This window comes from Benincasa hispida, chromosome 1 (genome assembly GCF_009727055.1).
Source record: "Benincasa hispida cultivar B227 chromosome 1, ASM972705v1, whole genome shotgun sequence".
NCBI lineage: Eukaryota > Viridiplantae > Streptophyta > Magnoliopsida > Cucurbitales > Cucurbitaceae > Benincasa > Benincasa hispida.
Genome location: NC_052349.1, coordinates 68,747,105 through 68,803,233, shown reverse-complemented (window position 1 = coordinate 68,803,233; position 56,129 = coordinate 68,747,105). Strand labels below are relative to the sequence as shown.

Below are 56,129 nucleotides of genomic sequence, written 5' to 3'. Positions count from 1 at the left end.
GGTAGCAAAACAGAGCGTTCAGGAAGAAGTCTACAAACCAACAAAACACCAGAACTTGGTAAATTCTCAGGGCACGGCTTGGATCATGTGATAAAAGAATATAGGAAATTGAACTATATGTATGAAAGTTAAATAGTTTATTATAAACATGTTAAAGTATTTAATAGATAAGGAGGGAAATGTTAAATTAAAATGTTGTCTTGGAATACTACTGGTGTATTCTCATGCTCTCTTCCATGTCTTGGGGGCTAAGGCTAGGGAGGGGGTGTGACAGGTGTCGTCCCCGGCTGCTGTTGGTTCATGCGCTGTCATTCGTGTAGATGATCGTGGTGCTATTAGGTGACTGATTGTTGAGCGATAAGGAGTGTAGAGGAGTTCTCTTTCGCTGGACTGAGTTCGAGTGAAGATTGTCTTCAACTGATACGTTTACTCAGTCTTTTGTATTTTAATTGTTAAAGCATGCCTATAATTAGTGTTACAATGCATATCTATTTGTTAGAATGTATGTGTGGTAATTCGGTCACAATGAAATCGGAAAGATCCGAACCCGCTCATGGATACTCTTGTTCAAGAGTTCCTTCAATTGGTATCAGAGCCAGGTTACTGATATTCCAATTTCATTGATGCAACGAATTGCATATACATTCACGGTGGGTGGATATCTGCTCTCTATTTATTTGTTAAATTATTTGTGGATGTGCAGATTAATTGTATTTTCTGGGATGAAACCTCGATTTCATTAATTCTTTTGCATTTTTGGTTAATTGTAAAGGCCCCTACATATTAGAAGTGATCACGGGAAGGAATTTGAAAATTCTCAATTTCCTGATTTTTTGTGCTTCTGAAGGAATTTTATATGAATTCTTTGCTCTTATAACTCCTCGACGGAATGAAGTTGTTGCAAGGAAAAACCACACACTCGGACTGTGCCTACTTCATACTAAGAGGATGCCTCTCCACTTCTAGGCTGAAGCCTTGAATACAGCCTATCATATTCATAATCGAGTTTCACTTCGTCCAGGTACTATCAACACGAACTGTGAACTGTGAACTGTGAAAAGGAAGAAAATCCAATGTAAAGTATTTCCATGTTTTGGGTAGTACATGCTATATCCTAGCTGATCGTGAAAATAGAAGAAAGTGGAACTCTATATCAGACGAGGGGATCTTCCTTGGGTACTCATTGAGCAGCAAATCCTACATGGATTTCATTTAGTGAACATAAACCGTGATGGAATCAATAAATGTTGTGGTAAATGACTTAACACTAACTTTATAAAGTAGTGATGATGAAGAAGGCCAAATATTTTTAGATAGTGAAACAATAATTAAAGGTGAAAACTTAGAATCATCTTGTCATGATGACTCTTCGTATGCACATGACATTGTTAGTGACATTCAGACAATTGTAGCTACAGAGGTTGATGAATCTGCCAACAATGATAAACATGTTCCTTTCATTAGAATACAGAAGGTTTATCCTTCTAGTAGCATAATTAGGAACTTGAACTCAGGGATTACTACTCGAAAGAAGGACATAATTGACTAGTTGAAAATGATTGGAAATGTATGTTTTACATCTCCAGTGGAACCCAAGAACATGAATGAAGCTTTGAAAGATGAGTTTTGGATCAATTCCATATAGGAAGAAGTAGAATAGTTTGCTAGAAACCAAGTGTAGACTCTTGTTCCACGCCCAGAGAATGTAAATGTAATTAGCATAAAGTGCGTATTCAAAAATAAATTTCATGAAAATGGAATAGTGATTAGAAACAAAGCCAGGTTGGTTGCCCAGGGCTATAATCAAATCAAAGGAGTTGATTTCGATGAGAATTTTACTCCAGTTGCATGGTTGGAAGCTACACGTCTCCTTCTGGGAATTTCATGTCTGCTCAAGTTCAAATTGTTCCAAATGGATGCCAAGAGTGCGTTCTTGAATAGGTATTTAAACAAAGAAGTATTTGTTGAACAACCTAAAGGGTTAGTTGATGCAACATGTCCTCGACATGTGTACAGACTTCATAAAGCACTTCATGGTCTAAAGCATGCACCACAAGCCTGGTATGATAGAATGGCAGTCTTTTTAAACTAAAAATAGGTATACTCGTGGAGGAATAGATAAGACTCTATTTATAAAAAGGGTTGTTCAAAATTTCATTATTGCTCAAATCTACGTGGGTGACATCATTTTTGTGGGAATGCCTCCAAGTATGGTAGATGCCTTTGTTGATCAAATGAAAGATGAGTTTGAAATGAGTATGGTAGGAGAGCTGACATACTTTCTCGGTTTATAGATTAAGCAAATGGAAAAGGAGATTTTTCTATCTTAGGAGAAGTATGCTAGAAATAAGGCTCAAAATTTGAGCTTGATAAGGCTCAATCCAAACGTACTCCAAACTGCCACTCATGCCAAAGTCATTCAAGACCCTGAAGTTGAACATGTTGATGGGAGCCTTTATAGAAGTATGATAGGGAGCTTACTACATCTAATAGCTAGTCGTCCTAACATTGCATTTGCCATGGGTGTCTGTGCCCGATATCAATCCAACCCAAGAACCAGTCATATGACCAGGGTGAAGAAAATCCTAAAATATGTGCATGGTACGATTGACTATGATCTTTTGTACACTATTGATACAAATCCTATTCTAGTGGGGCATTGCGATTCTGACTGGGCAGGGTGTACTGGAGATAGAAAAATTACATTAGGTGGATGCTTCTTCTTGAGGAATAATCTTATCTCATAGTTCAGTAAAAAGCATAACTGTGTATCCCTATCGACTGTCGAAGCAGAATATGTTGCAGCGAGTAGTTGTGCTCAATTACTCTGGATGAAACAAATGCTAGTTGAGTATAATGTGTTCCAAGAAATTATGACCTTGTATTGCAACAACATGAGCGCAATAAACATTTCAAAGAATCTGATGCAACATAGTTGAACATCGCACATTGGCATTAGAGATCATTTTATCCACGAACTAGTTGAAAACAAAGTCATCTCTCTTGAGTATATTAGAACAAACAAGTAGATTGCAGACATTATCACCAAACCCTTAGATGTCGATACATTAAATGTAGGAATATACTAGCAAGCAACGAAAGCAAAACAGATCAATAAGCATTCTAATTCATTAATTCTGGCTATAAATTAAGCATGCTCATAAACTAATATGAGGGTTTCATAACATACCTTTGTAGAACTATTTGAATCTCAAATTCAACTACAAATCTTCTCCAAATCAACTTGTGAACCACCTTAAAGCCTTCCCTACTATTCTCTTGGAGCCTTAGATTGAGTTGTGGGACTCAATAAAAGCTCGAATAAAGGGAATTTGTAGAAGAAGCACACTACTGCACCTTGGAAGAACACCTTCTTTAACCTCTCAAGCTTTTTTGCAAAAACTCATGAAGTGCATCAGTTTGCATGCTCATTTCTCAGTTCAATCATCTTTATTTATTGCAAGACTATCATGCAAAATAAATTGTTGCATGAAAAGCAGCTCATGCTTGATGATTTGACTTAAGGAAATGGTTGGAAATGGTTGGAAATGAGTGAGCTACTTGGAAATGAAAGTGGAAATCTCCCAATTTTTCCGTTTTCATGCATTCAATTTTGTTTTATTCAAATTGATTTCCAAAATCAATTTTGGTTTCAAAATTGAAAACTTTATTAGTTTTACAAAATTAATTCATTAGTTCTAATAGAATTAATAATAAATAATTAATTAAACAATTTAATAATTTCAATTAATTAAATATCAAATATTAAATTAATTTAACACTAATTCCACCATCATGAATCCATGTTCATGAATTTAATATTTAAATGATATTTAAATATTAATTGAATCTCCCATTATATCACATATAATTACTAATTCCCTTAATTCTAATTTGAACGTTTCAAATTAATTTATCACGCTACTCTAGGGCTAATCTATTTACAAGCTAGTAAAGGAACCTTGTGGACCTACAGATCATGGGCTCCAACAATCAAAGATTAATTGGCTAGACACTTTACATCGAATTAACCAGCATTCGTTAACTGTTGGGTCACTCCACTAAAGCCCAGAGTTGCACTCCCCTTACTGTAGATATATTATGTCTACTTGATATAACCGTGATTATTTCCTTAACCCTTCACAAGTTGTTCGTAATAACGGCTGGGTCAAATATCTATTTTACCCCCAAGATTACTTCTTGTTCCTTAAGTCCCACTGATCCTCTAATGAACAATTGGTTTGTGATTCGATCAACAAATCGAATCCCTCCCAGACCAATTAGAGGGTGAGGCCCCTTTTTCAAGACTTGGAGTCAGCACTTAAGGGAATAACCTCTCTACTATCCCTTAAAGTGGCAAGGAGTTAATTTCATCTTGCACCCTATCTCCTCAATTATCTACCTGGTCTTACCCCTAAAATGGAGGTTTATTGAGCCGGCGCTATTGAGCCAACCTTCACCTATGCAAATATAAGGATAATCTCGAATAAACAAGAGATCATGATTAGCTCAAGATTCAGGTCAAATTACCTAGGTCATCGCTTTAAAATAGTCAATCTTAAATAATAAACAACGTTATAAAGTAAGAGTGACTGATTTCGTGGTCCGATCTTGTACAAACCCATTGCACATAACATCCCCACTCCTCATGTCATAACATATACAAATTAGGATCACATCGTCTGTAGCACTTTACAACTCCTTATAACAACTATAGAGTGGGTCGCATCCTATAGTGTTACGAGAATAAGGCACCCAACCTTGTTCATATACTATAGATCTTTTTTACTATTCACTCGAACCTGATCCACTTTTATGTCTCCACATAAAGTTGAAGTACTCATATAATAGTCATGAATCTTTTAGTTTATTTGATTTATTTCTAAAATGAAATAAGCAATTTATATATTCAATAACAACTTATTGAATTTTCAGAATAAGTTTTGTTGTTTACAAACTACGAGTTTTAGGACATAAAACCCAAGAAACTTCTACTTGGATTAAAACTTCAGTGATAACCTATATATCTGAATATATAATGATTAGTTTTTGAATTTTACAAAGAAATACAATAAACTAGGGCACCACATACCCCTGGTTTACCTTTTGGTATCCCATACCCGATTTTTCTCCCACTTGCCCTAGGTTATATACCTAGTATTCCTAGTCTTTCTAGGTGATTCTAAAACACTTTAGCCGAGAGAATATTTGTAGTGTACAATAGACTTCTTATTAAACTATATGGTGAATGCATCTTATTTTCATAACTCTTGTTTCTCAATAATGGCTAGGAAGTCATACATTCCTCCCACTACATCGAGGTATTCTCAACTCTTTGAGTAAGATGCATTTGACCTGTCTGAAATAACTTTATTTTACCGTGTCAATTTCAATAATCTCTTCACTGATATGTGTAAGCTTTTAATGGAAATAGATAATACATGGTGATGTCAAACAACATTCCAACACTTAAGGGTTTGATATTAACAGTTATATCAATCTTTTCAGATTTCTGAACTATGTAAACAACTTTGACATATCGTAAACAACTTTTATGAGTTCTCCATATCTTATATGGATTTCAGAAATACCTTACAATTGGAATGATGTTGGAAAAAATAATTAAGGTAATTAGAAAGTTTTCACTAGATTTCATGTTCTATCAAATAGACCTAGAAATCTCAAACTTTCTATACTTTGATCCAATCGAAGTATTTTGATTTTACTTTACCTAACAAGTTTTGTAAATTTTGAACATTTCAAGTGATCTGAAACTTATCACTTTAGGTTAAATAACTATTTGCCTTTGCAATATCTAAATATTTGCAAATGACTTTTAACTAGGTTGGTTTTAACAGAAGTTGCTTTGCAATAGAACAAACATAACTTTTGCTAATGAAAATTTCATTTACAACAAAAATATATACAATTTATTTTTTACAATAAGACAAAATAACTTTTATTATAGTAACAAAAGTAAAGATTATCTTTAAACAGCAACATCTCCCACTGTTCATGTTAAGGATAGCAAGCAATCTTCAGGAACTAGTTTTCTTATTTTTCTTTCTCTACTCTTTTCTCAGCAAGGTACTGAGAGTAGTTTCTCTTCCATTGCCGTTCATTATTGCAGTGGAAACACTTTCCTTTGTCTGTAGCATTTGTCTTGCCTTTTCTATCAACGGTTTTCTTCTTCCCTTTCCCTTTGTTCTTCTTAATAAGAATACTCTTACTCTATGAAAATGAAGCAACATCAAGCTTTTTGGAGGACATTCCTCTCTTCTCAGCGGTAGTAACGTCTACTTCTGATTCTAGACCTTTAGCTCTCATCATCGTCTGCTAAATCTGTAGCTCATTTAGAAAAGTAGTCAAGTTGTATTCTATTTTATTCATAAGTGTGTTCGTGCAGAACTGCAGAAAACTCTTTGAAAGAGATTCTAGAATAAAACCGACTTGACTCCTTTTGTCAATGACAACCCCATTTACTTCTGCCACATTGAAATGGACCATCACATCCAGGACATATTCTTTAATAAAGGCCTCTTCTTTCGTACAACGGTTATAAACGTATTTAATAGCATCATGCCTTAGTGAGAAGGACGGTTGTCCAAAATCCCAAGGAGAGATTTCATAATCTCTTTGGCAATACTTATACTCTCATGTTTCTTTGCTAAGACATAAGATATGCTGGCAAGGATATAGGCACAAGCTTCGCCCTAATTCATCTATCGTACGCATCCTGAACAGTTCGGTTTACATTTGAGTCAGGAATGGGAGGTCAATCTTCTGTTAAAACGAACCGCAAATCATCTATCACCAATATAGTATTCAAGTTTGATTTTCATGTGGCCTAATTATCCCCAATCAGTTTATCAGATGCCAACAATTGTACTAATGAACTCGTCATTCTGAAAATATAAAAAAAAAATTATGAGTGAATTAGTTTTTAAAACTCAATCAAGTTTTAGCAAAGTAATAATATACTCAAGATTATTTTTGCAACAATACTACAGCAAGATATTCTTGACTAAACACTATCTCCAAAATAAATCATATTTCGATAGTCATTTAGCTACCGTTTTTTGTTAGAAATTACTAACTCTTTAGTAATTCTGTAAGTGTAACCCTCTATTTTCAGACCTCAGAAGTCGACCCCAACAATGGTCCCGAAGTTGGAAAGTCAAAGTTGAAACTGACTTTGGAAATTCTATCCATTTCTGGATATGAGTTATTCCAAATCCTATCTTAAAACCCTCCGAAGGGAAAGCCATCGTTAAACGACTAGTGAAGTCGACTTAAAGACGACAAGCAGGCACAACATAGGAATCTCACGGTCCAAACCAACAAAAGAGACTGTAGGATATGTTGACACATATCCTTCACCCACTTATTATGAACTACTTCCCCCATTCGCTTTGATCTTGATCTCATGAAGAACACTTTCCGAATAGAGGTCACTTCAAGGGTGACACGAAGTGCTGCACAGATCTCACGGTGGGAATTATGTAGGGACGAGAGAATTGAAATCAATATATCATATATTTGATTTTCCATTGAACAGTTTCCCCTCATTTGCCATGATTAATTCACACAAATACTTTCTGAATGGAGGTCACTCCTAGGGTGACACGAAGTGCCACATGAACCTTATGGTGTGAACATCTTGAGAACGTGAAAATTTAAAATCAAAACATCACATTAATTTTAAGGTGAACAACTTCCCTTATTCACCAAAATCTCAATTCATGTAAACATTTTTTGAATGGAGGTCACTCCCTGGGTGACATGAAGTGAAACATGAATTTCGACCGTGAACTCTTAGGGACGTGAGAGTTAAAAATAATCATATCATATATGTTTATTAATCTCCCAATGAAGCGTTCTAACATATCAAATATGTTATTTATTTTCACTAAAGTTTTCTAATAGCATATCATATATGGTATTAAACTCCCACTTAAGTGTCCTAATGTTAAACGGGGTATACGTTTTCTTAGGCTTATTTCGACTAATTAAGAAACCTAAGTCTAGGTGATTATCCAAGTATAACGTTTATATTTGGATGTAATCTACGATGTCTAGGTGATAAACTACTTTTAAAACCTCACATCACTCACGTATTACTCATAAAACTAATTAACAACACTCAATTACTCGACCATAATCCCTAGGTAGGAGGCGTTTCGTAGACCGTCAACTTAAATACCCTCAGCCTTTAACAAGATTATATATTGGTTGAGTTTGTAACTCAAGTTTTATAAGTTTAACAACCTATTTTAACTATTAAAACGAGTGGTTAACCAACATGAGCATGCAGCTATTCTTTGTTATGGATTTTAAATGTCTAACCCAATTTTATAACAGTTTACAAAATTTTAGACATTCTAAACATCGACAACATACGTCAAAAGGCATTCAATATTTAATATAATACTTATATTAAATAAAAGAAACCCTAAACATGCATACTATATATTATAACACTTTATAACATACTTTCAATGTATGTAACATGCTTCCTATGGTGGGATTTTAAATCTACATGGCATACTTTATACACATAGACTACTTTATGTACATACAAGGTCTATTTCATTATAACATACATCACATGTATAAATAATTAAACATGTACTGATATAGTTTTAGTTTTGGCATTTTCAAGCAAACAAAGACCTAATTATTACANTAACATACATCACATGTATAAATAATTAAACATGTACTGATATAGTTTTAGTTTTGGCATTTTCAAGCAAACAAAGACCTAATTATTACAAAAATAGCAAGAAATGGCTCTAAAACGTTTTTGGACGGCTCGAACCGCTCCAAACCAGAACCGAACCAAACAAAACTCTTTTGAAGCTGAACCGAACTAGACAAGAAGAGAACCGGTTGAACCAGCTCAAAACTCGCTTGCTCACTCGTCAAACCGGACCAAACCTCGCTTCTTCGCTCGGTCAACGCTCGTCAAGCCGGTTAAACTCATCTGGTTCAGTTGAAACTCGATACTTGATGGCTGGTTGGTTGAAAAAACTCGATCCTCGCTCCTCGATGATACTCGATCCTCGCTCGACTATGAGCAGTGTTACAATGCTCAACGCTGCCTGGACAGAAGCTCACGATCCAATTTTCTACAACTCGGCCTTCTTCACTTCTTTCTTCAATTACAACTTAAATTCAAATGACTCCAAATAAATTACAAATTCTTGTGCACACATATAAGCTCATCAAACAAGAGCCAATTACAAATTTAACTAAGGAATCAAAGAGAATTTATATGTAAAATCTCAGAAAACCATATTAGTGCACCATTTTCATATATCTCACGAAAAAACACCCACCACACCAAAATTAAACCAAATTGAATGCTTAAATGATGCTCTGATACCAATTGTAGGAATATACTAGCAAGCAACAGAAGCAAACCAGATCAATAAGCATTCTAATTCATTAATTTTGGCTATAAATTAAGCATGCTCATAAACTAATATGAGAGTTTTATAACATACCTTTGTAGAACCACTTGAATATCAAATTCAGCTGCAAATCTTCTCCAAATCAACTTGTGACCATCTTAAGGCCTTCCCTATTAATTTTTTTTTAGTCTTAGATTGAGTTGTGGGACTCAAAATAAGTTTGAATAAAGGAAATTTGGAGAAGAAGCATACTGCTGCAACTTGGATGAACACCTTCTTCAACCTCTCAAACTTTTCAACAAAATTTCATGAAGTGCTCAATTTGCATGCTTGATTCTCAGTCCAATCTTCCCTATTTATTGTAAGACTATCATGCAAAATAAATTGTTGCATGAAGAGCAGCTCATGCTTGAAGATTTGACTCAAGGAAATGGTGAGAAACGAGTGAGCTACTTGGAAATGAAAGTTGAGATCTCCCACTTTTTCCATTTTCATGCCTTCAATTTTGTTTTATTTAAATTGATTTCCAAAATCAATTTTGGTTGCAAAATTGAAAATTTTATTAATTTTACAAAATTAATTCATTAATTAATTTTCTAATAAAATTAATAATAAATAATTAATTAAGCAATTTAATTAATTCAATTAATTCAATATTAAATATTAAATTAATTTAACACTAATTCCACCATCATGATTTCATATTCATGAATTTAATATTTAAATCATATTTAAATATTAATTCATTCTCTAATTCTGTTTAATTCAAAAATTAAATGCGTAATTATATCACATATAATTACTAATTCCCTTAATTCTAATTTAAACGTTTCAAATTAACTTATCATGCTACTCTAAGGCTAATCCATTTACGAGCTAGAGGGGACCTTGTGGACCTATAGATCATGAGCTCCAACAATCCGAGATTAATTGGCTAAACTCTTTGCACCTAATTAACCCCCATTCATTAACTGCTGGGTCACTCCACTAAAGTCCAGAGTTGCACTCCTCTCAATGTAGATATATTATGTCCACTCGATATAACCATGATTAGTAAGTTAACCGTTCATAGGTTGCTCGTAATAATGGTTGGGTCAAATGTCTGTTTTACCCCCGAGATTACCTCTTGTTCCTTAAGTCCCACTAATCCTCTAATGAACAATTGGTTTGTGATCTGATCAAGACCTGGAGTCAGCACTTAAGGGAACAACAACTCTACTATCCCTGAAAGTGGGTAGGAATGAATTCCATCTTGCACCCTATGTTCCTAACTATCTACCCGGTCTTACCCCTGAAATGGAGGTTTGTTGAGTTGGGGCTATTAAGCCAACCCTCAACTAAACAAATCTAAGAATAATCCCAAATGCACAGGAGTTCATAGTTAGCTCAGGATTCAGGTCAAGTTAACTAAGTCATCACTTTGAAATAGTTAGTCTTAAACAGTAAACAACGTTATAAAGTAAGAGTCACTGATTTCATGGTTCGATCTTGTACAAACTCATTGCACAAGACACCCTCACTCCTCATGTCATAACATGTACGAATTAGGATCACATCGACTGTAGCACTTTACAACTCCTTGTAACAACTACAAAGTGGGTCGCATCCTATAGTGTTACCAAAATAAGGCACCCAAGATCATTTTGACTATTTACTCGAACCTGATTCACTTTTATGTCTCCACATAAAGTTCAAGTACTCAGATAATAGTCATGGATCTTTTTGTTTATTAGATTTATTTCTAAAACGAAATAAACAATTATATATTCAATAATAACTTATTGAATTTTCAGACTAAATTTTATTTTTTTTTACAAACCACAAGTTTTAGGACATAAAACCCAACATGAAATCCTTGAGGGCAACTCTTGGGTTGTGTAAGATGCCATTATAGTCATTAATGTTAGTTATGATGTATTCAGAGATATGAGCCGACGGTTGGATTTCATACCCTTTTTTTTATGTCCCATTTATTGTGGGTATTAAAACGTCCATGCATCTCTATTGAAACCTTGTAGAGTCTTCACAGGATCTCAGACTTGTCTCTCTCAACTGCCCTATTCGTTGTGATTTTGGGTCTTCTCTTTTGAACTCTGAGTGTAGTTATTTTATGTTGGGTGTTCAGTTCATTTGCACCTTCATCATGATGGATACAAGAAGTCGTGCTTGTACTCGGACGTTTGTTGTAAACCTTCGCAAGTTGACAAAGTGTCCTCTCAATGTTAATTTTGATTGATCGACTTCAAGGGTTAATGCTTTTGGCGTTCGAATGAAAAGTGCTACTTCATCTGCCTCTAAACAGAGTCGTTCGAGTCCTCCCCATTCTCCCACTACAGTGGACTTGCATGCTGATCAAGGTAATGCCTCAGCTATACTTGTTGAGAATCCGTGCATGTACCGATCCTATCGAAATTGTTGAAATTGGACCTCTTACTATCATGTCGTATGTTGGCTATCGTGATTCTCCTTTTTTTTATGGTGTTAATGGTTCTTTAAATGTGAATCTGTTGTCGTCTGATTTACCTGAGCATTGTCTTGTCTCCTCTTCTTTGTATGTGTTGTCTGGGTCTTATAATGTCTCTGAGAATCCTGGAATGCCTTCTACTGCTGTTGTTGACTCGTGTGGGAATATCGCTCACGGTACTTATACTTCTGATAAGGTTGAACAAATTGTTGCTCAAAATATTACTGGTGTTTCTTCTGCCATTGGTAGCTCTTCTATTTTGATCTCCCAGTTTGTTCAAGATTAAAAAGCAAGTGCAAATGATGACTCTATTCCTACTGATGAAAATGTTCGACATAATGATCATGTCCCTACTAACAATGTTACTGGTGGTCCCTCTCTCCCTGAAGAAACTGCTTCTCAAAACCCTAACGTTGATGCTAGTCAGCATGTGTTTGAGAAAGAGATTTCCTCTTATTCTTCTAATGATCATGTTGTGCTTGCTGAACTGGGCAAGCGTAAAAGAAGAAAACGACCACATTGTCACAGAATTTGAGAATTCATAGTTTATAGACTTTTGCAACTTAACCAGTATACATCATGAATTTTTGGCTCCAATCATACCTCAACAAAAAGGTGTTGTGGTACGAAAAAGTTGCATTCTTCAAGAGATAGCTCGAGCCATGTTACATGCTCAGAAATTGTCATTTTACTTTTGGGTTGAAGCTGTTAACACTACATGCCACATTCACAATCGAGTTGCTTAGTGTTCTAGTACCTCCTGCACGAATTATGAAAAATAGGAAAACCAATAGAAAATGTGACTCTAAATGATGAAGGTATATTTATGGGATACTATACTAATAGTCAAGCCTATCGTGTGTACAACATACGTACTCGTTGTGTTATGGAATCAATAAATGTGGTGATTGATGATGCTAAGGATATATCTGTTTCCTTCCCAGAGGAAGAAGAAAAATAGTATACTCCCAGTTGTTCATAAAGCTGCTCAATGAAGGAAATCAAACACGAGGATTTCCATGAGCAGTGGAAGAGATCATTCTAAATTCCATTTGAATTGAATACAAACAAATACAGTCTAAAACAGAAACTAATAGGTCATGCACAAAATGAAATTACAGCATGCTAAACGATGATACAATGGATAGAGGATGCATACCTTTGAAGAATCATTCTTCATGAATCTCTCGATCAATCTGCAAGCATCCAAGAACAACAACTCTTGAACGCATTGACCGGAACAACACGACCACCAACAAAAACACAACGAACACAACCTCCACGAACCCAATCGAGTTCCACCCGATTCATAAACAGAATCGGGACACCACCACAATGGTTAACTTGGTATTCTCGGTGTGAGAATCCAGGAGTTATGGGCTCTGTCTAATCTTGGTTTAAGGAAGAGACTGGAGGACTACGATCGAGCAAGTGGGAGATAAAACATTGTCTATCGTATAGATGATGTGCTCGATCGTTTAGTAAATGCAGCCTATCATATAGACTTAGCCACTCGATCGTTTAGCTACGATCAGCTGAATAAATATCGTATAGTTAAAACTGTACGATCGTTTAGTCTCTGTCAACTATCGCTTAGTGAAACTCTTTCACTTGATAGCTTATCACCGTGAGTTCTTTTCGAATGAAGTAACTTCTAAATTTAGGAAAAAAAATTTCCTTTTATCTCACGGTTACTATAACATCACCAATAACCTTTCACTCAATCGGTTATTAGAGAAAAAGAAATTAATTATCACATAATTAATATATTATAAATAAATATGATAACCAACTTACCACATTATATTTATAACCTATAGTTTTAATATTTCATCTTATGAAACATACAAACCATAGTTCTTTTTCTATTTTATGGTACTTAATGTAAATCAATTTACATTAATTCCTCCACTTGATGTATCTCATACATCACACCAATTATATCATATATAATTGAATTTCCTCTTGTTAATTTGAACACTTCAAACTAACCCCAAGAACTGATTCTCAATTTTAACCCATTGTGCTACCAAGGGGACCTTATGGACCTGTAGCTTGAAACTCCAACGGTTTGTGAATAATTGACTAAACTCTTTATTCACGGGATCCATCATTTGTTAACTACCGAGCATTCTACTAAAGACCGACAACTGCACTCTTCTCATTACAGATATATTTCTGTGTCCATATTAACCAATAAATAGTGCAATGACCTTTCACAGATCACTCGTAAATACAGTTGGGCCAATTTATTATTTTGCCCCTGTAGTTACATCTAACTCCTTAAGTATCACTGATTTCTCTAATGAACAATAAGTCATTGTCCTACTATGACTGGGTTCTCTCTTCCAAAGAGAGGATGTGACCACTATGTTCAAGACCCAGAATCAACCCATAAAGGAGCAATCTATCTATTTACCCCTGCTTTGGGGAAGGATTGAATTTTGTCTTGTGTAACTGAGTTCCCAGCTCCCCAATCAGACAAATCCCCAAAAAGGTAAGCTTGATGAGTTAGCAATCTGGCCACTCTCACCCATACTAATCAAAGGACCGCCCTCAAAGGCAAGAGTTCCCAAAACACTCAGGATTAAGGTCATGTCACCTATGGTCGTTTAAGTAAGATGTAAGTCGTAAGTATCAACGACGTTATATAAAGAGACTAGTCATCTCGTGATCCGGTCTTATATAAACTCTTTGTATAGGACACCCCCTCCTCGCATGTCTCTACATGAATGGTCAAGATCAGACCATCTGTAGTAGTTTACAACACTTGCAAACCTCAACAAAGCGGGTCGTATCCGTGGTGTCACCAGGATAAGGTATCCCTCCTTTATCCTTATACTACAGACCTTTTAAGTTATTACTTAAGGCATGATCCACTTGTATATCTCATATACATGCTTAAGTTTACAAAAAATAACCATGGATATATAATATAATGAAATGAAAATTCCATTATATTTTATATCAAGATACGAGAACATAGATTATTTAAGCATACATTCATTCATATCAATTACAAGTCGAGAAAATTGCACAAAACGATAATACATAAATCAAACAAAAACGACACAACTTGATCACAATCTTTAAACATATTATAGAAGATGAAGAGACCCGATCATGATTTTTGAAAAAGATACATGAGTTACTCCTCTTAAAACATTAAGGGGTAGAAAGTGGTGGACTGTCGGATTGCATCCAAGTGGAAGTATCATCACCATATCTACCACCTTTAACAGAATCAGCCGAAGCATAAGTCTCATTGAGCCATTTCTTGTGGTGTGAGTTTCAATGACAAAGCTCCAATGTTGGAATTAAGATTGGCAATTTTGGTAGTACCAGGAATTGGATACACATCGTTTCCTCTGTGGTGAACCCATGCCAAAGCCAATTGGGATGTGCTGCATCCTTTTCTATTCGCCATTTCACTCACCTTCTCAAATATCTTCTTGTTCTCCTCCAAATTATTAGGTAGGAATCGTGGCAGATTCTGAAGTAAAATAAAGATCATAAACTTTTTTTATTATTATTATTCTATATATGAAAATAGGTAGTTGTTTTAAAGCGCAAAACTGTTGTAAATATTTTTAAATATACCAAAATATCAATGTTTATCACTGATAGACAACGACAGACATCTATAAGTGACAGGGACCTTGCAGATATCTATCACTAATAGCGTGATGCACGAAACCATGACGTTGGAGAGGAAACAAAACCATGACTTTGGAGATGAAGCGAAATCGCGCCATCAGTTTGGAGATGAAGTGAAGCCACGCCACAACTTTGGAGATAAAGCGAACCATGCCAGACATTGGAGATAAAGCAAAATTACGTTAACATTTTGGAGATAAAGTGAAGCCGCGCCATCAGTTTGGAGATGAAGCAAAGCCACGCCACGACTTTGAAGATGAAGCGAACCACGCCAGACTTTGGAGATGAAGCAAAGTTGCGTCATGATTTTGTAGACTGAGTCATTGAAGATGGAGCCAAGCCATGCACACTGACCATGAACTTGAAGATGGAAGTGGAGTCATGCACACTAATCTTAAACTTGAAGATGGAAGCAAAGCCATGCACACCGATCTTGAACTTGAAGATGGAAGTGGGACCATGCACGCCAATCTTAAACTTGAAGATGGAACTAGGATCATGCACGGCAATCTTGAACTTGAAGATGGAGAAACATCAATGGAGCCTCTAAACTTGAAGATGGAGAAACATCGATGAGAGACCTTCACATTTGAGTTTGACAAAGCATCAGCAAATCCTCCGCATTTGAGTTTGACGAAGCATTGGCGAATCCTCTGTACTTGAGCTTGAAGAACTGGTGAATCCTCCGCATTTGAGCTTGAAGTATCGACGAATCCTCTGCACTTGAGTTTGACAAAGCATCGATGAATCTTCACATTGAGCTCGACTTTGCAACTTTGAGCATGAAGATGGCATTACAAATCCTCCAGACTTGAGCATGAAGATGAAGCATTGATGAAGCCTCTAAACTTGAAGATGAAGAAGCATCGATGAAGCCTTTAAACTTGAAGATTGAAGATCATCGACGAAGCCTCTGAACTTGAAGATGGAGGAGCATCCAAATTTGATTTTAAAGAGGAAGCGAAGCGCGTTCCAAGTGTGTGCCTTTTATTTATTGTGCTAGCTCATTACAAGGGATGAACATCTTCAATCCATTGTATTGCCCCCAATAAGGATGAACATCTTCAACCCGAAGTGTCATTCTTTAACGGGGATGATCAACATCAATCTTGTAGTATCATACTTAGGTGGTTGTTGTACCTTTTTTAATGAACTAAACTTAAATTTCTTTAAGTTGCCTTCATACCGTTAAAGAAAGGGATCAAATCATGATGTAGTTCAAGTTTTTTTTTTCTATTTTTTTACTAGACTAAACTTGAGTTTCTTTCAAGCTGCCTACATACTCTTCATAGGGATCAAGTCATAATGTAGTTCAAAAAGAATGTTTTTTTTTTATGTGTGACTGAACTTAAATTTCTCTAAGTTGCCTACGTACCCTTTATAATGATAGGGATCAAGTCATAACGTAGTTCGTATAAAGATTTTTTTTTTTTTTTGGTTCCATTCACATTTTAAGCTCATGCGGGCCAGGAGCATCATGCAGTTTAGGCTTTTGCGATGAGAAGCTTCTTCATTTAAATTTTAGAAGCACTTATTTCATAATGGCTTTGATCATCCTCTTTATTTGTAGGATTCGTCAATATGATGAGTCTTGGCTTCACTATCAAGGAATCTTCTGTACTTTTATCAACAGAAAATTTCCTCTTCATGCGTGAAGGGACAGGACTGTGAATCCTTTTTTCATTGTTTTCTTCATGGAATGACGTCGCCTTCAAGATTTTCATCCTTCCTTTATGTTGATCGCTTATTGTCTTGAGACGATCAAAAGAAGATGCTGAAGGTCAATCTTTCTTTGATGTGGATATACTTAGCCTTTTGAAGGCTGAAGTTCGAGTAGAAGTAGTTGTTGGCCATTGGACTTCTTCTCCTACTGTGGCCATACACAGTCTTTGAAAGACTGAAGATCGAGCACTTGAAGGCTTAATACGATCGAGGATAGAAGTTTTTTGCTTCATTTCTTCTGAGTCGTTAACTTTTTCGATAGTTATATGATTGTTGTCGACTTCCACTATGTCAACAGTGTGACATGCAATAACTTCTGATACTTTCTCTGGATGATTACTGAGAAAGCTTCTTAGGAGAAATTCTACCAAAGTTATCGGCCGCTGGAATTGAGGGAAATCCTTGTCTTATTTCTTAGAAGGCTTAGGCTTTCATGTCATCTTTTTGCATTTATTTTTATGAGTCTTGTTCCTTCTTCTATAGCTTCGATAGGAACGCGACTCTTTTTGGGTGGAGTTTGGTTGTCTTCTTTTTCGATGAGTCATAACTATCCACCCCTCGTTGTCATCTTCAACGAGCTCATCTTTCTTTTTGGAATTTGTTTTTTTAATCTCTTGCTGGAACCAAACAACTATAGGCTCGAAGGCTTTGAACTGGATCAGGTTTTACCTTTGAGCATGGAACACAGACAGTGTTGGAACACTTGAAGTTTCCGCTACTATAGCGTGATTTGTCTGAGCTATTTCATCTAAATCTAACTCAATCTTCTTTTCATGAGCCAACATCAGAATTCTTTCCTTTAGCATGAAGCACCTTTCAACTGGGTGACTAATGACCCGATGATACTTGCAGTAGTTAAGATCATCTACTTTTCCTGCTTGTTCTGGCCGCTTGCATTTTGGTAGCTGCATAAGTTGCTTCTCTAGCAGTTGCTCCAACATATATGCCACATCAGAGTCAGGGAATGGATAAACCTTCTCTTGTTTTTCTTTAAGAGTTGGACGATGCTTCTCGCCCTCATTGTGCCTTCTTTCAAATTTTGTTTGTTTTTCTTTGGAGAAAAACTTCTGCGAGGTCACATGAACGACCATAGATTCTTTTGTGGCACTATCCACGATCTTTTCTCGCCCTCATTGTGCCTTCTCTTGTATTTTCTCCCTTCCAAGACTAAAAAATCTTTATTTCCTCTGTTGGCGATACTCAGCTTCATATCATGAGCGCATGTTGCCAACTCCTCAAATGTATGAGGTTTTATCCTTTGTAGGATGTATAGAAGCTCCCAATGCATGGCTTGAGTGCACATCTCCACTGCAGATAATTCAATGAGTCTATCTTTGCAATCCAGACTCTATTCTCTCCGTCGGTTGATATAATCGATGACTGTCTCTCATTTCCACTGTTTGGTGTTTGTCAGCTTCATCACGCTAACAGTGCGCCTTGTACTGTAGAAGCTGTTCAGGAATTCCCTTTCTAGCTATTCCCAACTGTCAATCACTTCTGGCTCAAAATCAGTATACCGATCAAAAGCATTTCCTTTCAAGGTACGGTTGAACTGCTTGACTAGCTGACCTTCTTTGGTTCCTGCATTTTCGCAGGTTTCAATGAAGTGTGCAACATGTTGTTTTGGATTGCCCTTTCCATCGAACTGCTGGAACTTTGGAGGTTGATACCCAGCTGGCATTCTCAGTTTGTCAATTCTCTTGGTGTACGGCTTGGAGTACATAAATGAGGACTGTGATGGTCTTCCGTACCGAGCCCTTATGGAGTTTGTAATCATATCCTGCAACTGTTGAATTGATAGAGTGGCGACAAAGGTAGATTGTTGCGGCTGGCCTTCCTACAAGATAGTCTTTCCTTTATCATTGGCTTTCGTAGTTGAAGATTGACTCGACTCAACAGTATCTCGAGCCTGTAATTCATCTCTCAAAGCAGCAATTTCATGATCTCGCTCTTCTACCGCTTTCATAAGGAGATTTATCTTTATCTTCATCTCTGCCAAGGTCGACTCAGTCATTACGTCAGTCATCATGACAGACACTACATCAAAATGTGATTATCTCTGATAGATCAGTAGCAGAAGCATAATTGTCAAATAAGGGATTTTCTCTAATGATGATTCCGCCTTTAGAAGATTTCATTAGTTGGTCTCAGATTTCCCCCGTGATGACAGAGCTTATGTAAGTGTTTCTTGCGACGGTAGCTATGGATGGAGCTTTCTTTGGTGCCAATTTGTTCGCACGAGATTTCAAGAGAAATTTATTTCGTGAAACTTGAACTTTGTATTTGTATTAATTTTGTGGAAACTGAGTACAATCTCTAATACATAGTATTTTGATGCTTTCAAAATAAACTATAATCTTTAAGCTGGTTGATCTTCTTGAATGATTGGTCTTTGGACTTGCTCATCTTCTTGAATGATCAACTTTTGGGCTTGATGATCTTCTTGGATGATCGACCTTTGGGCTTGTTGATCTTCTTAGATGATCGGCCTTTGGGCTTGTTGATCTTCTTAGACGATTGGCCTTTGGACTTATTGATCTTCCTAGATGATCGACCTTCAGGCTTGTTGATCTTCTTGGATTATCGGCCTTCGGGCTTGTTGATCTTCTTGGATTATCAGCCTTCGGGCTTGTTGATCTTCTTGGATTATCGGCCTTTGGGCTTGTTGATCTTCTTGGATGATTAGCCTTCGAGCTTGTTGATCTTCTTGGATGATCGGCCTTTGGGCTTCTTGATCTTTTTAGAGGATTAGTGTTCACACGAGGCTTCCGGAGAAACTTGTTTCGTGGAGTTAAACTTAAGTTGGTGTTGGTGTTGATTTTGATGTTAATTTGATATGATGTGGTTCGATCTCTAGTGCTTAATCCTCTGATTCTCTCTCAGTTTGGTGGAAGTGCTTGACTTGAAGAAGAAAAACATCGAGCGTTCTTAAAGTAGAAGTCTTGGAAGAGTGTTTGTGTCTTCAAGGGTCTTCTGTCTTCTAAGGAGTGCAACTTGAGTCATGGAAGTCTTCTGCTTGTTGATGAATTCTCTCTAGGTTCTCTTAATGTAGAATTGCTTGTATCTTCAAAGGACTTCAATTTTCATAATGCTTGTATCTTCAAAGGACGTCAGTCTTCAGAATGCTTGTATCTTCAAAGGACTTCAGTCTTCAGAATGCTTGTATCTTGGAAGGACTTCAATCTTCAGGCGTGGTCAGCTTCAGGAGTCGAGGAGTCTTCTGATTGTATAGAATTACCTATAAGCTCTCTAGAGTATAGAATTGTTGATCTCTCCAAATGAGGAGAGTTTCTCTATTTATAGAGTTCACAGGTAGGCTTGGGCCTGGTTGATCCATAGGCCTGGCCTTTGGGCCCAATTAATTGGACTTGGGCTTAATTGGTCCATAGGTCTGGCCTTTGGGTCTAATTAATCAGATTTAGGCCTGATTTGACATTTGAGTCAAATTCAACCTATTTTTGAGCTTAGGTTGACTTTGACCCAAATAATAATATCAAATTCGGCCAAATTAATCTTATCTGATTCAATGGTCATGATAAAATCACGTGGCGTCATCAAAATTTGTCTTCAACTTCACTTTAGGACATATATCAACTCCTAATTGAGCCCAAATTTAATGATTTGGAATTTCGTTATTAATTTAGTACATGACGTGGCAACTTGTGATTGGTCCAAAATTTCTCATTCAACAACTACCAAAGCATAAGCTTCAGGTTCAACCATGTCTTATGGTGTAATTTTCAATGCTAAAGTGCCTTAAATGTTTGATGCAAGCTTAAGATTTTGAAGCTTAGTGGTTGCAGGAATTGGAACCACATCAGTCCCTTGGTGATGAACCCATGCTAAAGCTAGTTGAGATGTGGTGCATCCTTTTCTAGTTGCTAATTCCCTAACCTTTTCGATTATGGGCTTGTTGTGCTCCATATTCTCACGGTAAAAACGTAGACTCTCAAATATATATATGTATCTTTTTTAAGTAAATGTTAGAGGTGGGAGGATTTAAACCACGAACCTTTTGGTCCTCAATACATGCAGATGCTAGTAAATTAAGGTGTCACTCCCAAACATATTATGCCTCTAAGAAAAGGAAAAATAATTTAGCATATATACATATAATATATGTGTATCATCTTTCTAGAGTAATTGCAATGAGTAAGAGTTATAGGTTTAATAAATGATGTATATAAAAGCATTCCTAAAGAAAGTAAATCTTAACTGTTTTTTGTGCAGGGTAAAACAAATTGAGATTAAATCAGTTAAAATCATTTCTAAAGTACTTCATTTCACGTTTGTTTTAAAATTAGTTTCTTAACCAACTTTTGGGTTCTCCTAAAATCAAATCCAGTTTAGATTATTTTTAAATATTAAAATTTATTATTTAAAATTAAGATTTATTTCATATGTTTATTTTTTTTCTCACCTATCAAATCTATATCTTTTGATTTTAAAACAATTTTTTTTAAAATAAAGCTATTTCTCTTAATATTTAAAAGTTAATTAAACAAAATATATCATTAAATAATTATTTAAAATTATATATTATAAAAAAAATAAAAATTTTAATAATAGGTATGTTTTAGCTATTATATCTAGAACAAGATAATTTAGTAGTTATTTACCAAACACTAATACCTATTTTTTCAGGCTTCAAGCTTAAATTTACCAAACATTAATTTATTTCATTTCACAACTGATTTTTCTAACAGTAAAATTTCCAATAATAATTTTCAAAACTACAACAATTCCAAATGAAAACATAATCTACCATGGATAAAGTCAAGAGTTGGATTTAAGTTTTTCTACATCTACGAATTCTTTTGTATTGTACTATATCTGTTAATATTTTGGATATAATTGTTATATTTACGTGTAATTGCTCAATTTTATCTTAAACGTTAATTACGACTTACTTTATTAAATTTGCATTCTAAACTTAGATGAAGGAGGTTGTAATAATGTAATCTTAACCTAAAATTTGAAAAGGTGTTAAGTTTTCATTTGAATAAAAATAAGTTTTAAAAAAAGTATTCGACAAATCTTAACCTTTCTGGAGACATCATCAGTTAAATCTTCAATAATCTTTGCACCAGATGATAAAAAAATAACCCTTCCAAGAGGACTATATGCTACCAATTCCAATGCCTAACTCCCTGAGGAACACATATACACACACCAAAAGGGATCCCACAACAAAATATTCATCAAATCAAATATAATATTGAAATCACGAAGTTTCATTTGATAATCATTTAATTTTTATTTTTGAAAATTAAATATATTTTGTTTCTCAATTTATTTTCATGATTTTTCATCTTTCTTGAGTAATAGAATTGGATTCTTAACCAAATTCTAAAAGTAAAAGGAAAAGAATTTTTTTTTTAAAAAAAGTTAAGATTTCAAAACTCTCGTGAATTTCTTCAAATATTGATAGAAATTAAATAATACAGTGAGAAATTTAGGGGTAGAATGAGGTATTTATAGGCTTAATTTTCAAAAGCAAAGCTTTGTTTGATAACTATTTGGTTTTTTTTTTTTAATTAAGCTTATAAACACTTATTTCGTCTCTAAATTTCTTGATTTGTTGTCTACTTTTTACTAATGTTTTCAACAATCAAGCTAAAATTTGAAAACGAAAAAAGATAATTTATGTGCTTTAGAATTTAGTTAATAATTCAACTATTATACTTAAGAAAGATGTAAATGATGGTAAATGATGGTAAGAAATTTAGAGAAAATAAATTAATTAATTTTCAAAAATTAGAAAACAAAATAATTTTCGAAGGAAGTCCGAATGATTAGCAAACATACTTGCAAGTAGGAACGATATGTTGTTCCACATCTTTAGCCCACAAAGACCATTCAATTTGGACGGCTGAGATTGGATGAACTGCATGAGCTCTTCGAATGGTAGAGGTTGAAGCTTTAGATAAACCTATGTATTTTATTTTCCTTTATGGATTGTTTGGAGCATTGAATTCAGATGTGATGTTTGGAATTCATATGTCTATAGAGTTCATATATTTGTGGAGTTTATATGTCTGTATTTGAAGTGCAGAGTTATTTAGTCTTAGTTCATATGTCTATGTTTGGGGTATAGAGTTGAGTTCATATGTATGTGTATCTGATGCAGTTTTTTTAATTTTAAATAATATACTTTTATGATTACTATTTTTGTTTTAATTTTTTTTTATTCAATAATTCTACCCATATTTGTTTGAACAAAATATGGATAGTATTTTTTTTCTTTTAATTTTTAGAACTTTTCTTTCTTTATTTATTTTTTGACAATGAACAACGATTAACCCATTACATTTCTTGTAGAAATATGGTAAAATAAAATGAGAAACTAAAACGAAATCAAAACTTTCTTGTCAATTTTTCTCAATGAATTTCATAATCATCTTCTTCTTTTTTTCTTCTTCTTATTGTTGTTCTATATTTTTACTGTCATGTATATTTTTAATTAAATCTCCCTCATCATCGCAACAACCAATGGAATGTTACCACATTTTTTCAACGGTTTCATTTTCATTTCCTCTAGATTTAGAGGATCATTAGAAAATAAATCTCTATTTTTCATTAATTCTTGTTGGAAAATGTCTCAGGATTTTTTTTTTTCATTTTATGGTTGTTTTTTGTTTTATATTACATACTTTTCAACTACATACATACTTTTCGTATAAATATTCTTAATACTCATTTGATATTTGAATTCATTACGTATAAATATTGCACTTAATGTAGACAAAATAATATTTTTTATATAATCAACAACCCTCCAACATACTTTAACAATCATAAGTCCTATAGTAGTCAGAAGTAGTTGTCGAAGATGATTATCGAAGATGATTTTTCTGTAGTTTGCAACCAGAGGTGGTTGTTAGAGCCTTAAGTTGGTCACGTGAAGGTGTATTGGAGTTGGTTTTCGAAGTTCGTCATCGGATGTAGTTTTCAAATCTCGGAGTTGAGCGGGCAAGAGTGGTCATTGAAGTTGATCGTCAAATATGATTTTTGCTAAAGATTGTAGTCGGAGGTGACTGTAGAAGCCCAAAGTTAGTTGCATAGAGGTGGTATTAGAGTTGGTTGTCGGAGTTTTTCGTCGAAGGTGGTTGTTGAAGTCTTGAGTTGGTCATCAGAGTTCCTCGCTCAAAGGTGATCATCGAAGGTGATTTTCATCGGAGTTTGTAGTCAGAGGTGGTTGTCAGAGCCTACAAAGATGGTTGTCGGAGTTGGTCATTGGAGTTTGGAGCCAATTGGTCATCGAAGTTGGTAGCGTAAAGATGGTCATCGGAGTTGGTGATGCGTTGTGAATATGATGAAATAATGGTGTATATTGCGATGGTGGTGTATGCATTGTGCATACAAGTCTTCCTAGAAAGATCCAGGTATAAATCCTACTAGGTTGCCTGGTAAGCCCAGGGTCGAACACAGGGACTATAGAGACAGTATGCAACGGTGATTTCAGATTTCTTTGTGGTGACAAATAAAATAATGAGTTAGTTGGTATGTTTGTTTAAGATTTAGATTCTATGCGGCGGAATTGAGAAAAGAGTTAATAACAACGAAAGTTACAATGAGTATACGGGGGAACGGGTTGAGAGGGGTTTAGCTAACACTTCCTAAGATTGCGTTCATGTTATGCGATCATGTTACACACATACAACAGCAGGTCATCTCTCAATGCAAATGCTATAGATCCTATTTTTAGGACACATGCGATGTATGCGATGATGTCTATAGAACTTACGTCTAAGCCTCTATTCTTGTTTATGCGATGATGAATGACACACACATACATAAGGCAACTGCATACTACCATAACCTATTTTTAGGGTGCATGCAATGCATGTTAGCAAACAGAACTTATCTCTAAGTCTCTATCTCTTGCTTATGTGGTTCTAATCTAACTTTCTCAAGCCTAGATTCTAACTTAGCTCTCTCAAGTCTAGGTTCTTTCTTTAGACTCTCTCTCGAGTAGCTCTAAAAAGGTGATGGACGCATACATAAGACAAGATGATCACATAAAATGAAGATCTTGGGTCATGCTAGCTAAGTGCTTCTCAACCCATTCGGAAGTTTAGTTACTCATGCGTAATGTGAGGAGAGTGAACAGATGTAGAAATGAAAGTTCCATTCTATAAATGAAATCAGAATATAGATGACAATGGGAAATAAGGATAGGGAGCCTGGTAGCAATGTCTTGCTTCCGAAGGCTTTTACACTGCGTTTTTCTCTACTCTGCCCAAAGGAATATTCTTGCTTTCGCAAGAGTCGGCCCTCTCTCCATTCTCAATGCTTCCCAACACTCTCTCGAGCTGACTAAGAATGATCTTCCGGCGTCTTCTCTCTTCACTCGCCTCTGCCTTCTAAGTGTAAGAAAACTATGAACAATGGCTACTATCTGCTGTATGGCGAACTCTCTATATGGCTAACCTCCTTTTTCAATGGTGGCCTTCGGTATTTATAGTGGTGAAGAAGCTTTTCTCTCAAATGATTGCACTAATGGGATGTCATTAAATCTCTGTCTAATGCGCCAATTAATTGTCACCGAAAAGTTAAATGTACTTGCTACAGTGTGTCGTTAACGGCTTGTCAACTAAATTCGGATTCGACTATCATCAGCTTTCTGCCCCATCGTGATTTATTAAGCTTTCACCTCGATGCGCTGTCTCTATGCGGCCACCTTCTTGAGCAGATCTTCGCGAACGCATACGATCGCATAGCCTTGCGGTCGCAATCTTTTAATGCGCTCGGACGCTGAATTCTTTGGATCGCAATTCTGCCTTGCCCCAATGCATTTTCCTGCATAAAATACGTAAATTAGCTGCTTTAATGCGATTGCAATGTTCTAAACTTAATGCTTTTGGACATGATTTTACATATTTTTACCGTTGCAATCCTACATTGTTTTATATCTTTGCGTTGTAATGACGTGCATTTATGTCCGTTATCAGTTGGGTCATTGAAGGTGGTTGTGGGAGTTGGTCGTGCGAAGTTTGTTGGAGCTTGGAGTTGGTCGTCGGAGTTGTCATCAGAGGTGGTTTTTGAAGTCCAAATTTCATCGATGGAATTGTCATCGAAGGTGGTTGTCAGAGTCCATAGTTGGTCGCCAGAGTTGCCATTGGAGGTGGTTGTCGTAGTCTGGAGTTGGTCGCCGGAGATGTCATCAGAGGTGATTCTCGGAGCCCGGGGTTAGTTCTCGGAGTGTGACAATGGTCGATGGTTGGATTAATTAAAAACATGGGAAGAAGAGAGAGTTGGGGTGAGTTGATAAAATATACCAACTTAACTTCACCAACATTTAAAGTTGACGAGCCAAACAATGAGTTGATATATTATACCAACTCAACTAAACTCATCTTGGTGAGCCAAACACCCCTTTAATTTCTTCAGCTCCCCAATCTTTCATAAATTCAACAAACCATTATATAAGAAAACAAATTAAAAAAAGGAAAAAAATGAAATAAGTGAAATTCTCAAACATTTATCCCTAGATATGTGGAATATCTTTTTAAGTGTTTAACTAAGTTATCCTTTATATAGTAATTTAACATTACTAAAAATAAAAAGTTCAAATGTTTGACAATCATTCACAATAGATTTTTTTTTTTAAAAAAAAAAAAACAAATCTTTAATATTAGTTTTAAACTGACATTAAAGATAGGCTACAATGTCGGTTTAAAACTGATATTAAAGGTTCCCACTTATTTTTTTAACTTTAATAAAAAAAAATATCTCTTTTTCATTTCACTACTTTTCTTCTCTTTCCTTTCTCACTTCTCTCTAACAAACCCCCTCTTTCCCTTGTCGTCCAGATCTAGTTGTTCGTATATCGGTCCGTCGTGGGATTCAGTTGGAGGTGGGTCGCCGATCATCAAATCTGGCAGTTCAAATCGTCATCTAGCTTGTTCGTCGTGGAGGTAGGTTGCTAGCGTTTAGGTCGTCTGGGTCTTCTAATTTGTAGAGGTCTTTCGATCTTCGTGGTTAGTAGTCTAGAGAGCCTTCCGATCGTCGTGGTTGATAGTTTAGTCATGGGTCTTCCAATCCGTAGAGGTGGGTCGTGGAGGTGGGTCATCAGCGTTCGAATCATCCAGGTCATGGGTTTTTCTGATTTGTAGAGATGGGTCGTCGATGATCATCACCAACTCGTCATGGGTTGTTGTCGTTCAGCTTTATCGTCGTATAATGTTATCATCTTCCAGTGTTGTTATTCGTTGTCCTTCCGATCGCGCAGATCGCCATTCACAACTCGCTCAGATCTAGTCAACCAGTTCTGTCATGGGATTCTTCAGCTCGTTATCCAGCTCGTTCCGATCGTCAGATCTATTTGCTCCATCGTTTTTCTTGTAACATCCCGAATTTCAGGAAAATTTAAGTTAATTATCTAAATTTATTGAGTTTAAATTTTCCTTTCATTTGGAAAATTGGGGTTAAATTGAAATAATTGAAAAACTTTTATTGGGTTAAATTGAAATATAAATTGATTAGATATTCGAATTGATTATCTTCAAAATATTGAATTTTGCTTCCCTTTGATTCTGGATTTTAAGGCCAACTTTAAAAAAAAAAAATTAAAAGAGATAATTAATTTCATGTGGTTTTGAATTGATTTAAATATTTGGAAGGATTTAATTTGTATCAAATTAATGGATCTTATGCCCTTTAATTTTGGTTTTTGAAGCCTAAATTAAGATAATTTGAAAAGTTAATTGATTTCTAAATTTAATAGAATCTTTGGAGATTTTGGAGATATTATGATAAAATATTTTATTTATCTTTTCAAAATTTGGAAAAAATAAAAGAATTGAGATTTTTTCGAAATTAAATAAGAGTGAAAAGAGGTTAAAAATTGGGGAGAAAGCAATTCGATTTTTCAGCGACAGCTTCCACAAAATCAGAGTTTGAACCGTTGGATCGTGCTCAAATTTGGTCAGTCTATTCGAGACATATTGTTTCATTTTGAACGGTTGGATCATTGTTTGAAGCTCTGATTTGTTCGTAATCACTGCTGAATAAAATCTGTAAACTAGAAGTTCCCCTTCTCTCCCACTCTCGCAAACCCTCCTCATGCAAGACCCTTACTACTAGCCGCTAGTCTAAACAATTTATGTTGTCCGATAGCAACACACGATGCCTATCTATGGCAGTTACAAGTCGATGCTCCGTCGGCCGCCATTACCTCAATCTTTGTCGAAATTTTGAGGAAAACCTTAGAAAATTGGTGAAGATCGATTGGCTAATTAAATCGAGTATTAGAATTTGTCTTGGACCAAGCCACAACTTTAGGTTGATTCAAGTGTGCTAAAGAAGTTCTAAGGAGATTTTGCTTTTCGTTTTTTACCAAGTTGAGAATCTTACTACTAGAACTGCCCTAGTGCCCGACAATGATAATTATGATTTATTGAGGATTATTAGTTAGCATGATATTTATGTCTGCCTTCATTAACTAAGGTTTGAAATGACTGGAGTCACGAATTGACAAATATAATTTACTGAGGATATATTGATAGTTTGATGTTTATGTATGCCTTGCTGATATGAGAGTTTAAAAGGCTAGTTGCGCATAGAGATGTTTGAATACTAGTATGATTTGTAGTATATTATTTTTATTGGAGATCCTGTTGAATCTGAGGAGGATGAGATGCATACATATGTTGTAAAGCTATGATGAAGAAATTTATATGTATATTGTAGAATCATGATGATGAGATGTATATGTATGTTATAGAACCATGTTGAAATTGTGATGTCGAGACTGTGATAGTGATTTTATTGATTAGTTAGAATGCCCACCAGTTTGTGTTTCCTTCGAGATTCACCAGATATTGTGTTTCCTTTGGGATTCACCAGTTTGNGATTCACCAGATATTGTGTTTCCTTTGGGATTCACCAGTTTGTATTTCCTTCGGGATTCACCAGTTTTTGTTTCTTTCAGGATTCACCAGATGTTGTATTTCCTTCGGGATTCACCAATTTGTGTTTCCTTTGGGATTCACCAGTTTGCATTTCCTTTGGGATTCACTAGATATTGTGTTTTCTTCGAGATTCACTAGTTTGTGTTTCCTTCGGGATTCACCAGATATTGTGTTTCCTTCGGGATTCATCAGTTTGTGTTTCCTTCAGGATTCACCAGATTGTGTTTCCTTCGGGATTCACCAGAGGTAGTGGGCATATTTAACTACAGTAGGATAGAACTCAGTTTTTCATGTATGCATGTGTCCTATGAAGACTAGGATAGTTTATATGTTCCACCAAATGTAGGCATCTAGAGGACATAGATGCCTAACCTGACCCCAGTGGTGGGGTTACTTACTGAGTATTTTATATTCATTCTTTCTCATATTGTTGCTTCAGGTAAGGGTAAAGATGCACCGGCGATGGACAAGCGGAATTCGTGATCGAGCCACTGAGACTGGTTTTATGCTTCTGCTCATGAGATTTAGATTTCTTTTAATTTTTTTTTAACTCTTAATTTTGATGTTTGAAACTTACTATTAAGAATTATTTTCAGGCTTATTTATTATCATTTACGATTTACGGGTACCCTATTGTTGTTTTTAATATTTTAATTTAATGAAAACCTTTTGCACTTACCTTATTTATTTAGCATTTATTTCACCATAAAAGAGTGTCGTTTTAAGTTCCATACATGCATGTATTTAGTAACGGCCTAACTTAAGTCCTAGGGGGTCGGGTCGTTTACATTTCTGATCAGATCTTTTTGCTTCGCCTATTCTTCAAGCCCTAATCTTCTCTCAGATCTATTCTTTCGAGGTTTCTTTTTACTAATTTTTCCTTATTTGTTCATAATATAATAAAAGTTCTTGATTTCATTTTGTTTTGGGATTAACATAGTATTTTTTTTCCTTCTTTTTACTGATTTTTTTCCTTCTTAGACCTGTTGAGATTCCATCCAAGTTGTTGATTTCATCTTGTATGAATAATGGGTGCACTTATTTCTCTTCCATTTTCCTTTCGATTCGTAAGTTTAATTTCTTTTCTAATCGAAGGAATTTGGTTGTACTGTTCAACGATGTGCTATTTATCTGAATAACAGGAGATTTCCAGCTTGTGTGTGAAGTCTTACGAATGAAAAAATACCATCACTACAGTTTTCGACATTAAGAAGTCTGAGGTAATTAACAAAACTTCATGTAGAATAATTGAACCTTTTGAAAAGGAATAATTTCTTAATCTTGTGTATGTTGCTTTACGTTTTCAGATTCCAACATTTATACATAGAGATATTGAGTTTTGATTTCTAGCTATATATTTTCTCTGATAAACACTTTAAAACTATTTCTAACGGTACTATTTGAGATATATATATTTGATGAACTCTTAGGTTACTATTAATTATAGGATAATATTGCATACATTTTATAGCGATCGATTGATGTTTTAAAGTTACATTACAGGCGCTTTGTTCTCGATTCACTAATGACGAGTTTTTCCAAATGAGATGCAAAGGTACTCTTAAAAACTATTCTGCTTAGTTATACCAAAATATTCATGAATAATTATGGAAGTCAATATAGAAAAACTTATAAATTGAGACCAAAGAAAATGCTACTTCACAATGAAAAATTCTACTAAATGCTAGCTTATTTTTTCTAATATCAGGGAATAAGACGTTTCTTTTCATCATCATGGTTGTCAAAATATTGATAAGATATGGAGAAATGATATTTTATCTTGTTGTGTCTATCTTCGACACTGGTAAGTAATTTGCAGTATATCTTATGTGTCCCCAAGCAAATATTTTTCTATAATAGCAACAACCTTAATTTAACATGAAACATAGAAATAAGGATTTATTTAATTTGTTTCAAAGTCCATTGCTATACATTATATCTATAGAAGTTGTGACCAACATAAGACTTCTTTCCTTTCCTTTCCTTTCCTTTCCTTTCCTTTGTTTTGTACTTCTATTTGGAATTTTCTTAATACTCCTCTTAGGCGAAGTGATTGGAAACTGGGGAGACTTTTGCCATAAAGAAAGTCTTGCAGGACAAACGTTAAGATAATTTGGAATTTTCTCATAAAAATCTTGCAAGACATTTTTTCTTTATTTTTTTCCATCTTCATTCCGACACTAAATTAATGTTTATTAGATCTTCAGGGGGCTAGCTTTCACACTGTTGATGGAGTTTGTCATCGAGATGTAAAGCCTCATAATATTTTGGTATATAACGTATTTGCGTCTTATTATTTGTGAGCTAAGTATTAGTTTCTCTTCTCCTCCTCTTTCATGGGTTCATTTCGATTCTTCGTTCTAACACTTTTAATCTCAAGAGAATAGCTTGGAAGCACTTCGTTGAGTTTTGGAAGCTTCTAGGCTCTAATGGGTTTCCCCGGACCTCATAAGCCCACCAATGGCTTCTCTCCCAGACGGATTTTTCTGTTTTGCATTACTAGCTTCTTCCTGGGTATTTTTGTTGTTGACAGGTATTTTCTTCTATTTTTTTTTTCTTTTTGATCTTGTTTCTTGGGTATATTACATGAAAGACAGAATAGAGTTGGAAACAAATCAAGGAGACGGTATGCTTCTCTAAATATACTTTATTGAAAGTTCAAAAATACTATTGTGATTTTTCTTTGGATCATTAGTGAATGCAATTATCAATATCAAGTCAAACTTATGGGATAAAGAAGAATTGGTAAGGAGATCCATTTGTGCTAGTGGAATACCCTTGGAGTGGATTAAATTGTAGCAATGCAACTACTTCAAGAATCATTTACTTGTAAGTGCAAGTCTTTTATGAAGCTCAAGTCTTTTATGAAGTTTCTTTGTAACTTTTGGATGCCATCAAATTCCTGTTTCCAGAACTAAGTTTTAAGGTCTTGTTGTTCTACTCTAGCTTTAAAATATTGTCATGTTCTTTGGATGTTTAGGGTGAATTTTGCTTATTTCAGATATTTGGAATTTGAAAGTGTTTTAAATTTAAGTTGGTTCTTAATTAGATGTTTGAGGTGAGAACTTATAATAGATATTTGTTTAGTTTACTTCAGTTGCAGTTGGTTAGTTTTTAACAAGTTTTGTTGGATTTGTTTATGAAGTATTGAATATTCGTTTTTTTGAGACTTTTGGTAGTTCTGTTGAGAATAAGTGGTTGTAGAATATTATTGGGAGTGTGTTTCTTTGAACAGGTTCAAGGTAAATTTTTTGTTTTATTATGGTAGAGTTGTTATACTGCCAAAAATTTTCAAAATATAAGAGTAATAAACTTGGTTTCTTGATTGTTTGAGAAACAATTTTGAAACACTTAGGTAAGTAGAATTCTACCCATTGGGGTCTGTTTTCTTGCGTGCTAACATGATCCTTGATTTACTTATTTGTTCAAATTGTTGTTTTTTACTTATTTGTTCAAATTTATTGTTTTATCTACTTTGCAGGTGGGATAATAGTCCCTAGCTCAAGAAATTGACATCAGAAAAGTTGGGATGACATCGTTGAACACTATGCATTTATCTTCAACTTATTTTTAGTAATTTTAACTATTTTATAACTCATTTATTTTGAATATTATTCTTGTGTACAACTTAGCATGTATACTCTACTTGTTCAATGTAGAATATATATATATATATATATATGTATACTTCATAGTTGATAAGTTGGAATTTGTCTTGTAAACCATATGAAGTTGATTTGGATCAAAAAAAAATATAACAAGCACGCATTACAAAGAACATTTTTTTATATTTTTTAAATAAAAAACAATGACGGACATTTTCTGATCCAACACGAGACATATAATGTCGTTTTTAATATTTTGACCGACATTAAAAATGGATTCGACAATGGTATTTAAAAAATGGACAATCATTATGGGCTTTAATGTCGGTTTAAAACTGACATTAAAGGATTTTAATGTCAATTGACAACCGACATTGAATATCATGTTTGACATTAAAGACCTTTTATAATACGATATTCAATGTCAGTTGTCAACCGACATTAAAGCCTTTTAATGTCAATTTTAAACCGACATTAAAACCCAGAATTCTTATAGTGGATGGCTACCATCATCTTCCTCCGACCAACTCCGACCACTACTACAGACGACCACCTCTGGCAACTACCACTATCAACTTTGATAGCAACCACTCTAGACAACCAACTCTAATAACCATTATTTTAAATTATTAGTTTATAATATAATTTTATAATCATCATTTATAATAATTTTACACCAATAAAAAACATTTTTAAAAAACCAAATAAACTTATAATATTTTTGAAAAAAAAATGTTACCAAATAACAATGTTTTTATCTTAAAAATTTTTATGAATTATTTTCAAATATAGAAGAATGAGCTAACTTTTCGACAACTATAACACATTACTGTCTATCAATGATAGACAATAACATGCATTGAAAATTTGTTGTATATTTAAAAAAAAAAAAATTAGTTATTTTAAAATAATTGGTTTTTTTATTGAGAGTGTTTAAATGAAAATTTTTTTGAAAAACACTTTTTTTATAAGTCAATCCGAAACCTACACTAATTTAAATCTCCTATAAACAGCTAAAATGATCTCACCCCACACAAAAACAACATAAAGTTTTCACTTTGTAATTCTAAACTATAACTCTAAACTTTTAACTTCATCAAATCAAGCCTAGACTTAATTTAACTTCATTAGTTTTAACACAAAAAAGAATAGTAAAAACCTCTCTAAATTCATTCATTTAGTAATATTCAATTTTTATTCCAATTTGGTTAATCCAAAAATTAATCTTTTAATAATTTACCAAAATTCACAAATTGTAACAAAAAATTAGCACTTTTCTTCTAAATCTTTTCAATTTTTCTTTCTTGAACAGATTAAAATTGCAATCTTTACATAATCTTAAATCATCAATTGGTCCAAAATCTTTAGATGAAGGTAAACTTAATATAATATCTAACGCTCCCCCTTGAACTTAGGGCATCATGAAACAACTTGCTCTGATACATCTTAAATCATCAATTGACTCAAAAGCTTCTGTGGGTTCAAATATGAAATGAGGAAGAAATAACATTGTTGGGGTTTGAAAACAGGACCTCCTTGGACCATATTCTCTGATACCATGTTAAATCATCGATGGATCAAAAAGATTAAACTAGTAGGTAAAAGTAAATTTAATATAATATCTAACACATAAATTTGAGATGCAATTTAATGATATTGAAAATTTAAAGATGGTAAAAGTTAATGTTTTTTTCTCAAAAACAAAAAAAAAAATGATGAACTAAACGTGAGTTCAATGGGAAGTTTGGTATCGGTCCGATGCTGATAATAGAGATCAATAAACAGTCCACTCCCAAATGTTTCAACCTCCCTTCGCAAAGTCGCCCTCACATACGCCGGATCACCGTTAGCTTCACAATTTTCTGTTTTAAATTTGGATTTTATAGCTTGCTCTCGATTACAGTAAATCTGATTTATTAAAAACATATTTTAGAGTGATTTTTTTAATTCCTCTAATTAATCTGTGACCTTTAGATTAATTGGTTCTGCAATTACAATTTCATACTGAGATTAAAAAAAAAATTATGATATAGTAGTTAAAAGTTGAACGTGATTGGATTAGATAAGATTTTGAGTCCACATGAAATTTTAACATAGTTGTGTAACTAATATAAATATAGCTCAATTATTTCTGTATCTTCAACCAAATGATTAAAAGTTTAAAGTTTGAACCCACATCATGCATATTGTTAAACTCAAACGGAAATGGAAATATGTATATATATTCACTTTAACGTACGAATAAAAAGGTTAACTTCTTTATAAAAATTAAAATAAATAAATAAATCATTTTATCCTCCTTCCCAAAAAAGGTTACTTTAGTCCTTCTTCTCTACTTTTTCTCTCTTTTTCTCCAACTTCTCTCTGACTTCTCTTTCCTTAAACTTCCTTGTCATGCCCTAAGATTTTTAGCTACTCTTGAATATTTTCTCATATTTATAGTAAGTTTTTATGATTTTTTTTTGTTATTGATTTTTTTAATTCTCTACTCTTATTCTTGTGTTGATGTTGGGTTGAGTTAGGACAATTTTTCTTCTCTTCTGTATGAAACTTCCAAATTTGAAATGTATATTCCCAAATTAATTTTATATTTGTTTTAGGGTGATTTTTAAAATGTTTTAGCAAATTTTTTTATTACTTTTTTTATCTCGCAAACATATCGCATCTTCTAAACTTCAAATGTCCACTCCCAAATCAATTATATACTTCTTTTAGGTGATTTGAGGTAGTTTTACACTTGTTTTATTGAGTTATTTTGGCTACTTTTTCTTTTATATCACAACTTCTCGCAAACATATTCAAGGAAATCGAACACGAGGATTTTCATGAGCAGCGGAAAGATCATTCCAAATTACAATCATATATGAACTTTACAATTACAATTATAAACAAAAATAAACGATTATGCATTAATTACAGAAATTACAACATGATAATACAAGATATCAAGGACATAAGCTACACACTTTTGTAGACTCGTCGCCAAGCTCCTTGATCACGAACGCTGATCACAGCAACACCCGAACGCTCATCTAACACTACCGCTGAAGGAAATCGGAAGCGAGATTTCTATGAGCAACGGAACAAGATTATTCCATTACAATCATGAATAAACAATGCATTTGCAGTCGACTTCAAAACAAACAGTTATACAATTCAAATGCAGAAATTACAACATGAACAATACAAATGCATAAAGAGATCAAACTCTACGCACAATGGCAGAAGTGTCTCCACGCTCCGTTGCGCACGAATGCTCGAACAACAGCAACCTCGAACGCCCGATTTACACAATCGCAACACCACAACGAACACAGCATGAACACTTCGCGCTCGTCCTCAATGAACTCCTCGGTCACGAACTCTTCAGCAACACGAACGACCTCCACAGCACCACGAATGGCCTCCAAAAAACCTTGACGGTGTCGAGTTGAGTCTGACACCACCAACAAGGCAACCTTGGTATTCTCAGTGTAGAATCCAGAGGGTGGGCTCTATTTGAACTTGGTATAAGGTAGATGGAGGAGGAAATACCGATTGTGTACACGACTGGGCAAGTGGGAGATGACAGAGACCTATCGTATAGGTCGATGCCCAATTGTTTAGATAAAGCTAAGCGGTCGTCTAGCAAAAGCTAAGCGATCGTCTAGCAAAAGCTATGCGATCATTTAGCTCATCGTTTAGCTCGGTCTGTCACCTACAAACTCTACACAATCATTTACATTGGACCAACGATCGTCTAGCAAAACTATGCAATCGTTTAGTAAATACTGCACAATCGTTTAGCTCGTCCAGCCGTCGTTTAGTAAATTCGTATTTACTTGACGACTTCGTGAGTTTCTTTTTCGCGGAGAGAAAACTCAAAACACTTTTTAGCATTTGTAAAACTTCTCTATTTTAAAATAGGAAAACCATTTTCCTTTTAAATTACGATTACCATGATTCAATAACTACCCACTACTTTGGTTATTTAAAAGAAAAAAAATTAATTATCCAATAATTAATATTATTATAAACATAAATGATAACCAACTTATCATACTATAATTATAACCTATAGTTTTAATATTCATCTCATGAAACATATAAACCATGGTTCTTTTTCTATTCCATGGTACTTCATGTAAATCTCATTTACATCAATCATCCACTAGATGTATCTCATACATCATACCGATTATATCATATATAATCAAAATACCTCTTGTCAATTTGAACATTTCAAATCAACACCAAGAACTGATCCTCAACTGAATCCATTGAGCTATCAAGGGGACCTCATGAACCTGTAGCTCGAAGCTCCAACGCTACGTGAATAACTGACTAAACTCTTTAGTCACGGGATCCACCATCCGTTAACTGCCAGACACTCCACTAAAAATCGATAGCTGAACTCTCCTTGCCAAAGATATATTATATGTCCATCTTAACTAATAAGCAGTGCGACAACCCTTCACAGATCACTCGTAAGTACAGCTGGGCCAATAACCGGTATGCCCCTGTAATTACATCTTTTTCATTAAGTACCACTAATCCCTCTAATGAACATAAGTCAGTTCTACAATGACTGTGTCTTCTCTTCCAAAGAAAAGTTGTGGTCACTATGTTCAAGCCCCGAAATCAGCCCTTAAGTGAGCAGTCTCTCTACTTATCCCTGGTTCGTGAAAGGAGTGAATTTCATATTTTGGATTGAGTTCATAGCTCCCAGATCAGACAAGCCCCAAAAAGGTAGGCATGTTGAGTTGGCAATCTGGCCACTCTCACCCATACTAATCAAAGGACCGCCCTCAAAGGCAAGAGTTTCCAAAACCTGTCTCTTATACACATCTAGATGTGTATAAGAGACAGCACCCATACTAATCAAAGGACCGCCCTCAAAGGCAAAAGTTTCCAAAACACTCAGGATCGAGGTCATGTCATCTATGGTCGTTTAGGTGAGATGAAAGTCTCTTGTATCAACGGCGTTATATACAGAGTTTAGTCATCTCGTGGTTCAAGTCTTATACAAACTCGGACACCCCCGCTCCACGTCTCCACATGAATGGTCAGGATCTACCATCTGTAGTAGTTTATAACACTTGAAAACTTCTACAAAATGGGTCGTATCCATAATGTCACCAGGATCAGGTATCCTATCTTAATCCTTATATTACAGACCTATTTAGGTTATCACTTAAGGCATGATCCACTTGTATATCACATATACATGCTTAAGTTCACATGAGATAACCAGGGAGCTTTGTTTATTGGATATGAGTAAATTCCAAAATTAAATAACACTTATTTTATTTATTAAAAATGTGTATCTTTACAAAACAACGAGACTCCGGGAGAATTAGGGCACCAATCCGAACAATCTCCCACTTGTCCTAATGACTCAGAAGACGAATGTACAATACAATATAAAAATGTACAATATACAATAAACTAGGGCATACCTCAGTATTATCTCTCACTTGCCCTAAACAAGATGTCGCATGTCCCGCAAACCCAGACTCTCTAGGTGACCCTCGAACACTTTAGCCGTAAAGGCTTTTGTAAAGGGATCAACAACGTTGTATCCTGTAAAGATCAGATCCTTATGTCCATACACAAGCAAGTAGTCTTTCGTTCTCCGAAGATACTTGAGGATCGTTTTGACCGCCGTCTAGTGATCAAATCCTGGATTGGACTGATATTGACTGATAATCTCTACTGCATAGCAAATCGGGTCGAGTACACAACATTGCATACATCAAGCTTCCTACAGCTAAAGCATAGGGAATCCGTCTCATCTCCTCAACTTCTTGAGCTGTCTTAGGACATTGATCCTTAGACAGAACGATTCCATGCCTGAAGAGTAACAAACCCCTCTTGGAATCCTGCATCCTGTACCTGATCAACATTTGATATATGTACGATGCCTGAGACAGGGCTAACCGTTTGTTTTGCGATCCCGAATAATTTGGATCCCGAGAACATAATATGCCTCACTTAAATCTTTCATTTGGAACTGGGCAGCTAGCCACTTCTTAATGTCAGTCAGATACCCTACATCATTCCTAATCAGTAGGATATCATCCACATATAGTACCAGGAAAGCTACTAAGCTGTTGATGATCTTCTTGTAAACACAAGGCTCATCAACGTTCTGGTCAAAGCCAAACGACTTGACAGTAGTGTCAAATCTGATGTTCAAAGATCTAGATGCTTGTTTCAGCCCATAAATGGACCTATTAAGCTTGCAAACTCTTTGCTCTTGATCTGGAATTATGAACCCCTCTGGTTGAGTCATATAGATGGTCTCCTCAAGATTACCATTTAGAAAGGCAGTCTTGACGTCCATTTTCCATATTTCATAATCATAAAATGTGGCTATGGACAGGAGAATCCAGATAGACTTCAACATGACAACAGGTGAGAAAGTTTCCTCATAGTCAACTCCCTCAACCTGGGTATAACCTTTTGCCACGAATCTAGCCTTAAAGATTTGCACCTTTCCATCTACACCTCTCTTTTGCTTATAGATCCACTTACACCCAATAGGTCCTATCCCATCAGGTGGATTAATAAGCTCCTAGACGTTATCGAAGTACATAGACTCCATTTCCTGGTTCATGGCCTTAACCTATTCATCTTTATCAACATCCCTCATTGCTTTCTTAAAAGAGAACGGATCCTCGACCCCATCATTCGCAATGATGTTTTGGGCTTTAGTCAAACCATGTAGCGATCCGGTGGGTTCATAACCCTCCTACTACGTCGAGGCAGTCTCAACTTTTAAGCTGGTTGACTAGAAGTTTGACCTCAACAACTCTTGTTGATCTGTCGGCCTGTTTAACAACTCTTATTGAACCCTCAGCAGTCTCAGTCTCACTTGAGATCTCATGTAAAACGAGCTTACTTTGTGGCTTATGATCCCTCATGTGATCTTCTTCCAACAAGATAGCATTAGTGGAAATAAACACTTTGTTCTCACTCGGATCATAGAAGTATCATCCTCTCGTTTCGTTGGGATAGCCTACAAAGAGGCAAACCTTCGAACACGATTCCAACTTCTTTGGGTTAGTCACTAGCACATGTGTTGCATGATACTTGATTTTATGAAATAGAAATGTGGATGATATGCGTTGATGAAATTTCATTGTGCACTCAAGTTTCCCCAGCGGAATCCAAGTGTAAATTCCTTTGAGTTTCCTGGTAAGTCCAGGGTCAAACACAGGGACTTGTGAAAACAGATTGCGTGTAATTTTTATGAAGAACTTTGCGGTAACCGGATAAATAAATTAATTGTTGGGTTTGTTGTTTGCATTGATGAAAAATAAATAAATGTGGCGGAGTCTAACCTAGCTCTCTCGAGTCATTAGGTTCTTTCTTTAGACTCTCTCTCGAGTAGCTCTAAAGGGTATTTGGCACAATATAAATCAAGACAATCGCAAGCAATGAACTTCCTAGGTCATGTTAGCTTAGTTTTCCTCAACCCATTAGACTAGTTTAGCTACTCATGCGTGCTAAGAGAGTGAACAGATGTAGAAATAGAACTTCCATTGTATAAATATGAAGATGAAGTACAAAATAACAATGCAAGTATAGAATAAAGGGCCTGAAAGTAATCTCTTGCTACCCAAGCTTTTACACAAGATTTCTACTTGTGCTCAAAATATAATCTCACTCTCGCGAGAGTCAGCCTGCTCTCTGCTTCTTTGCCTCAAGGTTCTTTCTCGAGTTTCCCTAAGCGATCTCCAGCGTCACCAATCTTCTCTTGCTCTGCCTTAAAATGAAAGAAAACTGTGAACTTATGGAAACAAAGAATAGCTAAACTCATAAATTGGTTAACCTGTTTTTCTGAAGAATGCCCTTGGTTTATAGAGCATCCATGGTGAAAGGCGTCTTCTCTTCTCATGGTTGTACAAATGGGATGGCTTTAATTCCTAACTGATTCACCGAATAATTGTCACCGAAAAGCTGAATGTACTTTATGACCGTTTATCAGCTGCCAACTTAATTCGGATTCGACTGTCATCAACTTTTTGTCCCATCGTGCTTAATTAGTCTTTCACCCAGATGCGCCCACCATATTGCACTGACCAAGTTGCGGCAATTCTTCCGGGTGAATGTTTGTGAACACACATCATCACAAGGCTTTGCAGTGAAGTTGCGCTCGACCAAAGATTTCCTATGATCGCAATTCTTGCATTGCGTCAATGCATTATTCTGCACAAAAATACAAAAATCAACTGTTCTAATGCGATGAACGCATGCGATCGCAATATTATGAAATTAATGCTTAATGGACACAAATTAACATATTTCATCAATGTAATCCAACATTGTTTAATATCTTAGTACTATGATAATGTGCATTTCTGTCTGTTATCACACCCCCAAATTTAAACAATGCTTGTCCTCAAGCATAAGCTAAAGATTCCTTTAGCAAGTCAACCGCAATGTTCTTTCCTAGATTCTCAAGGATACTTCATTCAAATCCTATATACCAGGAATTTTCTTAAGTCTTATTCAAGTCTCTTCTTTAAAATATTTCTAAGACCTAGGGACTGCAAGCTTACCTTTAAAAGGCCCTTTACTTAAATTCTGGAACATTGCATGATTTATTTTCAAAAAGAAAATTTCTACCGAGGTGTCAAATGATTTTATCCTTGCATAAAAAATTTTCTTCAATTGATATTTTTTTTCTGACCTTGCACTGATTCAAGTGCCTTGCCTTCGTTTTGGCTTGCCCCCCACAGGTGCCATGCGGACATCCACTACGAGCAATGCACTCTTTCTCAAACTAAACTCATACCTATTTGGTAGTGGAAGTTGCGGTCATTATTTTTATGCGTTGATCTTGGTGACTTACTTTCCGTTTTGGCTTGCCCCCACGTGTGTCATGCGAACATCCAACTACGGGTAAGTGCCTTTCACAACTTAACTCTTATCAACATGGGTTTCCCATTACGTTGATAGTGGATGTCAAAACCCCCTCCCAGATTACTCTTTTATTCAGGAAAAGGACATGATAGTGGTAGTTAATAGCCCCTACTGCCCGCAACCACCACCAAGTCTTTTAATCTAATGCCAACCTGTTACGAACCCTAATAATCTACACATACCACAAACCTCCCAAAGAGATTCTACAAAACTTTGTAAACATACGCATACAGCCACAATATTACTTTTATAGGAAACGAAAAGGAAACATCCCAGAAGGCCCAATCATTCCTAAAGAAGCCCTAGTCCCTTTTACAAAACATGTGTACATAAACAAATTATCAACCTAAATCTTCTTAATAAGCTAAGACTTTTGGTTGCAAGCAGTAGCAGGATCAACCTTGAGGAAATTGACCACTACCTGAGAAAAGAGAATACAAAAATTTGGTGAGCTAACAGCCCTGTGAGTGACTATAGAATCATAACGCAATAAGCATAGCAATACTATGAACATTAAACACACAAATGAGTAAACTCAACAATTGTCCCTAAATATAGCTTTAAGCCATTCTCGAAACATCATTAAAGGTAATTATTCCCTAATTGAGAACGAGCCTAAACGCTCTAGCTCCCAATGTTTACAACCAGCCAAGAGACCCATACCTCGGTCCCCTATTCATAACTGCCTACGTGCACGTGGCCACTCTAAATACTATCATATTTTAGATACTTTCGCTCAGATATCTTCTCAAATTTGTCCTTCAGTATCGAGCTTCTATGATACCTTCTCATATGTCCTTCGGTATCAAATTGGCTGGATACCTTCTCAAAAGTCCTTCGGTATCAAATTGGCCAAGTACCTTCTCAAGTGTCCTTCGGTACCTAATTGGTTGGATACCTTCTCAAAAGTCCTTCGTATCAAGTGTGTATTCTGTAACACACACTAAGTTCCATAGCCTAGTATAACACAAGAGCTATTCCATTGCCACTCATTTACATAAGAATTCATTCTCCTGTAACCTTCCTTTAGAAAGCATATATCAAAATCAGAACATAGCTTTTGTAAAGGTTACACAACATACCTTGGCCTGTGCTACACACATACAAACCGGGAGACATGCATTAAGTTATTCTTCCACAATTTGTTGCTCGAGGAAGTGTAAATACATCATTAATGTCACTGTGCTTTACTTGATTAGATATGCGTGAATATTAAAAACTTAGAGTTTACTTAGTTACTCACAGTTCGTCAGGCTTCTATTGGTTTATACACTTCCCCTAACTCTTCTTGGCCTGAAAAGATATAACACCTGATTAAAACTACTTAGAATTCCTAGCTTATCTCAAATAATTTATTTATTAAAAGAACTTCCATCAACACAGACAGCATCACTGGCGAGATCCCCACAAACGATGCTGGCGAGATCCCAACAAGTGACACTAACGAGATCCCCACAAGTGACACTAGCGAGATCCTCACAAGCGACACTGGCGAGATCCCCACAAGCGACACTGGTTTACTAGTGATACTCTCTGGAGCGATACTAGCGATACCCTCTAGAGCGACACCAGCGATACCCTCTAGAGTGATACCAAGCTTTTCTTGTGAAATTCTTAGCGATACTCACCTCAATTTCTAGCGAGATTTCCTCCAGAGTGATACCCTCCTTACAAAGTCCCACTGTAATTCTCCACGTTGAACTGCTTGCTTGTTCTTCACAAGCAGCTATCTACTTATGCCCAATTCCCTAGTACAAGTTCAAAAATTCATAACTAAAATTCCAAAGCTCTTTTCAAGAAACTTCCTTCTACAAATTTGTTTAGATTTGAGTTACCTTTCTTACCTTAAAATTTTAGCCCAAACTTCCTTGTAGTTTGTCTTGGAACTTCCAAGTTCACCACAGGTCCAGGTTAATCCATGGTTCTGCCTCTTTTGTAAATTCTCCTCCTTTGTTCTTCTCCTCTTACAATCGTTCTCCAACAGGACTACCTCGAAAACTAGATTCTCCCAGCTTTCAAATGGCACTAATTTTACTAGATTTCCTCTTGTCAATTGTTGAAACCATGCCTTTGAATTTTCTCTTCCCTTTTAATCTCTCTACCGCTTCCTGAATTCAAGGAATAAATTGCCATGTCATCCTCTCTTAGTGCCTCCAGCCAGATAATGATTGAGTTCCTTCATTTAAGATATTTCCTTCCCTTTCTTCAAAATCCCTATAAACAACATATTTATCTACTTTAAAAAAATATATATGTAATATAGCACCCCTTTTGGCCAAAACATGCTTATTTAAGGAACCTAAGTTTGGGGTTTACAGTGGAGTTTTCTCAATTTTCTTTTTTTAAAAAATTAGCAAGGTCGAAAATAAATACCTCACCCCAAATTTAAAATGCAGTAATGTCCTCATTGCCAAAAGATTTAAATGAGTCATGCGATGTTCTTAGAATGCATTGTAAAGAGAGTTTGAAAGAAAGCTAGCAAACCCCTAACTTCTAGAAATATTTCATGAGGTGACTATCTTAAGATTAAGTTGATTTTAGTATATACGAAAGAAATAGAAGCATATTTTTCATCATTGAAATCATACTTAGCAAAGAGACATTAAGCAGTAAACTACTAAATTTATCTATATCAAATGATTGCGGTGATCAAAGAGGATGCGGTGATAAAAATTTGAAAACTAAAATGCAATGTGATAGCGCAGAATTTGAAATAAAGATAAGGAAGAATATACCCTCAAATTTTGTGTTGCCGCCCACATTGTGTATTGACGGATCCATTTTTGCGGTGATCTCTCTTCTTTAGGTTGCGATGATGGAGTAAGATAAGAGGCTTCTTCGCGTAACATCTCCGCAATCCAACGCCTTGATCGTTGCAAGAAAAAAAAAAGAGAGGGTCAAATTATTTTAAACAAAACGAAATTTGTTATCGTAATATCTTTTTTTTAAATAAAATAAGGATAGACAAGGATTGAAGAGATATAGTGAAAATTTCGAGTAGTGGAGAAGAATTGAAGAGTTGATGCTTCCAAAAACTTGCGTCCCTGATGGATTGCGATCGTTTGATAATGCAGGGACCACCTACTTCCTTCTTTATTCAAAGTTTTTCAGTTCCACAGAGTCGACTTGGCGATGCCAACCTTCTCCATGATATGCCTTTACTCACTGCCCATTGACTTTGAATATGTTGGTTCCGTCATCATTTGATAATTCAACTGCGCCATGCGAAAATACTTGTTTAACTATGAATGGTCCGGATCAACATGACTTTAGTTTTCTCGGGAAGAGCCGCAAACGTGAGTTGAAGAGCAAGACCTTTTTCCTAACTTGGAGGTTCTTACCGCATATGCGTTTGTCATGTCAGCGCTTGGTGCGCTATTTATAAATCTTCGCATTTTCATATGCGTTGTTCTTTCATTCTTCTAGCTCGACCAGTTGCATTTTTCGCGCTTCTCCTGCTTTCTTCAAATAAAAATTTAGCCTCTTTACCATCCACAGTGCCTTATATTCCAGCTCCAAAGGCAAATGACACGCCTTGTCAAATACCAACGCATATGGGGACATACCTATTGGTGTTTTAAATGCAGTCCGGTATGCCCACAATGCATCGCCAAGCTTTGTTGCCCAATCTTTCCGTGAAGGCCTTACTACCTTCTCAAATATAAGCTTAATTTTTCGATTGGACACTTCAGCCTGACCATTCGTTTGCGAATGGTATGCAGTGGCCATTTTCTGGAGGATGTTGTATTTGCGCAGTAGCTTCTTGATATTATGGTTGACAAAGTGGGATCCTTCATCACTTATGATGGCACGGGGAGTGCCAAAACGAGTGAAAATATGTTTCTTCAGGAACCCATCTGATCAACCTTGGCTTTGCGTCCTTCTTTGTCATTAAATATTTGATCACCGAGTGATCGGTGTGGATGAGTACCTTTGTTCCCAACAGATATGCCCAAAATTTTTCCAACGCAAAAATTACTGCCAGGAGTTCTTTCTCTATGGTGGTATAATTTGTTTGAGTAGGGTTTAATGCTTTACTCAAAAAGAAATGTCCAATTCAGCGCAATCAGTACGGGTGTGATAATCAGAGCATTTTTCAAAACCCTCCATGCGTTGAGGCAATTGTTGTCAAACTCAAATTTTCTATCAGCTTCTAATAACACACTCAGTGGTCGTGCTATTCTAGAAAAGTCTTTGAAAAATCGTTTGTAGAATCCAGCGTGCCCAAAGAAGCTTCGTACAGCCTTCACGCTAGTTGGAGGTGGAATTTTTTCAATTGCTTCGATTTTTGCTTTATCCACCTTCAACCCATTCTGGGAGACCTTATGTCCCAACACTATGCCCTTCTTCACCATGAAATGACATTTTTTCCAGTTGAGCACCAGATTCGTCTCTTCATATCTTTTCAGTATCTTCTCCAAATTGGCTAGGCAGACTTCATAAGTGTTCCCATAAACAGAGAAGTCATCCATAAATATTTCCACAGAGTCCTCGAGATAATCTAAAAAGATGGCCATCATGCACCATTAGAACGTGTTTGGCATATTGCAGAGCCCACACGGCATGCAGCGGAAAGAAAATGTCCCATATGGGAAGGTAAATGTGGTCTTGTCTTGATCTTCTAGAGCTATCATAATTTGATTGTATCTGGCATAACCATCCAGGAAGCAGTAGAAGTCATTCCCCACTAGTCAGTTTAGCATTTGATCGATGAATGGTAGAGGAAAATTATCTTTCTTTGTGGCCATGCATATGCGCCATCCAGTGATGGTCCTTTTCGGTATTAATTCTTTGTTCTCATTTGGGACTACCATCAAGCCGCCCTTCTTCGGCACACACTGCACGGGGCTGACCTACGTCCTATCTGCTATGGGATAGATAATACCCACATCTAACTATTTAATGATTTCCTTCTTGACGACCTTTTTCATCGCAGGGTTGAGTCTGCATTGATGTTCGATTGTTGCTTTGTGGTAATCTTCAAGACGAATGTAGTGCATGCAGTACGCAGGGCTAATTCCTCTAATGTCAGCGAGCATCCAGCCAACTACTCGCACATGTTTCTTGAGAATGCTCATCAATGCATTCTTCTAGTCTTCGATGAGCGCAGAGGAAATGATCACTGACAGCTTCTCATTCTGCCCAAAAATTCATACTTTAAATGGGTTGGTAGGTCTTCAATTCGAGTGTTGGTGGTTCCACTAGGGAAGGTTGCGTTATTTTTCTTTGATCTGTTTCTGTTGGCTCTACTTCTTGCTTTGCGATCATCTCTTCTTCCTTGTTTGTTTTTGTTATGATCGCATTACAAGCAGCAACGGATGCGCTGGCATCCTCTTCTTCATTCTCTTCATCAAACTTTTCTTCTTCAATCGAATTCTAGTCATCATCTGAATCATGTAGGTCTTCTTCATCCGAAAACTTCATGGCACGAATTATATTAAACTTAAGCTTCTGTCCATTGATACTCAAAGTGATTTTCCCTTTATGCACATCAATTTGAGCACGACTCGTTGATAGAAAAGGTCGCCCCAGAATGATGGGCACATCTTTGTCGGCCTCGTAGTCTAAAATGATGAAGTCAGCTGGCAGGATAAATTTTTCAATGGTTATCAGCATATCCTTCACATTTCCCTCTTGATGCACCAAAGATCTGTCGGCCAGTTAGAGAGTCACTGTTGTGGGCACAACTTGCCCCACATTCAATTGTCTAAAGATTGACAGAGGCATCAAATTTATGCTGGCTCCCAAGTCGCACAGGGTTTTCCTGATGTATAGTCCTCCTATGGAGCATGGTATAGTAAAGTTCCCAGGATCACTCATCTTCAATGGAATTATTGATTTGGAACTTTGCGTTAACGCCACCGTGGAAAATTTTCCAGCTCTCCTCTTCTTAGTTACCATATCCTTCAGAAATTTGGCGTAGGTAGGCATTTTCTCAATCGCTTCACTGAAAGGAATGTTAACATGTAATTGCTTTAACATAGATAAGAAGCATTGGTAGTGTACCTCTTCATTCGTTTTCTTCCTTAGTCTCTGTGGGAAAGGAGGTAATTGAAATTTCACGATTCCTGTTTCGATTGGCTTCTAGGTCGACGCAACCTCTGGTTCTACTGCTTCTTTTTCTCTTTCTTCTTCTTGCGTCACCGCAATCTCACGTTCAACCGCAATGGAAGTTGTTCTACTAAGCTCCTTCTTTTCTCCCTCCACAGTCTTCCCACTATGCAATGTCACAACCTAACATTGCTTTTTACCTGATCCCCCCGAGTTGCGTGGAAGTTCAGTTGAACTCGGTAAAGCCCCCTATGGTCTACTCTTCAGCTCACTCGCAATCTGGCTCATCTGTAATTCTAGATTACGGATGGACGTAGCCTGCCTTTGAAGCACGGTCTCGTTTTTCTCTATGTATTGCTTCAGTAGGCTTTCCAAAGAAGAGGATTGCGGTGGTTGTAAGCTACTTGTTTGATTTCTTGTTTGACCGTTATTGCGTGGAAAGAATCCTGGTGGCCCTTCTTTCTGTGCCACAGATTGGAAATTTTGTTGTTGATTCTTCCAAGAAAAATTGAGGTGGTTTCTCCACCCAGGATTGTAGGTATTCGAAAAATGGTTATTATTTATAAAGTATACAGATTGTGAATTTTGCAGGCAATCTTCCATCGCATGCCCATCACCGCAAGTCGCACACTAGGATTTTGCGGTGTTGGGCTGCTGATCACAATTCCTTGCATTACATTCATCATTGCGGTCATCTAGTTTTGCAGTGAAGCAATAGCACCATTATTTACGTCATTGTCTTTGAGTCTCAATCTCTTATCACTCTCTCTCTAATCTTCATTGTTCTTAGAGATGCGATCCAAGATATTCTTTGCCTCATCAAATGTTTTATCAAGCAGACCATCAGCGGCTGCAGCATTGGTAGCGGTCTATGAAGTGGGATTCAAACCATGATAAAAAAATTTCATCTGGAGGCAGTCTGGCAACCCATTGTGTGGACAGTCCCGAACCAACCTCTTAAACCTCGCTCAGGCATCACTGAGCGATTTGTCCATGTCTTGTTCAAAATTTGCGATAAGTTTCCTTCGTCTGGCGTTCTCAGTAGGTGGAAAGTACTTCTTCGTAAACTTCTCCACAACATGTTCCCAAGAAGTGATCTCCCATGGCTCGAGAGAATACAGCCATTTCCTAGTCTGATCACAGAGAGAAAATGGGAACAACGTTAGTCAAACTTCTTCGGCAGAGATGTTCGGGAACACAACGTTATTGCATATTTCAATTAAAGCTTCGGAGTAGCATGCAGGTTCCTCGCCCATGCCTTCCTCCGAATTACCTACAGTCTGTTCATCTGCCAGCATCACCGGCTCCATTTCGAATTGGCCATCCGTCGAGGACAGACCTCATGATTCCTGAGAGAAATCATTAGAGGTTTAGCGATGCCAAAGTCCCTAATGGCCTTATTGCGATCGTTTGCCACAGAATTGGGATTCGCCATGACATTGTTATCATTGGTGCTCATTTCCAGGCTGCTTCGACATCTCTTCTTTATCTGACTGTGGTTGTTGTTGCGGTCTTCATCTTCGTTTCTAAAAGTTCCTCTCAATCTCCGGGTCGTAATCGCCAGAGATGAGAGTCTACAAAGAAATCAGAAATAAGGCGACCATATTATATCATTCCCATCTATGATGCATGCGATGCGGGTTGACAAATAAGCTTTTCTTAAGTCCCTATCTCTTGTTTATGCAGTCTAATTCTTGCTCTCTCGAGTCCAGATTCTAACCTAACTCTCTCGAGTCATTAGGTTCTTTCTTACACTCTCTCTCGAGTAGCTCTAAAGGGTATTTGGCACAACATAAATCAAGACAATCGCAAGCAATGAACTTCCTAGTCATGTTTGCTTAGTTTTCCTCAACCCATTCGACTAGTTTAGCTACTCATGCGTGCTAAGAGAGTGAACAGATGTAGAAATAGAACTTCCATTGTATAAATATGAAGATGAAGTACAAAATAACAATGCAAGTATAGAATAAAGGGCCTGAAAGCAATCTCTTGCTACCCAGGCTTTTACACAGATTTCTACTCGTGCTCAAAATATAATCTCGCTCTCGCAAGAGTCGGCCTGCTCTCTGCTTCTTCGCCCCAAGGTTCTCTCTCGAGTTTCCCTGAGCGATCTCCGGCGTCACCACTCTTCTCTTGCTCTGCCTTAAAATGAAAGAAAACTGCGAACTTGTGGAACAAAGAATAGTTGAACTCGTGAACTGGTTAACCTGTTTTCTGAAGAATGCCCTTGGTATTTATAGAGCATCCATGGTGAAAGGCGGCTTCTCTCTCATGGTTATACAAATGGGATGGCTTTAATTCCTGACTGATGCGCCGAATAATTGTCACCGAAAAGTTGAATGTACTTTATGACCGTTATCGACTGTCAACTTAATTCAGATTCGACTGTCATCAACTTTCTGTCCCATCGCGCTTAATTAGCCTTTCACCCAGATGCACCCACCATGTTACGCTATCCAAGTTGCGGTGATTCTTCTCGGACAAATGTTTACGAACACAATCATCGCAAGGCCTTGTGGTGAAGTTGCGCTCGACCAAAGATTTCCTATGATCGCAATTCTTACATTGCGTCAACGCATATTCTGCACAAAAATACAAAAATCAACTGTTCTAATGCGATGAACGCATGCAACCGTGATATTATGAAATTGATGCTTTATGGACGCAAATTAACATATTTCATCAACGCAATCCAACGTTGTTTAAGATCTTAGCACTATGATAACGTACATTTCTGCCCGTTATCACCGGATAGCCTCAAATCCTGAAGTGGCGTAAAATACATTTACGACCTCTCCATAACTCAAAAGGTGTTTCAGAAACACTTTTTGAGGGAACGTTGTTTAGGATATAACATACAGTCTGCACTACATAACCCCAAAACGATTCTGAAAGATGAGCATAACTCATCATGACTGAACCATGTCCAACAAGGTTCTGTTTTTTTCTTTCTGATACACCATTCTGCTGAGGTGTACCCAGGGCTGAGAGTTGGGACACAATCCCATGTTCTATCGTATAGTTCTAGAATTAGATGTCCATATACTCTCCATTATGATCAGATCGTAGTGTTTTTATCTTCTTACCTAAAAATATTTAAACTTCAGCCTTTACACCTTGAACTTGTCAAGGGCTTCAGACTTACGTTGCATTAGGAAGAGGTACCCAAACCTTAAATAATCATCTATGCAAGAGATAAAATATTCACACCCACCCCGAACTCTAACATTCATCAGACCACAGAGGTCTGAATGTACAAGCTCCAAGGCTTCCTTGGCTCTGTAACATTTTCCAGTAAAAGGTTGTTTGGTCATCTTGCCTTCGAGGCATGATTCATATACCGGCAAGGAGTTTTCTTCTAAACACTTTAGAAGTCCACTTTTCACCAACTTCGCAATCCTATTGAGGTTGATGTGACCTATCCTAAAATGCTAAAGATGGCCATTTTCCTTTGGAGAAACCATTGGTCTTTTAGCTGTTGTTGTCATAATTAACATTTCAGTGTTAAACAAGGCTTTTATGACTAACGACCTTAGTACATATAAGTTATTTTCCATTGAACCATGACCAATCTCTATTCCATTCTTGAATATAAACACTTTATTCTCAGAAAAGGAGATAGAGTAGCCTTGTTCAATGAGACAAGAAACTGAGATTAAGTTTCTCTTAATATGAGGAATTACAAAAACATTATGTAGTAACAGATAACGTTTGATGTCAACAAATAACTTCAGCCTGCCTACAGCAACAACTGAAACAACCTCACCAGTACCGACTCGAAGAGTCATCTCTCCCTGTGGCAATGTTTGCCAAGAACTAAATCCTTGGTAAGAGGAACTGATATGATTAGTAGCACCTGAATCGAGGATCCAGGCAGAATTATCATTCTCTACCAAACATGTCTCCAAGACCAATAAATCATATTTACTGTTTTGTCTCCTCTTTTGGAGAGTAATGGGATGGAGGTCGTTTGCCACGAAATTCATTTCACACGATTCTTTCCATTGTAAATAATTGGTCAATTAAAAGCTTTAAATGAAAATACTAACGAGTTGCTGAAAAGAAAAACACATTGACCTACGTTAGGTTTTAAGCAAATACCCATTGTAAAACAAAACAACATCCAATAAGGTTTTAGCAAAACTAACATGAACCCTATGTGACATCTAGTTTCTCAATGACATTTCAAAGGTTTAGGACAAAAGTCGCCAAAGGGAGATCAGTTATCCCTCCTCTGAATTGAGAAGTTCTCAAATAGTCATTAATACCAGAACAACTCTTGTTCCTATAACGACAAGCCATCAATGATTTGGCCAATAGATTATTAACTTATTGAACAATCTCCCGTAAGTGTGACCTGCCATTTTAAGCCCTAGAGGTCCGTCCCAAAAGGCCAATCCGAAGGGAAAAATCCGATTGGGGCAAAACCTAAAGCGACCCTATCCATTTTTAGAGTTCACCTTGATATTGACCAACTGCACAAAACCCATTCGAAGGGAGGCGCTCCAAAGAAGACACGAGGGTGTACAGAATGATCTCACTATATGAACCAATGACAGAGACCATAGGACGTGTTGTCACACACCCTTTACCCACTTAATATAAACACTCTCTTCTGATATTGACTCATGCAAACACCATCCGAAGGGGGATGCATCCTGGGCATCTCGAGGCCAAGCATGAATCTCACAGTGTGAACATACAGGGAGAAACGTGAGTGGAATCATAAACACATTTGATACGCCTCTTCCTCCCACTGAGTATTTTATAACCTAGGGTTTAGCTTACTTAGAAAAAACACGGCTAAGGATTTTAATTAAGTGACTTTTAGGTTTTCCCAAGAGTAACATTTACCTTGGATAGTGAAACAACTTTTGATCATCATCCATTAAACTCTTTAATGGAGTCTTTGACCAAACCGTCGCATACTTGTTGAAAATCTATCTAATTCACCTTTTCAGGTAGGTTCCCAGGTAGGGGTGTTACGTTTCCGTCACCTTAAGAACCCCAGCCTAGCCAGAACCTGCCTTAGACAAAATGTCCCTTATAGATATGTTTACAACAAATTTAATGTTTTATTCAACCAATTTAATCCTATTAAACTGATTTTAAAAGATTAACCTAGGTTACTAAACTCTTTAGAACCATTTAAACTTAGGTCTATCTCCATCCAATTTTAAAACCCTTTTAAAAAACTTGAGTTTACCCTAAGTCCACATGCAACTCTGAATTATTGATTTTAGGTGTAATTTCCTTTATAACACTTAGAAATGGAAACAACCACCACAATGCGAAGCTAACACATGCAACGCATTCATAACGATTATAAACAGCTTAAGTGTCATGCTTAATGCATTGTCCATTCATTGCTACTTCTTTTATATAACACTTGTACAAAACGGCAATGAAACAAGCAAAACATCTTCCATTCACCCTTAGACTATAACAATTATAATAAAAGGATGATGCATGATAAGGCTCACTGCATGCAAAATATAACTCTTATATTTCATGATGCATGCGCACACTTTCAAGTAATTTCTTCATGCAATATTATAACATTTATAATACATGATGCATGAATAATTGCATAACCTAAGGTGTGTTTTTAACTATATGACAAACACTTTGACATATGAGCACCATACATCACATGTATAAGCAATAAAGTTGATGAACCGGGTAAAATTACCTTAAAACACAAAAGGAAAGCTAACTATTACAAAGACAAGGAGTCTCCGGTTCAAACAGGAAAACCAGGTCTTGAACCACTCGACAAAGCATCGTTACTTCTACCATCGTGTACTAAGCACCCTGCGATCGTCTACACGGTAAAATAAACCCTTCATTCTATTGCCTACCAGTGCTCCCAAAGCTAAACGATCGTTTAGCATTTACTATATGATCATTCAGAAAAATCCAAACGATTGTTTAGCTGTTACTACACGATCGTGTATCTTTACTAAGCGATGAAGCCTAAAGTACATGATCGCTTAGCACGCTGCGCACAACGCCCGCCTTCCACGATCATCTAAGCGACTACGATGCCGCGAGACACCATCGCCTAAGTAATAACTTAGCTAGCGCCTCCATATCGCATACATGCGATCACATAGGTAGTAACTAAGCGATGAATCTTGCTAACTATGCAATCATCTATCGCACGCCTTCTACTAAACGATGAGCATTACATGCTCCCACTACGATCGTCTACCTCCAGCACCTACGCGATCGCGCAACCAACGCCACGCGATATGGTAAATGATTTACCTCATTTCTTAGCATTAGCTAAACGATCGTTTAGAAAATACTACACAATCGTCTAGAAAAAAAAAATCTAAAAGATCGTTTAGTGAAATCCCAACGATCATTTACCTAAGGCTACACGATCAGACCAATGCTTGGTCTTCTTCTTCAGTGAGAACTGCATCACCATGCGCCGAAGCTTCATCATAAATGACTCGACGAACTCAAACGTTTTGAATTACAGACTCGATTGCGATGTTCATTTCACCCAAAAACACAGGGGCCTTTACAATTAACACTTTGTAATACCAAAAGCTTTAAGAAAAAGGAAATTTAAACCTGAAACATTCATCAACGCATCCACAAATGCAAAAATGGTTAACCACAAATGCAGAAACCAACTGCGACTGAAAAATGCGTTCGATTCATATCTGTAATTTGGAATATCAAAGAACCTGGCTCTTATACCAATTGAAGGAAATCGGAAGCGAGATTTCCATGAGCAGCGAAACAAGATTATTCCAAATTACAATCATGAATAAACAATGCTTTTACAGTTGACTTCAAAACAAACAGTTATACAATTCAAATGCAGAAATTACAGCATGAACAATACAAATGCATAAAGAGATCAAACTTTACGCACAATGGCAGAAAGCGTCTCCACGCTCCGTTGCACACGAACGCTCGAACAACAGCAGCCTCGAACGCCCGATCTACACGATCGCAAACACCACAACGAACACTTCGCGCTCGTCCTCAATGATCTCTTCAGTCACGAACTCCTCAGCAACATGAATAGCCTCCACAACACCACGAACGACCTCCAGAAAACCTCAACGAAGTCAAGTTGAGTCTAACACCACCAACAAGGCGACCTTAGTATTCTCGATGTGAGAATCCAAAGGGTGGGCTCTGTTCAGACTTGGTATTAGGCAGATGGAGGAGGAAACATCGATCGTGTACACGACTGGGCAAATGGGAGATGGCGGAGAGCTATCGTATAGGTCAATGCCCAATCGTTTAGATAAAGCTAAGCGATCGTCTAGCAAAAGCTATGCGATCGTATAGCTCATCGTTTAGCTCGGTCTGTCGCCTATAGACTCTACACAATCGTTTACCTTGGGTCGTCTAGCAAAACTATGCAATCGTTTAGTAAATACTGCATGATTGTTTAGCTTGCCCAGCCGTCATTTAGAATATCCGTATTTACTTGACGACTTTGTGAGTTTCTTTTTCGTGGAGAGAAAACTCAAAAACACTTTTTAGTGTTTGTAAAACTTCTCTATTTTAAAATAGGAAAACCATCCTTTAAACTCACGGTTACCATGATTCAATAACCATCCTTTTTAGTGTTTTAATGAATATAATTATAAACATAAATGATAACCAACTTATCATACTATATTTATAACCTATAGTTTTAATATTTCATCTCATGAAACATATAAACCATAGTTTTTTTCTATTCCATGGTACTTAATGTAAATCTCATTTACATCAATCCTCCACTAGATGTATCTCATACATCATACCGATTATATCATATATAATCAAAATACCTCTTGCCAATTTGAACATTTCAAATCAACACCAAGAACTAATCCTCAACTGAATCCATTGAGCTACCAAGGGGACCTCATGGACTTGTAGCTCAAAGCTCCAACGGTATGTGAATAACTGACTAAACTCTTTAGTCACGGTATCCACCATCCGTTAACTGCCAGACACTCCACTAAAGACCGATAGCTAAACTCTTCTTACCACATATATATTATGTGTCCATCTTAACCAATCAACAGTTCGACAACCAATCACAAATCGCTCGTAAGTACAGCTGGGAAAATAACCATTATGCCTCTGTAGTAACATCTGTCTCCTTATGTACCATTGATCCCTCTAATGAACATAAGTCATAGTCCTACTATGATTGAGTCTTCTCTTCCAAAGAGAATCTGTGGCCACTATGTTCAAACCCCGGAATCAGCCCTTAAGGGAGCAATCTCTCTACTTATCCCTGCTTCGGGAAAGGAGTGAATTCCATATTGTGGATTGAGTTCCCAGCTCCCAGATCAGACAAGTCCCCAAAAAGGTAGGCATGTTGAGTTGGCAATCTGGCCACTCTCACCCATACTAATCAAAG

The 56,129-nt window shown here is 36.3% G+C and overlaps 1 protein-coding gene across 1 annotated transcript; it reads right to left on the bottom strand.

Moving 5' to 3' along the window:
- Positions 1–15,142: 15,142 nt before the first annotated feature.
- Positions 15,143–49,199, bottom strand: LOC120078818 (probable aldo-keto reductase 1). The gene is made up of 4 exons (XM_039033144.1): positions 49,080–49,199; positions 48,797–48,873; positions 47,588–47,636; positions 15,143–15,373 (listed from the first exon to the last, which is right to left on the bottom strand). Exons 1-4 carry the CDS (start codon positions 49,197–49,199, stop codon positions 15,143–15,145), a joined length of 477 nt encoding a protein of 158 aa, XP_038889072.1.
- Positions 49,200–56,129: the final 6,930 nt, after the last annotated feature.

Bases quoted from the DNA above. Each gene is read 5' to 3' on its own strand.
- LOC120078818 (XM_039033144.1), bottom strand. From the start codon at position 49,199: ATGAGCACCAATGATAACAATGTCATGGCGAATCCCAATTCTGTGGCA. The intron at 48,874-49,079 runs GTCTGTCCTCGA...CTCTGTGATCAG, and splicing joins TTTCTCTCAGGAATCATGAG to ACTAGGAAATGGCTGTATTC. The intron at 15,374-47,587 runs GTAACTAAGAAG...ATTTTACTTCAG, and splicing joins CCAAATTTCTGAAGGATATG to AATCTGCCACGATTCCTACC.